Genomic DNA, 72089 nt, shown 5'->3' with positions numbered 1-72089 from the left:
TTCTTTGGCTTCCTTTAGCTCTGCCATTTGGAGTTCTAAGGCCTTTATTTCCTCCATCATCTTTCCAATGCTCATGCTGGTATCTGGCACTGTTGTTGTTGTTGTTTTTGTAGTTGTGACTACTGTTGTAGTTGTATGAGGAGTTGTTGTGCTTATTGGAGTTGTTTCTGGTGGCTACGAGGTCGACACTCCCAGTCTTTCCTGCAATGCCTTCTCTAAAGCCTTCTCTGTTTCACTCAGCCTTTGATTCCTTTTTATTAACAGCTCCATCATATCTTCTTCTTCTTTTTATTTCACCATCTTTGTGGCCTGCGGATGCATAGTAATTGGCAGTTTTAACTGTTTCTTGAGGGAAACTATGTCATCCTCCTTTTTCTTTATCAATGCTTTTATTGCCTTGGGATCATTGGGATTATGTCCCAGTTCAATGATGATTTCTTCCAATGACTTTATCCTGTTTTCCTTGGCCAGAGAGGATGCCTTTTCCAACTCTAATTGAGCGGATGTATTATTTAGTGAATTATGTAATTGCTGAGCTAGTATGGCTTTATCTACCAAGGTGGAATAAACCATTTCACCGGTTTGTTTGTGCAGCTTAACCTGGTCCAAAGGAAGAATGTCTTTGGCCAGAGCCTCTAGGTTTTTTCTAATATAATCGGCAGCTGACTGTGGCTACTGCACTGTAGGCTTGAAATGACTCAATATCAACTTCCCTTCCTTGATATCATAGGAAGACATCAATCTCTGTTGTTTGGCAGGAGTCATTTTAAGGAACTGATTGTAAAGCTGCATTCTTATTGGCTCATTTTGTGCCTTGATTTCCATGAATGGCCTCTTAATATCTGAACTTTGTTTGCTTTGTGGTCGTGCTGATGAAATTTCCATAATAGTTTGCTTTCCAAATTGTTGTCCATGAGAACTGGTAGGTGATTCTGTCCCTAGGGAAATTAATGGGCTGGTTGCCCTTTCACTTCTTGGAATTTCAATAATCTCCTCTATAACTTCCTCTTCACATTGAGGATCCACTCTTTGCCTCTTTGCTTCTGGTTGTTCTGTTGGCCCACTTACGGGTGTGGCCTCTTCCCGGTCCATTTTTCTGCCCTTCTCCTCATTGATAGGAGTCTGCAATGTTGGTATCTGTGGTGCATGGGTCTGGGCAGGAGGAATTTTCCCTTGGCTTTGCTGTTGTGATGATGTTGATTGATCGGTCATTTCTTGTTGCTCTGAATGCGGCACTTATTTGTCTTTGGATGTTCCTGCAGGTGGACTATTTTCTTGGGCAGGTTGTTGTGATGTTGTAGCAGATGATGTGCCCGCTCCAATGTGTTGAGGCAATTTGAAAGAGACCTATCCAAAGAGTCCAAGTCAAGAGTTTTTTCAAGGTTTTTCATTGCCTGCTCCATTTTTTCTTCCTCAGTAATCTGTTCTACCAATGTGCCCTCTACCCATTGATCCTGATTGGCATACTGTTCTATATCAGGGATTCTATAATGTTCATAGCCTGATAGCCTATATTTTGTCTTTCTCTCATGGATAAATCTGTTTGGGTCATAGGGTACCCACCAAAAACTCCTTTTTAGTTTGAGCTGCTCATCTAATATCTTTTCAGCATCCTTCCACCCTTCCTTTTTGTTAATAATGAGGGGCCTAGTTGGTTTCTTAGCCTCAGCTGAGCCTTTTTCTTGGCATCATAAAAATGAGTCAAATCTGAGCTAATAAATTGCCTAAAGTATTCAAGGGCAAACAATCTCATAGGTACAACACATATTTCATTAAATTTGGAATTAAATAGTGTATCTAGAATTTCAAAATAACTAAAAAACTCAATTTTAGTGATTTCCTTGTAATGAAAGTTTTCCAATTCTAATGAAATATGAGTTGTACATACTTTGGCATCTTGTAGGGGCACAATTCACAGCCATAGATCCTGATTTCTGTGTGATTTTGGTAAAAGTACGAGTCACCTATTTTATAGCTCTTAGATAGCTGCAAGATTCTCTGCATGTCAGCTGAGAGTCTGGGAGGGGGACTTCTCATTAGCAGAGATGAGACTGGATATATGAATAGATCAATGAACTCACAATAAGTATAAGGATAAATATGGACTATATGGAAGACTGGGATCCAAAATATGACAGATCTCCTCTCTCCTTTTGCATCCAATTTCTTGACAGGGAACTGAAAACTATCTGTTTGATAGTACAAGAATAGATGATATATGTATGTTGTATACTTGAAAACCCCTTCTCTATTCAGGCTCATGAATTGTTCATGGATTTTGTTGCTAATGAAGGTAGCAAAGTCAAACTTGATGGGAGGAGGGTGTCCTGGAATAAAAATAGACATCAGAGCTAGAATGGTTTCATCAACATACTCACTTGTTCTAAAACCCAAGACATAGGATATCATGTCAATAACAGTTCTCCCAACTTCATTGAAATAGACCTAATGAAAAGGAGGTGAGTCCCTGGGCTGGGGGTTTGGGCTCATGAATAACTTGGCAATTCGACCTATTTCTGCAGAGGATAGTTTGGAGCCTTGGTCCAGCAAATGTTTCATAGACAGAGGAGTCAGAGGCTGATTAGGCTTGAAATGCAACATCTCATTGATTAAGTCAGGAGTGATATAGAACAGGACAGTGCCATTTGGGGACATGACTGCTCTTTGAATGGGCTCATAGTTAGCACAACACAAACGGATTATATCTGGAAATACATTGACTGATGGAAGATAATATATGGGCAGATTGGACTCCCAGATGCCATAAAGATCAGTCTTGTTTAGGTAGTTGTTTCTAATTTCACAAAATGTCTGCAAATGGTTTTTTATAACCCATTAAGTCTTGTATTTGGAAGTCCCTATCAGCTAAGGGCAACCATTCCAACTCCTTGTGTGGTGCATTCAAGGGAGCAACATTGAGGGCTACTGGAGGTTCCATTCTTCAACCCTCTGTATTTTTTAACTTGAAATTTTGAATTTTCACAACAAAAGCAGGTAAATTATCAGTTTCTGGTGCTTTCTGCGGGAAGTGCAGGCAGAGATAAGCTTAATTTCAGCTCGATGGGTGAATTTGCAGAGGGAAACGCAGTCCACAGGTTTTCTTTGGAAAAAATTGGCCGAACAGAGGTTAAAATGCAGAGTTTGTGGGCAACATTGTGTTTTTAATTCAAAATTTGGTTCTACGGGCGATTTTGGAGAAAAACTCGGAAAAACAGGGTTTGGGTGAAGAATTTGGGTAAATACATGTTTTACGGACGCCTGGTGCACAATGTGGGTGGCAGGCTGAGCTGAGGGATCAAGCAGCGGAGTTGAATTGCCTGGTTGGTGGACTGTGCAGTAACAATGGCATTTTGGTCGTTGAGAACCATGCAAATAACACGCAGAACAAACAAAGTGAAATGGGTAAAAACGACATTTTAACGGCTTAAATTTTGAGTTTGCCGGGTTTTTGGCACACTTTGGTCGGGTGACGTCAGCATGTCATCATCTTTGTCGTGTAGCGAGGGTATGGAGGTTGACTTGGCAGTGACGTGGCAGACACGGCGGATGCTACATAGGCGAGGTGGTGGATGACATGTCTGCTAACGTGAGGGTGACGAGAGGATGATGTTGGCGCGGGGGGGCATAGGCGGTAAGCGGTTTGGCCCCTGCACCGCCTTTGGGCCAAAGTGGTTTTTTCAGAGGGGGCAGTGATCACGCCGAGCACCTGCCGCGTGTCTCCTGTACGGCGGAAATACCGCCCATCCCCCGGACGCTATTGTTCAGCATATGGGGGCTCGCATTATGTATGAGGGCCGTCCGATCTGGGGGATCGAATCTGACGGTTGGCGGCACAGCGAACAGGCGGAGGGGTAATATATGGGGCCCGCCATAATATTTCTTTGCTTTGTAAGGTTTTGCAGAGTTTTACAGTATATTGCAACTTTGGGTTCTCGGGTTGTTTATTTAATTAACCAAGTGTTAATTAAATCCCATGGTATATATACACAAGGAGGGTTATTATAAGGTTCCAAGTGAACCTATAATTCCCGAACATTATGGTGTATGGCTATATTAAGCCGGGGGTTGGGATATATAGATTTTTAGGGACTTTCATGCTATTTTATGTATAATAGGGGCGGGGAATACTTTCAATAGGAGTTATATAATAGAGTCAAAGTGTTAATATGGTTTATGAATAGAAAAACGCTAAGTTTATAAGGTAATAACTTAGGTTTTTAGGGAAATGGAAGTGAAATGAAATGATTATTTTTACACAAGAAATGTGGCTTGTTTTGGCTAAGTAAACACAAAGTTCCACTTAGTATTTCCTATAAAATGAAATGAACTAGGACAATTGAACAGATCCCAATGTCCTTGAGGGGATGTTAGTAAGTGTTCTTGGGGAAATGAGAGGGAAATTAGTCATGCTCCACCTGAACTGTAACCAAACAACTGCCATTGCACTTATGATATTCATGAGATAGAACACATTCCAAAGGGCACAACTGATGACAAACTTGCTTCTGTAACCTCAGAAACTACCTACCCAGCCTAATACACCTAACATTTTTTCTTCCTTTTGATTGGGTGCATTTGAACTAGAAAACCCTGATTCTCTTCTTTTCTTTTAACTGCCCTCCTATCTAAGTCTACCCTTATCTGTTCCAGGGGCTCAGATTCAGCTGTTGAGCTCCCTTTGCTTCTCTACCTAGCTAGTGATCTGCCAAGCTTAAACTGTTTGAACAGACCTTATTCTCTAATGCTAAAACAAGAAATTGAAACATGGATTGGCCAAGATTGAGCTATTGAGCCATCCATCAAATGTGATAGAAGTCATTGATTGCATGATTTGAACTTGTCTGAAAAAAATAGGACAGTAGTGGCATTTTGACTAGCACACTTTCCTGGTCTTTTCTTTGGGGTTCATTTTCTTTGTTTTCTTGACCAATTCATTCTTTTTGCCCTCTAATTTTTCTTTTAGGGCATACCCTCTTTACATTTTTTAAATTTTTGGTTTTCTGAAAATATGGAACCTTTGCAGCATGGAAAGGATAATCATATTTGGCATTTCCACAGTCAATCATGAAATATGACACCTATTGTTATAGGAACCTAACAGATACAAAACAAGCAAAAAGTTGAGAATGTTGCATTATTTATTTATTTTCCTAGGTGTAGGAAAAAGCATGCTCTATGAGAATGTACTTTTGATAATGTTGCGATTTGTGTCATATGTGTAGAAAATTGGGATACAAAAGAGTGTCCCTCAATACTTAGGCCTAAGGTTGTCTTTCAGGATGAAACTGGAACAAGTCAAGTTGAATCACTTTGCTTTATTTCTAAAATACTATGGAAGCCTCAACAAACAAGTATGGCACAAAGTACCAATGCTCAATATCAATCATATGCATAACCACAAAGCAATTTGAATACACCATGCCTTGGAAACCTTAACCACCCCAACCTCAAAACCCATCTTGTGTACAAGGTTGGAAAAACTCTTACAGTAGAAATCCTCAATGTCTTCAATTCCAACAACCATGTCCCCAATACCAACCTCAGTACTACCGACATCAACCTACTCAACCACAATTCCAAACCCAACCATCAAATCAACCACTTCCCTTTCCATCCACTCCATTTCATAAAAAATCCAATAAACTACATTCTCAACCACTTCCTAATCCAAATAATAAAAATCCTCAACAACCCATTTATAATGTTGAGGGTCAAACTTACAAGCATGCATGATATCCCCCCTAGTTCTAAATGATGTCCAACTTAGATCTGGTAGGGTTTTCACAAACAAATCACCACCAGTTGTCATCCAAGAATTTAAGGAAGATAAAATTCATGAAAAAGAGGTATCTCTTGATAAAGAAAAGACTCCTCCAAAGGAATATGTTCCTACACAATTAGATGACAACCAAATAAATCCAACTCCTACAATTCCTCTAGTAGAACAACCATCTGTTTCCCTACAAAATCCTCCTTTTCATGAGAGACTCAAAATCAGTAAGGGAATAGAAAGGAAAAAAAAATACCCAAAAATGATATGCTAGATGAATTGAAAAATATTTGCATAAAAATTCTTTTACTTCAAACTATAAAATAAATACCTATATTTGCAAAAAAAATAAAGGAGTTTTGCATTAAAAAACTAGGAAGAAAAATAAAGATGTTAAAAACATTCAATTGGTAGGAAAGATTGCAAATATTATGATGGGGAAACCAATAGTTTAAAAATATTTTGGTCCTGGTAGCCCTATTATAAAAATACACATCAATGGTATTGAAATTCCAAACACTTTGATTTATTTAGGAGCAGTGATTAATATCATGAACAAACAAACTATGAATCAATTAAAGCTTCCTAATCTTCAATATACCCCAACCTACTATAGTTAGTAGATAGATATGTTATCAAACCAAATGGTATATAATAATATGTTTCTATATTTTTAGTTTCATGGGAGTATCCTCTTGATTTTATGATTTTAAATCCCAAGAATAATTTAGGAGGCCATCCATTGATCCTTAGTAAACCTTTGGCAGCTATAGCAGATACGTTCATAAGTTGTAGATCTAATGATATGTACATTTCTCATGGTAGCTCTACTAAGTGATTCACATTGTATCTACCTGAAAAAACATTAACTGAAGTAGAAAGTGAAGTTTGGATTGAGTATGATAATGATGAATTTGAGGATATTTGACCAGAATTTACTTTTTCACAAATAGATGAAGAATTTGATGAATAATAATGATTCTTCTTCATGTTGTGAACAAGATCAAAGTTTTCAAGGACAATGTAATATTGAATACTTATCATCTCATAAATAGCTTTACATTCTATGGAAAAGTTTGGCAACTCTTTCGTTGAAATTTTTCCAGGAAAAACATTAAACATTAATAATAACTTGGAAGAATTTCAAAAGAGACAACTAATAAATATGTTATAGAAATATTCTTTTGCATATGTTTGTGAATACACTTATATGAATGGAATTAATCCTAACACATGTATGCATGACATTTACATTCAGGAAAATTCCAAACCAGTTAGACAACCTCTAAGAAGGATGAATCCCATTATGAGAGAAATTGTTAAGAATAAATTAAAAAAATCACTCAATGTTAATTCTATTTATCGAGTATCATATAGTCAATGGGTCTCGCCTTTAGGGATTGTTCCTAAGAAGAACGAAAAATCGAGAGTGTGCATTTATTATAGGTAATTGAATAAGGCTACTTTAAAACATCACTTTCCACTACCTTTCATTGATCAAATACTAGATACCTTCGCAAAGAAGAAATACTTTTCATTTCTTGATGGTTTCAATGGATATAACCAAATCCAATTGCCACTAGAATATTAAGAATAAACAACTTTTACATGTCAATGGGGTACATATGCTTATAGGGTACTTCCTTTTGGGTTATGTAATGCACCTACAACATTTCAAAGAGTAGTTTTAGGTATATTTTCTAATATAATTCATGATTTTGTAGAAGTTTACGTGGATTATTTGACTATATATGGAAATACATTTGAAGAAGCTCTTCAAAAAATGGAAAAAGTTCTCACGAGATGTAAAGAAACAAATGTTTCATTAAGTCATGAGAAATCTTTATGATGTTTAATGAGGGAATTGTTTTAGGCCGTCACATTTCAGATGATGGAATTAAGGTGGACGCATCTAAGGTGGAGGTAATTTCTAAATTTTCAGATCCTACTTGTCAAAAAGATATTACAATTTTTCTTGGTTTTACAAGCCCATTACAGAAGATTCATAGAAAAAATCAATAAAAAATAGCCTCTCAACTTTTTCAACTTCTTATAAAAGATTGTTATTTTGTTTGGAATTTTGACTGCCATAAAGCATTTGAATAATTGAAGAAGAAAATTACTAAAGCACCAATATTAACAGGACCTAATTGATCTCTTCCTTTTCATATTTCAACTGATGCTTCAGATACATTTTTAGGAGTTGCATTGGGACAGAAATATCTAACTCCTTATGTTATCTATTACACAAGTAAAAAATTAACTTCTGCGGAGTTAAATTACACAATAACAAAAAAAGAGTTTCTAATTGTTGTTCATGTCATTAATAAGTTTCAACATTATATCACTTCTTATGAAACTTTCATCCATACAGATCATTTTTCTATTAGATATCTAATGAAAAAACTAATCGCTAATGACAGAATTACTAAATGGTTGTTATTATTACTTGAATTCAATTTACTATTCCGGATATGCTAGGAAATGAAAACCCAGTTGTTGATTTCGTTTCTAGGATGCAGAGTGATAATATTGATACCCCTAAGAAAGATAATTTCCCTGATGAATATATTTTTGCAGTGTCTACTAAAAATCCTTGGTTTGTAGATATTGCTAGCTATTTGGCTATATGAAAGATTCCCCCACAATTATTAGCCAAAGAAAAATAGAAATTCATCAAATCCTTTGCACCTTACTCATGGATAGAGGGAGAATTGTATTGAACTGGACCTAATATGATCATTCAAAGATGTGTTTGAGAGGATGAAGTGTGAGAGATTAAAAGATTTCCATCATGAACCATGGGGAGGACACTTTTCTAATAGAAGAACTACTTACAAAGTCCTTCTTTTGGGATACTATTGGCCTTCTATTCTAAGATATGCCAAGGAATATGTCAAAAGATGTGATAGCTTCCAAAGAATGGGAAAACCTATTCCATCAAATGAGATGCCTCTACAACCTCAGGTATTTGTAGATCCTTTTGAAAAATGGGCTCTAGATTTTGTTGGTCCAATCAATCCTCCATATAAACAAAAAAGGTATATACTTGTTTGTATGGATTATGTTACAAAATGGGTAGAAGCTAAACCACTTCCTTTTGCTACTAAAAATGTTGTAGTTACATTTCTTTTTGAGGATATTTTTACTCGTTTTGGTGTCCCAAGGGAAATTGTGATAGATCAAGGTACTCAATTCACATCCAAGTTGGTGCAAAAAATTATGGAGCAATATAAGATCAAACATTGAAATTCTACTCCATATCATCCACAAGCCAATGGACAAGTGGAATCTACCAATAAGGTACTTGAAGCAATCCTGACCAAGACTGTACACTTGCATAGAAGAGATTGGGAAGAAAGGCTTCCAGAGGCACTTTGGGCATACCGTACCACATGGAGAAATACTACTAGACATACTCCTTATGAGCTTGTCTATGGGAAACAAGTTTTGCTTCCAATTGAATTCCAAGTGGAGACTTTCAAAACAGCAACAAAGTTGGGGCTTGATCTATCTGAAGCTCAAAAACAAAGGTTAGCGGAGTTGAACGAGTGAGATGAGATCTAATAAGAGGTTATCCAGAGAACCAACATAGTCCAACAGCAAAGATCGAGACGGCAAGCCAAATTCGTCAAAATTAAAAAGTTCAAGCTAGGTGATTGGGCTCTTCTTTTTTACTCTAAATTCAAATATTTTCAAGGAAAATTTCAGACTCACTGGCTTGGTCCCTATGAGATAGATATTGTCTTTGATAATGGAGCAATTATAATCAATAATATTGATGAAGAAAATATTACCTTCCTTGTTAATGGCCATAGATTAAAGTTATACCATAAACCCTTGACAAGAGAAGAATTTGTCAAATATTTGCAAAAAAAAATTAATTTCAAGTTGGTTGAAAAAGGAGATCCTTCTCCTCATCTTCCAACTAAATTGTAATTTCTTTCCTTAAATTGAAAAAATAAAGGGAAATTATATATATATATATATATAGAGAGAGAGAGAGAGAGAGAGAGAGAGAGATACGCATGAAAACCAACATTGTTGGATTGTCAATACAAAAAATCTTAACTAAAAATCAAGAATCCTTGGCGGTTTAGATTTACATAAATCCTTGTATTGTCCCATTTTATGTTTATCCCTCCTTTCTCTAATAATTTTTTTACGTCTAATATGTATTTTTGGAGACCTAGTCTTCATCAAGCATTTTCAAAAGCTATAAACACCAATAAAAATCAGCCACATTAGCAAAAAAAAGTTTTCCAAAACAATTATAACATTTAGAAGGCAGCTACAAAATTTTAAAATTTCTGTAGATTAGTTCAAATTCTGTAGCTAATAATAGACCTTCAAATGTAAATCAATTAGTAAGCATCCAAAAGGCATCATAAATATGAAAAATGGATAAATTGCTACATCAAAAGGTATGTATAAAGGATATTAAGTCATTTTTCATTCAAGAATGATAGATCTATGGGCTTGTATAATAATTTTTGATACACCTTCTCCTAAAATTATGACTGTGTACTATAACCTATCATGATTACACCTAATCCCCATATCATAATCCATCTCATTATGTTAAAATCCTTCCACCATATGCAAATTATTTGAAAATATCTCAACAGACTTATAAAAATGGACCAAGCAAACTCATGGGGATTTAATAGCAATTGAGGTGTCTTATTCAAATTCAATAACTTGCCTATTTCATTCATATCTTGCTTCCATCAACCTTACTCATTCAATTCTATATCCATCTCCATTCATCCCTATCAAGAAAGAGGTAATTTGAGGGTTTAACTTCTCTTCCACCATGGGTGTTATTGTCAGGTTTGAGCCACATGGAGAAAATTTTCTTAGTGCCTATCCGAAGGTTAGAGACCAGCTGCAGAAGGTGAGATGGATTCAATTTTTTTAGAAATTCAATGGGCATGAAGTAGAAGTTACACGAGATTTTGCTAGAGCCTTTGATGGTGTAGAGGCTGAGATAGGAGATATTAGGCTTAATTTTTATGAGTCATTCATAGCAGAGACAACAAGACTACCCCAATTGGAAAATGTTGGTTCAAAAGGCAGAGTCTCAAGGATGAATATTTGAGGAATCTCTTACATAACCCACACATGTACACCTTAGCATTCGAGAAAGGAATACTAATCATTGCTCATCCTCCAAAAGTTTCTAACTTGGGAAGGCAGGATGTGTACTATGCTCGTTTACCATGTAGGTTTCTCATGCATTTTGTTGAAGGAAAGGAATTAAATTTTTCTTACTACTTAATGTGGAGTTTTAGGAAAATGGCTTTCAATATTCAGATAGATTCTTGGAATATCAACAAAGCCTCGTATCACCATGGTTTGATAAAAATTATCATTGAAGCTCATCTAAATTCTATTGGTGATAATTGGAAATATTTTCTACTTAGAAATCATTTTGTAGAAGCTTCAGAGGAGGAATAATTACCAAGAGCTAAGTGAAGCCGACGAAGGATATCAAAAAACCATAACCCTAAGTTTTTTGTAGAAGAAGAAGAGGGTTTGACTATTAATGAGCCCGAACTTATCAAAATTCTACCAAAGGAGGATGCACCACTTAGTTAGTACTTAGGAAAGATTAGATAGAAAAACAAGAAACAAGAGGTTAGAAGAGAGAAAGCCAATGAAATAACACAAGAACTAGAAGCCACGAAGAATATAGAAGCAGTTGAAGAAAATCAAGCCAAGATACAAAGAAAGGGTAGCAAGAGAAAGATTACACAAGAAACAATGAAGCCAGAGCAGAAATTGAGGAGTAAATGACTTTCCAAGCTTTCAAATGAGCCAGCACACCAGAACCCTCCAAAAACTATTAATATTGAAGAGGAAGATGATGTTTACATAGGAATAGAGGCAAAATTTTCAGTCCATCAAAGTCCAATAAGAAAGACTCTAAAAATTGACCTAGCTCAACAAGAAGTTTATGAATATTTGGAGAATTTGGAGCAAAGAGCACAGAAGAAGGTAAAGTCCCCTAAATAAACTCAATTTCATGAAGAATTTTTATATGATGATGATCCTATAGTTGATTCAAAGATACATACAACTACTTCTCAAGAGAAACAAGAAACTATTCACACTCTCAAGCAAGATATTTCTCAGTTAGAAGTACTAAACAAGTATATTAGAGAAGAAAATGAAATGGTCAAAGCACAAAATGAACTTTTGAAGGCAGAAAATGGCACTATGTTGTTAAAAAAAAAATTGGTATAAGAAAAAAAAAATCTTAAAGAAAACAACAAGGTGCTCAAAAATAAGGTCAAAGGGTTGCAAGCAAAACTTCTCATGAGAAAACCTAGATGGCCTATTAATGTGAAAAAAACATGGAATTCCAAGAAATATGGATGTGTTGATTTAGGCCTCAGAAGCAGCACAATAGCAAGGAGATTTCTTCAGTTTTGAGTTTTGTGCATGAGGACATGCAACATCCTCAGCATGGGGGAATGTTGGATCCTCGAATTGTCCTCAATTTTGACATTCTTTTTCCCATTTTTCCATCCATCCCATATATGTTTTGATATATATTTACAAGTCATAAGGTTATCAATGTCATTTTAACTATAACAAAAGGTATCAAATCATTATTGCCCATAATCTAGACTTTATTTATGAAATTGACTAAAATATCTCTTTGGCTATTAAATTGTAACATTTTCGTAGCTAATTGAATTTTTCGTAGCTCAATCCATGGTTAGACAAGATGTAGAGACTTTCAAAGCGAAAAAATGACATGACCAAATGCCAAATTTCAAGGAAATGCTTATCCACCTATTATGCTCCCTCAAAAGATCGACTAGATTATAAATGTGTTCGGTCAAACATCCAAGTCAACATTGTTATGTTCATGCATAAAGGTTTTAAGAAGTGGTTTTAGCATGAAGCGGGCGTGGCAAAAATGACATAAAGCAAGTGAGTTTCATGTAGCTGATGTGTAGAAAAAAACAATCTACATGACCTACTATGACATAGCAAATCATGCTAGATCCATTTCGTAGTCAAATTCAAAAATCGTGTTGTTGATCCACGAACTTGCCTCTCAGCATTTCTTTCTTTAAGTTGTTAATCTGCTAGTGTATAAATATCTCCTTGATTTGCAAGTCGAGATAATGAAGAATAGATCATAGAAACTTTGTTTTAAATTGTTGAAGACTCTCTACTTTTATTAATACAAGTACTATGTTCCTGAAGTGTGAATGCATCCTTAGTCGATTTGATTTGAGTTCATAGTGCCTTACACTCAATGGGAGGGCCCCCTGGAGAGCTGTAAGATAGTTTAGATGCTTTGTTTTCATTATCATTTCAATTAGTTACAATTGGATTTGCATTTAGTTTACTTTGTTCAGTCTTTGTCCATTTACTCATTGTTGATTTTGTTGCACATGATTGAGCGCTCTTTAAATTTGAAAACAACCAAAAACATTTTAATTGTTAGTTCTTTTCATTAATATTTTCCACTTAGTCTCATATTTAAATGTTTGAATTGATTCAGATCTCCATTGCGCACACTAGTAATCTATCATAAGTTGAAGTTTCATTTCTTCTCTTTAATTCATGCAATAGGTTTGATTTTAAATAGTTTGGTTTTAGAATTAGTTCCAATTATGTTGGATAGAATATGATTTCAAATTGATGCAATAGATTAAGATTTCATTCAGCAAGTAGAATAGCCCTTCCAATTTTATGCAACTAGAATAGTCCTTTCAATTCAACGCAATTAGACTAGTCATTTCAATTTGATGCAATTAGAATAGATTCAATTCTTGTTATTTAATCTTGTTTTTGGAAGCTATGTTAATCTTTTCAAGTTTGATAGAAAGAACATGTGTGTAAAGTTGAGATGGGTTGATCTTGATTTATTTCAGTTTTCCAATTTCCTTCAATAGATTAAAAATTTCTTTGCCATTTCATAATAAAAAATAAAACTCCTAACAAATGTTGTGCACATGCACTTCACAAGTTCACAAACCTTGGTTTGATAATTAATGAAGTAATTTAACTACCAATGAAATTACTCAACAAAACCCTTGAATGATTTTTTGAATATCATTGTAACATCATCATAATTGAGTTGATATATGTCTCCATTGGCTAGTAGGTTGTGTTTACATCATTTCTTCCCTGACTCCTCGTAGTAGGACTAACTTTAAAGAATCTAGATCTAGGGTGCAGTTGTGCACTCTTTTGTAACTCAACTGAAATATTCCCTCAAAACATTCTAGAGAAGCGTTCTTCTTGGATCATCCTGAATATCTTATCTTTTGTGTCCCTTTCTCTATAATAATCTTAATACTTGTTGTTGAAAACTTGTTACATCTGCTCCCATGAAGTTATGTTGTCCCCTTCTAGGCCCATGAACCATCAAAGGGCTACATCCCTAAGAGTGGAAGTAAACAAATTGAGTTTATGCTCATCATTTATGTAGTCATTATTCTTGCATACTACAACAAACTTAAACATGAATGTATCAACATATTCTATGACTATCCCATAGAAGTGTAGGAGGAAAAAGGGATTATGTTTTTCATTTTGGCATCTTCATCTATTTCTATAATGGTGAATGTGGATACTTCTGGTTGTCTATTTTCAGCCATGGTACTGGTGGTTTGTGAATGTATTTCTCCTTCTACAAGCTCCTTAGATATCTTTTCTTGCTCACCAAAAAGGGCCTCAATAGCCCCTATGGGAAGGGTAGGAGGATCACAGTCAACAAAAGAAGGTTAGTTGCTAGTAGAAGTGGGGATTTTGGTAAGAATTTTCTTGATGTTGAGAAATTCTGGTAGACTGTGGGTTGTGTTCTTTGATGTGCCCAAACTCTTCGAGGCATAGAATGAAGAAATATGTTTTTCTGTTTTTGTAATTTTTTTAAATGAAAATGTTAATCCAGTTTATTTATTTTCTGTTTTTGTCGTTTCTTGAAATAAAAATGCTAATGCAATTTTTCTTTTTATAGGAAGTGAAATGAGGGAAAGAACAGATCAACTAGGAAAAAGACAGTACATACTTTGACACCTCCCTAGTAATGAAACCAAAAATTGTTGGCCCTCAATATTGCAACTAACAATGGTCTCAGCTTTAATTGTCAAAATAGGGTTCATACAAACTTAGTAGGGGTTGGAACCATATGTGTAGAAAGCACTATCTCTTTATTTTGTTGAATTTTGTAAAGGTTTAAGTATTGAGATTAAATTTGATTATACAGAGACCATTCTAAATGTTATATGTTATAGGAAAAACTTGAAATTGTAGGGAATGAAAGAAAATAAGCAAACCTATGTTAATTGCAATGAAGTAAGGCTAACCATCTCAAATGTAATGAAATGAAAGCATACATATTCTATTGTGCAAGGAAATAAAATACATTGTTAAAGTAAAACCTTGCAAATAGTAAACCTTAATTCTACAGAAAAGAAGTAGTTTCTACAATACTCTATATCAAGTCGTCTACTTGGTGAGCCTCTACTTCTAAATTCCATTCTTGAAGTTCCAAGGACATTGTAACATATCAAATAAGGTGAATCGTTGGTTAGATGCAAACATGGGCGAGTTTTGAAGGTGAATTGTGAACAACTACAAGAATCTATGTTCTACTTTAGGAGATAGTCCAGCGAGAAAAAAAAGATGCTAAAGGAAAGGTTGAAAAGAAAAAGAAGATAAGGAAGGGGTAAGAAATGGTAATGCACACATGTCCAAGTCATCACATAAGTGGTTGTAGCGCTTATTCAGCAAGATACACGATTATAGTGTTTCCTATAGTTGCGAAATAGGGGACTACACAAACACACTAAAACAATAAATGATGGATAGAAAATAAACTGTAACAATCAAAGTGAACTCAAATGCATAAATAATAACCTAACGACTACCAATGTTATCATATAATGCTCAAATATTATGCAAGAAAGGACTATTCATAAACTAACTAAGTCACCATGCATAAAAGTAATATTTAGAAATAAACTACAGACATTAGAGAAATTTTGAGGTCAAAAATGGGCCTCAAAAAAAAAATGTACAACAAAAATCAACTTTATGAGAACCAATAAGATTCAATATGATAATGTCAACCATGGGGATGATTCACCATTTTTGGAGTGAAAAGGTAAAAAGATAAAAATAAAAAATAAAAACTATTTTTTCAGCTCATATTTTCAACTTATCTCCCTACGATTTTACTCAACTATCTAGGAACATTCGTTGAATGTGAAATTTAATTTTGCATCCAAGGAGTACCCATGTTGAATACTTTCAATGGACCCTACTACATGGAAAATGTGAAATACATGAAAAATGTTATTGCAATAATGTTTTTTCATGTATTTCACATTTTTCGTGTAGTAGGGACCATAGAAAGTATGTAACATGAGTACTCCTTGGATGAAAAAATAAATTTTTCATCTGATAAGTGCTCCTACTTGAAATTTGAGTAAAATCATAGGGACATAAGTGGAAAGTACAAGTTGAAAAAATAGTTGTTTTCTTCTTTCCCTCAAAAACTTGATGAGGTAATCTAATCTTATTTTATAATTTCCACTATTATTTTATAATTCCTTACCTCAAAATTTCTCTAATGGATAAACAAATGCATAAAGAGTAATGGTACAAGAATGATCTTGAACACCTAGGGTAATCACTAACCCAAGGAAGCTTACAACCCTGAAGGAGAAGCAAACTATGAAGAGAAACCAAAGATGACTTTCATTAACTGAAGAATAACTTGTACATGGCATAAAGTTGTAGAACTTGATGTCTAGACTTCCTAATGTTCTACATTTTTATTCTCTTTTTCCTAGTTTTTCTATTGGGCTACTCGAACCCTCTATTTATACGAAAAGGGTAGGCGGCAACCTCCTTAACGAGTGGACTTATTTCCATTCAAAATCCCTATAAAATTGGATCATGTTTCCTGGGTCACCAGGAAACAGCGGGAAGGAGTATTTATTGTCCTTAGCTAGCTGAGTAGGAAGTATACTATAGCAGAGAGCATGCCACATGAATATCTCTAGCTATATCTCCCCAAAATTTCAACAAAGTCCCCTTAATATCTTGCACAATAAACATGTTAAGCACATAAAGCATGACAAATCTCCTTGACCCTCCTAAGAAATCAGTAAGCTATGTAAGTTTTATTGAGTGAAAAAAGCAAGCTTTATAGCTTTTATGTGCCTAGGAGCAGTTAGAGGGACGTCATGTTTTACCTATTTGGAGGTCCATCAATTAGTTATGTTCTTGTTGCTGATAAGTTCTTTCAAAGTTTTGATGATGGGCTTGGAAAGTGCAAGCTGAGTGTCTACATATTCATGTAAATCTACTCCTGCAATGTCCTCACTGATCTGATCAAGTGTTGGTTGCTCATGAGAGTCTTACTCTTACTCAAAAAAAAATTGTTCTAAATAAGAACCAGTTTAAATTATTACTCTTCTTTTGTAGTCCATCTTGCTCGAGCTAATATTTGAGTTAAATAAACTCAATCTTGTTTTGTGAATTTTTTGCATAGATTTGAAGATCAATGAGACACGCCTTGTTGATTTTGATTATGCCACCAACAGTAGAGAATATTAGAGTGTTCAATAACTCTAATAATCTATGAAGTTTGGCCATTTTCTCAAGCCTGGAAAATCATAAGATAATGAGGAAAAAATAGATACCAACTTGGGCTCTTAGGACAGAAAAAAGAAACAAATCAAAGATACCAACAAAGAAACTATTGGCTTGCTGAGAGAAAATATCCTTCTCATTGTAATGAATGCAAATAGGGCAAATTCTCTTTCACGAGAAGTCTTGGTACCTCTTTCCTATGGAAAATCCTAACCACCAGGGAAAAAGATATGTCTATTGAAAGACTTGAGAAATTTGCTCCACAACACTAGCACCATTGCTAGCAATGACAGGAATATTCACTTCAACAAAAATCAGCCTGCAAGTTTATATAAAAACATTGTCCCTACCCATCACAATCTATGCAATTTAGTAAAATTTCACCAACTCATAGCTCCTCAACTATTTTTGCAAGTTTATATGCTCCAAGAGGTCAACCAGTCAAAGAAAATCTTGTGTGCAATACCCACTACTTGATCTCTATATCTCCTTCCAATCCTTTCAATTAGGGAAGGTTGAATTGTTCCTCATGGCATACAAACATATATTCCACACATTACCTGTATATATTATTCTATTTTGGTTACATGTCAAATACCCAGAAAATTCAACACAAACTCCATCTTGCATTCAAACAAATGGTTTGAACTGACACAATATTCGTATTCAATATGAACCCAGTAATAGATAGCTAAGTATTCCTTGGTAAGGTCCCATATCTCTTCTTTGTTCACAAGGACCTGCACAATATTAAAAAGGAAATGAATTGATGTACATATATTGGCAATATTGGGAGCTAAAAAGTGGTTATTTTGCAACCAATCGTAAAGGCAAAGATTTCTTAGAAATGAAATTGAACCCTTTCATAATCATAGCAAGTGCTTGACCAAAGAACAAATATAAAATAGGAGAGTAAGTCGAATCCAATATTTGTAGAAGTTGCAATTTAAATATTCTTCCTCTTCCACATCTAATTAACAAAATAATTTCTAGATTTATTGGCCTTAGTATGTCCAATTGAAATTGGTTTCATGCAAAATATCTTAAGTAGTGAAAATATGACCTACAATTATTGCTCATTAAATCACAAAATTCTGATCTTGAAAGGATTTGTTATGCACGAGCATTACAAAACAAAATAAAACACCATAAGGCATAAGTTGAACCACACACTACTTGTTGATTCATAACATCATTTGGAACTTTTGCTTCAAATATTAAATGTAAAACATTGCAAAAATGGAACATTTTTCTCGCATGGCATCAATGGATTTTCTAACTACAAAACCTTCCCGTTTTGAATCTTAATTTCCATGAAGGTGATCCTCAAGCCATGCATTGGCAATGGCATGTGTGTCCCATGAGAAAGAAAAGGCATGTGGTTATAGTTGTTTTGTGGGTCTGGAGTGATGGAAAGGCAAAGGAGAAAAGGAACAAAATAACACAAAATTCACACACACAAAACACACACGAGCTGTGGCTCTTCTATTGATCACACAAATGTAATTTCACTTGATTACAATGAACCCATCATGGGGTATTTAACTTTTTTTGACTAGTGACTTACTCAAAATAACTTCAACATGTAAACACAGACTATATGGGACTTTACCAAATATACGATTAAACTTGAATTAACTCAATTGACTCAGTTTAATCACACTTTAAATTTAGACTACTCTGCATACGGAATAAATTATAATTTCCAACGCACTCCTTAATTATGATCATATGACTCAACATAACTCAATCACGACTCAACATAACTCAACTACGCCTGCTAGGCTTAAATAGAAATTGATTCAATCATCACTCAAATATGTCTGATGGTCGATGTCTCAGCTAGGCTTATAATGACTCAAAACTTTGATAATTTTGCATTTTCTTTTTCATTTCTTCCAAATTTTATATCCTCGAAACTGTTTCATTCTTTATTTTTCTTTCTTGTTGTAGGCTCCATATTTCTTTACTTGTTATTGTTGTAATTTTTCTTTGTCTTCTCTCGTATTTTTTCTGAATCTGTCTTCTACAACTTCCAAGTTCCTCTTCAACAATTATTTCATTCACGGACTGCTACCACAACTCTTCATATCCAAACTGTCTTCTTTGCTCTACTTCTTGCGCTCCATATCCCTGAGTTTCTTTCTACCATATTTCTTGATCGTAGAATCTTCTCTCTTCTTGACTCCATTATTGAAAAATGGTTTTAATGCATTCTTCCTCGTTTTTAGGAAATTCCATGTCCTTCTCTTCACTTTCACCATCAGATATTGTTGCTCTTTGCCTATAGTATGCACACTCAAGATCATCATTAAACTTATATGTAAAATCATAATCATGTTCATTTTTCTCTTTCACAATTTCATTTAATTATTTTATTCCAGTTGTTGCTTTAAGACTATCATCATTTTATTCAATTGAATTCTCAATCCATTCTTCAATGGACTTTAAATCTGCATCAAACTTATTTATAACTTTGTTTTCAACTTACTCTCTCATGTTATTTTGAACACGTGCACATTCAAAATTAATGTTAAAAACATATTTATTGTGTTCTTCAATGAGAGATTCTTTCTCTACCTCTTCCTTTTCTTCCTTATGTTCAGCTGCATTAAGGCTATCTTCCACTATTATGTGTTAAATGTATATTCTCATAAAAAACTCTTCAATCATTGTATCCTCTTCTCGATCATCAGTGATTGCTACATCACATATTGTTTCATGAGCAATTCTAACTACTTCACATCTTGCTGCTACAGTGGGAACTTCAACCTTCAATTCTTCATCAAACATAGCACTTACCATATAGCTACAATCAATCCCTGTTTCAAAAACGAAACCACACATATCATCAACATAATGTTCATCTACCCTATGGTGGATATCCGTGCATGCATGTGCTCATTGACAACTTTAACTTCAACAAATCCATCAGTTGCAGCTAGATTCACCAATTCATATCTCACTTTGTAGTCATCATATACATGTGTTTTATCATAGTGGGATTCACCATCATCTGCACCATCCACATTACAATGGAGTCTTTGAGCATTTATATCCTCTTACTCTACTTCACACACAGAAGCTTCAATGTTTCTCTCTGCAATATTTCTTATATCTTCTTCATCCATATGCATGTTTGCATCATGGGTTTCACTTTTATAGTCCTCACGTCCATCATCCACTTTGGAGTGAGATTCTACAAGCTCTGTTGTCTTCCTAGAGTCTTGCTCATCTTCTCTCAGATCTGTCGCTGACTCAACAAATTGTGACACATCTTGTTGTTACATGTCACTTTCCTTTGTGTCAAACTCTGCTTATAAAATCTTTCATGCTTCCTTGGAAGGTGTAGCTTTTGCTACCTTGCACAAAAATTGCTTATGCAATGTCTATTTTATAAAATCTAATGCTAAAGCATCACATACTTCATCATATGGGTTATTAAATCAGTATTCAATTAACTCTTTTCCTCGAAGAAAAGTTAACATTTTAATAACCCAAGAATCAAAATATTTACCAGTAAACATAGAAGGTGGTAACAGATCCAGGCTATACCAATCACCCTCAATCTTTTCTATGTCTTCTGCTAGAATGCTCAGTTCTTTGATTGCGGCCTGAACCTCTCTAATCATGGCAATGATCTCTGCATTGTTTTTCGATTCCTTTTCCTAATTTACTTATGTCGTACTTTGCAACCCATCGCTATTGTGTTTCTTTTGTCTTATGATTGTTTGCCCTATTGCATGAGGCTTCCTTCTATATTACCCTAAAAAAAATATGATATTTAATATGTACCCCATAAAGCACAAACCTCACCCAAAACACTATCATGTTTAACAAAACAAAATAAAACAAAATTTTAAACAGACTTTTGCAAAACTCTTTCTAATAAAAAAACACCTTTTTTTTAATTCTCCTTTAATAAAAAAAATATCTATAAACCTTTTTAGGACTTAATAAAAATTTTGAACCCTGTGATATCACCTTTTCATACCATGCAACTTGTTTTTTCTTTAAATATAAAAGAAAACACTTTAAAAAAATAGCTTTCAGAAACAAAACCATTTCGCCTTTTTAATGAACTTTAAAAAAACATCTTTTTAATAATCTCTTCAAGATACCTTTCGATAGCCTTTTCACAGTTGGCCATTTTTAAAAACTCGCGAATAATCTTTTCACACCTGGACACGAGCAACGCGGCTTACCGGATAGATGGGCAGCGTTATTAACGCTCCCCAACAAGCACACTCGTTAGTTCTGGACTTTTAACGCGAGGATCTGTGGATTAGTTTTTACAGAGCCTTGTTGGGATGTTTTTCAAACAAAAGAAACATTCCAAACCAAAATAATTTTTTTCTTATTTAGTAATTCAATCTTAGTTTTGATATTAGCAGCAATTTATTGAAATCGCAAGTTTGATAGTTAATTTCTGCACAATCAAAACGTTTTAGGTTTTTCAGGGTGCTGAATCCAAATATGCAGTTAAAAAACCATTTTAAATAATACAAATCAAAATTCCAAATATGCAGTTAAAAAACCATTTTAAATAATACAAATCAAAATTTAACCTCAATTTTTTCCGCTGGATTCCAACACCGGAATCTCCAAAAATTCACACTAAAAACAATTCATACAAAATTTACAATAATTTAAAATTTTTTAATTGATTCCACAAACTTAATTTCATTTAATTATAATAAATCTATTTTAAAATATTTATTTTGGCAAACCACTTACTCAAAATAACTTCAACATACAAATTCCCACGTCTCTAACTTTACCAAATATAACTTCAACATACAAATTCCCACGTCTCTTTACCAAATATAAGAACTCAATTAAATCAAACTCTTGATTTAAACTACAATGAGAATAATTACAATTTGTAACCTAGAGTGTCAACTTTAGTGGCTACTTGAGTTTTTATGTGGCCACAGAGGGAGATATCCTCGTTCCACCATTTTCTTTTCCATTGCTATCCGTATGAGAGCTTCTACTGTTGATCCAAACTTTAATGGAAGAGGTGTTATCCGGTTCAACACGGCTCTGGTGGAAGACTCCTAATACCACTCACACTCTCCACCCTGTGATCGAACCTTCCTAGGTCAAAAGTCTGAGAAACAACAGGAGAGTCGTCCCTAGAGGTTTCCAAGCTCAAACATGCATAGATTATTGACCATTTACAGGCCTGAGACTAAATTCCATACCGGCAAAAATTGAAACGAGAAACAAAATATTTTGGCTCAGCTCAAAAAATACCTTAAAGATTAGCCTTACGGTGGCCACTTGGGAAGTTTTCAGGGTCTTTCCAATGCATCAAAATCTGGGTTTTTCAATATCGATATCATATCCATCGTCTAAAGGCTCCCATCCATCTCTTCACGACTTAAGGTGACCATCATTCCTGGTGGTCACAGCCCTGTATGACAGAGAGTGACAGAGAGGCAAGTCGGAGCAGGCCAGAAATAGTATGGTGCAGGACTGAAACCTGACAAACAGGTAAGGTAGAGTGCCCAAGTGCAGAGCTGACAAGCTCTGATGCCACGGTTGGAATTCATGAAATTGAAACACAAATTTATGTTAAATGTGATATGCAATGTTATTCACAAAATATACATAGCATTACATTTTGTGTGACCATTAAATTCAATTTCAAAAGTCCTTTGGACTCCATGATTGTTCACATTCCTCCCCACTTTCATTAAGGGTCCAACATTATATTTATTTCACTATATAATCCATAACAAAAGCTAGCAAAGGTCAATTAACCTCATTTGCATAAACTAGAAAGAAATATAAAATGTGTTATTGGTTATGCTTTATATATTCACTCCTTGGATCATCCTATCACTTGTGGACAAAACATATAGGTCTAATAAATGTGTTATTCGTTATACTTTATATATTTACCCCTTGGATGAAAAAAGCCATCATACTATCACTTGTGGACGATACATATAATTCTAAGATTAAAGAGGATATTTTTTTAAATATAGTTATAGTTATTGCTGGAAGAAAATGGTCATTTCAAAATTAAAATTATATTTTCAGAAATACATATTTTTGAGTAAAAATACCAAAATAGACTCCAAGTTAAACATTGTTTCTAGATTTTAATTTTTATTTAAAATTAAAATTATGACCATTAACTATCATGACATTAAAACTCTATAATATTGTAAATTAAACTTTAAATGAACCCAGATCAAAAATTTGTGCTACCATGGCTTTAAAACCCTGTAATATTGTGAATAAAACTTTAAATGAACCCAGATCAACAACTTGTGTTCTAATTTCAAATTTTTCAAAGTTAAAAATTACTATTGGTTTGAAAAGACTTGCATGTTTAAAAAAAATAATTGTTTTAAAAGACCAACATGGTTTTAACCTTACCACCATTTTCAATATAGAATAACCACAATTTTGTTGAAAAAGTTTCAGAAGCAACAACACATAGGTATGTTTTTAACCTTATGACCAAAAAAATAACCATAATTTTTTTTAAGTTTCAGAAGCAACACAATGAAATCCATTGACATATTTAAATGTCTAACCATTTATTATTTTATATATAATTTTTAAAATCATAATTGTATTTTTTTATATATCATTTTCAGAACCAGAATTTTAATAAAACTGTGAATTTCCAAATTTCACCCCAAATTGAAAAGCAGTGCAGCCAATTTCCAATAGCATTCACACATGTCTACAACTGCCATAACAATTCCTTTTAAACACTATTGAGCAACAATACCTCTGGTGTACATATTGAAAAACACTATTGAGCAACAATACCTCTGCTGTACAAACTTATTGAAAACTGGAGAATATTTTAGATGACAAACTTCTCATAATGTGAAGATCTTTTAACCATGAATACAAGCAGAGGCCCATCCACAGCAACATTTCACTTCTAAGTTTCAGATATAATATCTTTTAACTATGAATACAAGCAGAGGCCCATCTACAGCAACATTTCACTTTTAAGTTTCAGATATAATATCTTATTGTCCTTGCCATTCATATTGAACAGACAGAACTATGAACAAACATGAAACATCTTATTTTACAATACAGATCCCAACTATTTTCCTGGGCGACTTACCGGCCCTCCACACAACTTACAGTGAGAATAAACCAAAATCGCTTTATGCTATACGACAGATATAATCTATCGATTAAACTGCTAAGGTAGGCCTTCACTGATATAGTAGTAGTATCCATTGATTTTTAAGAAAAATACACTGCGATCTACCATGCCTCAAAGGATGAACGCCTCGCGCGCTTAAGCGAAGGGGTTGGGTAGAATTCGTGAGTATCCAACGACCCAATGTCTGGAACAATACACGCTTCATCGAAGTCGTGAACGGTTGGAATTTCTGCCTTGGATTTCCCTTTGGCAGTAAAGTTGGGCCTCCCTCCTGCAGGTCCGGTTGGACAAAGCTCCGGAACCCTGCAGGCAAAAGCTTCCTCTTGTTCTTGCTGTTGCTCGAACAGTCCCAAATGATCGAGACCATCTACCTCCCAGTCGAACTCTCCCAACCCTTCAGGATCTCCCTGCATAAAAAAAAATACAACTAATTATTATTATTCAATTTTCTTAGTGAGTAACTTTCTGATTTTAAGATTATGACCTAGGCAACTTATTATGATTATTATTTAATTTTAAAGTCAAATCTAAATTGAACACTAAATTAACATCTAAAACCCTTAGCTTATAAAAGAGAAGACCCACCTGGATAGCTATGACTGATAAATCTACATACTCTAATCTAACCCTTTAGTTTAGGGAAGAGACCCACCTCCACAGCTATGACTGATAAATCTACATACTCTAATCCAACCCACCTGGATAGCTATGACTGATAAATCTACATACTCTAATCCAACCCTTTAGTTTATGGAAGAGACCCACCTCCACAGCTATGACTGATAAATCTACATACTCTAATCCAACCCTAATAGATTAAGAAACCAAATTGCATTATGAAAATCTCCATTAATAAGAATTTCTGCCATTGATTCAAAGTCAGAAATTGGCAACAGTTCTAATCCAACCCTAATAGATTAAGAAACCAAATTTCATTATAAAAATCTCCATTAATAAGAATTTCTACCTTTGATTCAAAGTCAGAAATTGGCAACAGTTCGTCCATGGACCAACACGGCTCTCCCAAGGGTATCGATTTGGCCGATGATGAGTGGGTCGAACCCATCCGTGGGGTGGCATGAGTAGGAGCAGTAGGGTTAGAAATAGAGGTGGGCTGTTTGTCAAATTCGCTTGAGCCCGGAGATTCTGATGACAGGGCATTGAGAGCAACCCTAATGCCAGTGGCCAGGAACCTTTGGTGTTTTGCTGCTAATGTGTCGCGAGAATGAACGGACTCATCGCAGTCTTGGCACAGCATAGCACGATCTTCGAGACAGAAAACGATGGCTGCCCTATCCTGCATATCAGACACCAGATAATACCATTAAACCTAAATCAGAAACATGCGATCAGGCAAACACGCTAAATTGATACCCACATATATACAAATTCATCCAAACTAGCACAGCAAATCTAATTTTGGGGGTTGTATGGACTTCAAGATTGCACAGGTGGAGGTTGTATATATCAAGTTTGCACATTTCTCAGGTATCTAATTTTGGGGTCTGTATGAACTTCTAGGTTGTACGGGTCAGAAATATATCAGATCGCGAAACCAAGTGATTTCAAGACAGCCAATTCTCACAGCTACTCCTAGTAATTTCACTCTAATCAATTCACTCACAACTATATCCATTTGTTCAGGAGAATTGAACATTTAAAACTGTTTGAAGAATTATTGAGCACATTTTCAACATAATCAGAAGGCACGACACGAGAACTGACTACAATCAACTGTTGCTCTAATCAGAAGGCACGACACGAGAACTGACTACAATCAACTATTGCTCTATGCGCAGGTATAGCTGCAATTAAGTTTTAAAAATTCAAGTTTATTAATCAATCATGAAGTGGGATCCATTCAAGTTTTAGACTTCAAAAGTTTTTTTTTTGGCAAATATAAAAAAGTAACTCTAAATTTCTATTATATCTCTAAAACTATAAAATAGCAAGTTTATCTATGTATCTCTTTAGTTTTCTTTCTCTCCATCTCAACTCTCAAACATACATTCTCTCTCCCTCTCGCTTCTTTTCCCTTCTCTCTCTTGCCCTTTTCTCCCTCTCACTCTCCTCTCCCTCTTCCCTCCCACTCTCCTCTCTCCTCACTCTTATCCATCTCTCAATTATCACTCCCCCTCTCTCTCTCTACCTTTCTCCCTCTATATCTTTCTTCTTCCCTCCTCTCTCTCTCTCCCTCTCCAACTCCACTCTCTCTCTCTCTTTCTTCCTCTCTCCCACCTCCCTCTATCTTCCACCCCCCATCACTCTCTCTCTCTCTCTTCCCTCTAACTCTATCACTATCTCCCTCCCTCTCTCTCTTCCCCTTCTCTCCCTATCTCTCTCCTCTCCTCTTCCCTCCTCTCTCTATCAATCTCTCCCCATATCTCCATTTTCTTTCCTCCCTCTCTCTCCCCTCCTCTCTGTCTTCTTTCCTCTCTCTCCCTCTTTCTCCCACCTCCCTCTCTCTCGCTCTCTTTATCTCTCTCTCTTTGCCCTCGTGCTTTGTCACTATATCCCCCCTTCTCTCCCCCCTCTCTCTCATAAATTTGATTCTATGGTATTGTGTTTAAAAGTACCTAAATTAAAAAAACTCAATTGGTTGTAAAATATTAGACCTATGTTTTGGATCAACCATGTCAAAGAAAATACAATAATGAAAAACTTAAAACAATCATGCACTATCTTTCTCTATTATTGTTAGTCAATTTGTTTGTTCACTTGGATCCTTAGTTAAGATGAATCTATGCTCGTTCTTAGTAATATTATTTATATTATATATATTTCACATCCTTATATATAAAAGTATTCTCATTTTTATTTTATTGGAACCTTGATTTAATTTCTATGGGAATCTTTACATCTGGTATTGACAAGCCATGGTATTGTAACAAAGTCTATCTACATGTTAATAATGTCCACTGTAAACTCTAGGGTGAATATATATGGTAAATTAGGTGTGAATTTCTATGGTTAAGAATCATGTCATATGTTATAAAATATTTTGATTGTGAAAGAAGTTATGGTTTTTGGGCACGTGGTATTGAGAAGTTGTGATATGGTAACAAAGCCTATTCACAACTTAATAACAAAATCAAAATATAACAAATTGACTTTAAATTTAATTTTTATTATTAATTGAGCCAACATTTAAATGTTTACTGGCCTTATATTACTTTTAACATTTTATTTATTACTTTTAACTTCTTCCTTTTTTATTTTTAATGTTTTAATTTTATTTTTAATTTAGTGTTAAATTATGTATTCAGGCTTCTGTGATCCATAATGAGTTAAGCAGTCTTTCTGTAAAAATCACATAAAAGAAATTTTTGGCGGAAACCAACAACTGTGATTCATCATCAGGACCAACCAGAGGAGGAGGCAGATCCAAGTTACAAACTGTGTGATTTTGAGTGCTCTAGAAATTTTTAATGATTCTGAATCTATTTCCATAATAAAAAAATATGATTCAAACATTGCTATTACAAAATTTCACGTAGAAAAAAAAATGTTACACCCAGACTTGTGGGCTCCCAAGCACGCCTGTCTCTGTCTGTATCTGTTTTAAAGTGAAGTGTTGGCAGACTGAGAACCATAATATCCTTCGTATCTGGCCCTTCTGCACCTACTTTGCAGGTTTAAGTTCAATTTAATTGCTGTCTCTTCGTACACCTTCATAATCACAAATCTATCCTCCTCCCTCTGAGCAATAATGGCTCTGTTATAACAGTGCCCTGGGCTCTGACAGTACAGTCCATTTCAAAATTTGTTTTTTATTTAGGGTCTAAGAGATATCTGCAATCCTCCTATAACAATGATAGGTAAATACACCATACAGTAATCTAATGCCAGCGCTAGCATGAACCTATGTAAAGGTTGTTTGACATTATCGCCCTCCTATGTATGCTTATCCTTATCTCCAGATCTCATGCTTAAGCTTTATAACCCAGTAAAATCTTCATATAGATTAATGCAGCTGCCTAATACATACATATTCACTCACACCTATTAAATCCGGAATTGACCATATCCATTGGATTTGGACTTTTAAACCCGGAATGGACCATATCCATTGGATTTGGACTTTTAAACGTGTTTTGTAGAATAGGAAGAAATGAACAATGCATTCAGAATTTTGACTGAATTCTATGTGCGCATATAAATATTTTCTTATAATTAATTAAAATAAAATTATAAAATTATTTGGTTTAAGAAGATATTTGTTGAAAATATAAATCTAAACAAAATATTTGATTTTATATAAAATATAATACAATTTTAAATTTTAAATCACATTTTTATAAATAATATAATACATTCTTTTAATAAAATTTAAATGGGCTTAATGATTAAGAATATGTGTTTTTTCAAAAAAATTCAAAACCAAAAACAATAAAATTAAATTAAAATACATCGTAACTCTTATATCTACTACTACCACAAATAAAACATGATAAAATAACACCCACAAAATTTGAATAAAGCATCATAAGGTAATAAGCCAATTTAAACACCCACAAAATTTAAATGTAACATAATAGAGATAATACGCCAATTTGAACACCCACAAAATTAAGATTGTAAAATGCTAGATATTAAATAATCTATACCTATTTAAAACTACACAAGGGTTTTAACATTTTTTTGATGTAAAATAATATTCAATTTTCCTTTTAACTAATTTTTGTAAATATAAATCTAATTTTTATAAATAAAATTTTAAAATTACTCTTTATATTTTTCAACTAAATAAAATTGAGAAATTATAATTTATTTTTAATTTTTTAAATATAAAAATATTTATTTTATAATTTTTTATTATTATTCAAAAAGCTCACTCATCTTTTAAAAAAAAAACATCTCTAAAGCGATTAAAGCGATTAATTTATATTTCGTGTAAATATTTTTGCATCTTGACAATTAACCTAGTTTTAATCAGAATAATATTGACAAGCCCGTATGCCATAATACAAAATTTAGTCATTTGTTTTTTAAAAATATATGTATATAAAATATCCTTTATATAATTTAATATTTTAAAAAGAAAATATAAATATAAAATTTTATTATAATATTATAAATTATATTAAATTTTACTAACACAATTAGTTGAAGATGGGCCTCATCAGTAATGTAAGGAAGATCAAGGAAGATCAAACCTCACTGAATGGTTATGCCTTGTGTGCAAGGAGACATGCTAAAGAATCGAGTCAACTAAGAGTTGGTGTGGCCCAAGCTAGTTCCTCAATCCACAAGTCAAGCCTAGAAAACACCACACCAAATTGGCTCCCCAAACCACAAATCAAGCCTAGAAAATCATGAATAACTTAACAACTTAACAAACCAAAAAAAATATTATAAATTATTATTATATTCATAATTTTTTTCACTTTCCCTAACATTAAATTATATTAATAATTATATAATTTTAAATTAAAATTATGTTTTCCCTTTTTTATTCACCAAACTTTAAACCCAAGCACTTAATATTTATTTTAACCAAAATTAAAGCCATTGTCCTCTCACATAAACTGCAAAACACACTTACAATATTCCCAAATAATGTAATATTATTTATATTGAATTTAATTATATTATTTTCATATAATTAGCCGAAAAACAACAATCTTAGCACTTCAGCCTCACAGAATAAAATAAATTTAAAACCCTAAAATTCATCGAGCTTTTCTGAGAACCAGATTAAAATGCAAAAATATGCAGCATCCAATTTCACCATATCCGTTATAAAAAATTTGAACGCCACTTCATAGAAAACTTTATGCCGATGACATGTTTGCACCCACTCTCTTCGTATTTAATTTCGTTAACAGCGGCGAAGCCGCTAACAGACCCTATCAAACCCCTGAGATTCTGAGCCGGAACGTACCTGGCAAATGTCGCAGCGAGAGAGCTTTGGAGAAGTTCCGAGAAGAGGCAATCTCTTGTGTTTGCTGGCAAGCTTGTTGGCCTTGTGGACTTTTATATCACAATCCCTGCACAAAGCAGCCTCGTCTGCACAACATATCACTGAAGCAGCTGCCTCCTCGCAGGCATCGCACTGGATCCGCATGATAAAACGCAATCCTCTATACTAAAATTAAGCACACTTCCGTACATTAACTTAACCTAAAGCTTCCCAGACCTAAATCCACATTAACCCATCGTGGCAATTCTGGTTGACAAATGTCGCTCTGCATCACAGAGTTCACAAAAAGCAACACAGAGAATTGGGCAGATACAGCGGACTATGGAGCCGAAAATCTGGGCGGATCTGAAAAATGTTACACAGACGGAGAACAAAATTTCTTGAAGATAAAGACATGTAAAAGACAGCTATCAGTATTAGAAGTCTCAAGCCACACAAACTCGAGGGAATACCTAAAATTATTAAAGATATTCGCGTGGCTGTGTTGCACTCCTCCTATCTTATCTACATTGAAACGTGTGGGCTCCCTTTCGTGGCGGTCTCTGTCTATATCTGTTTTAATTTAATGTTGTTGACCAACCGGAGCATCATAATTTTTACAATCTGGTCCTTGCGCCCAAGAAGATTGCAGTCGTTGTGTCTTTTCGTACGCAACCACATTGACAACTCAATCCTTCCACTTTGAGCGATAATGCCTCATTTCCAACATTTCACTCGCATCTCTCCGTTCGTTGCGGTGTGGGCCTTATATGTATCATGTCAATACTAAATGCTAGTGCGGCTGCAAGAGGAGTATGGTCAAAGCATAATTGGGCTCTGTTCTCATTTTTCCTTTTTGTTTTTAGTTTTAACTTTAAAAAAATATATAAACTTCATACAAATTAGCTAAACCCTACGTATACTTGAAAAAAAAACAAAATTTCATATAAATTAACTCATCTATATAATAAATATTAAAATAATATTTTAATAAACCACTTAGCATATATATATCATAGAATTTATATTATTTTAAAAGATATAGATTTATAATATTGATAGTTTTTATTGTTTGTCACTAGGGAAACCCTACTTGTTAGGGCCTCAAGTTGGCATCACTACCAATGAGCACCCAGGACCACCCACATGGGCGGGAGATTCAAAAAAACCTAACTCAGGGGACGAGCGTGTTTAACTTAATGCACAAGAGTCAATCGGAGGGGCGCACACACATAATCGGGGGGCGAGTTACGGAGGGCATATTTAACCAAAAAAGTGTGACAGACGAGCAGGCGTGCCGTAGTGGTGGGCACCCGCCCATCATGAGGAGCACGACGTGTAGCGGGTGCACGGACAATTGTGCGACAGGCGTGTGGACAGGCATGCGAGGACATGCGAGGGCGTTGGAGGGCGTCCACACAAACGAATCGGGTCGGTCATGTGAGTTGCACGAGTCACACAGGTCGACTAAACAAAACGAGTCACACGGGTCAGTTGAACGAAACGAGTCGGGTCACCCGAGTGGAGCAAACAAATCGGGTCAGCAGGGTGAAGCGAATAGATGGGTCGTTTGAGAAATCATTTGGGAAAACAACCATATACATTGAACGAAGGGAGAATCGTTCAGGCATCCAACCAAGTTCGCAAGGCAAACAATTCTGAGGCATTGGGGTAGTTCAAGTGAACTGCAGGGCGTGCGAGGGTGCGATAGGGCATGTGCCTACCTAGACGCGCTGAAACGGGTTGTTGAACGAGTTCTGAAACGGGTTTCTAAACGAGTGTTGCACAACATGGGTCATTAGAGGAAATTTCAGCCCAAAAGTGGCCTCCTAAAAAAAAATAGATAAAATATTAAAATAAGATAAATGAATTTTGAAGGGAAAAAAAACAAAACTATTTTTTTTTAATTTTATTTTTGGCTTATCTCATTATTGATTTATCCAAATTTCAAGTGTAAACACTCGTTGGATATGGAATTAAATTCCACATCCAACAAATACCCATTATGCATACTTTTGAGAAGAGGCATATTGATAAAAATTGAAAATACATTAAAAAAGTTTGTTGAACACACTTTTTTAATGTATCTTCAATTTTTATCAATATGCCTCTTCTCAAAAGTATCACTTTTTTAATGTATCTTCAATTTTTATCAATATGCCTCTTCTCAAAAGTATGCATAATGGGTACTCATTGGATGTAGAATTTAATTTCACATCCAATGAGTGTCTACAATTGAAATTTGGGTAAACCTATAAGGTGATAAGCTAAAAATACAAGTAAAAAAATAACTTTCGTTTTTTTTCCTCTAAAATATTTACATGTCCCTCTTTTTAAATTTAAAGGATTTTGATTGGATTACACATAATGACATGGAAATTACATGAATATTTCATAGGCACTTTTAGGCTAAAATTTCCTCTAATGTTTATGAACGAGTGTTGCACGAGGTTTCTTGAACAGGTTTTCTAAACGGATTTGTCAAACAAATTTTGTTGCATGAAACGAGTGAGCTCCACGACCCACGTGGTCTGCATGACACGAGTGAGTTGCATGACCCAAGTGGTCTACACAACATGGGTGAGTTGCACGACCTAGGCTGCACGAAACAGGTGGGCTGCACGAGTTGGGTGTGGGCTAAGAAACGAGTTGAAGGGTCGTTGTTTCATGACGAGAAAGACACATTCAGAAGGCAACATTGTTCAGTAAGATTGGGCAGGCCTGTACGACAGGCTGCACAATTATGTAAACTTTGTAAAAAACTTTTAAAATTTACAAAAGTTGATTTATTTATAATTGGGGTAGACTTATTTGGGGAGTTGCCCCCTTCCTTCATAAATGTGTGTACATTGTTGTTTATTATTGTTTGATGGCATCACATGTTTATGAAGTAAAATTAAAAAGAAGATAAGTGAACTTGAAAGATTGTTAATTTCGTTGCATACCTAAGAAGTGAACATTGAACAAAAATTTGACTAAGTGTTGGAATAGGCGTAGTCTGAAAGTCCAAGTAGTGGTGAAACAAAAAAGCTAGTCGGTGTCACACCGTTCTCACGTGTAGATTTTAGTCTCCACTAGTGTGAGGTTGTGACAAATGGTATCAGAGCTTGTTTCGCAGAAAGTGGGCTTTGCAAAAAAAGTATTTGGTCATAGTGCGACATAGGGGAAGTTTGGCAGGGAAAAGGCAACAGTCAAGGCTAAAACTCAACGATGGAAGAGTGTTGTGAGAGACTTGTGCAAACCTTGTACAGGTTGAATCAATGAAAGAAGAGAAACCAAGGATTCAAGCTGAGCTTAAAGTCTTAGAAGAAAATGTTAAAGGAGAACTTCTTCAACTTGGTTGGGAAATGGGGCAGGATGAAGTTCTTGATTGCAACGAAGAGGAAGAAGAAGTTGTGATATATGATGAAGAATGTGTTGCAGATGTTTCGACGAAAGAGGAGGAACTTGGTCCGATGGCACTTGCCCAAGTTAAACCAGATTCATGCATGGTGCAGACATTGTGGAAGGAGGCACTCACATGGGGAGACCTCATGAAAATGAAGGTATTGTTGTAACATGTGTTTCAATGGAACTTTTGGAAGATGGGCCATATGCAAAGATGGGCAAAGGGAGTATTTGTTTGTCGATGTGATGGGCAGTCTTTCGATGGAAGATTATGATGAGACCTTGTGGCAACAAGGGACATTGGTTGTTGTAGGACTTGTTGGGGCAGTTTGTGACCTTGGGGCAAAAGGTGCGAACGCCTGTTATAAGGGTGGAATATTATAAAATTTGGGCAAGTGGATAATTGGCTAAGTGCCCAACATGGCTCATGGATAGAACAAAGGAAGGGTACACCGAACTAAAGTGAAGACAACTTAATATACATACTTGGGTGGACTTCTTCATTGCAGTTTCATTGAGGCCAAGAAGCAGTCTTGGGCAAAACTTTAGTGGGGGAGACAACGATGAAGGAAGGGACCTGTGATGTGATATGAGGGTAGAGTGACTAAGGGCATTAACCTGAACCGAAGACAAGGATGTGATGACCGAAGTTGCGTTGGGTCTACTAGGGTGGACAAGTTGGACAGCTGAAGTCATGGACCTCGAATTGAAGGAGAATGGCACATGGCAGACATCATGTAGAGGCATTAAGCAAGAGCACATGTATAGATGTCACATATGGACATCAAGGAGGAGTGTCAAGGCAAGCATGTTGAGCTTTATGGACGTGCCGATGCGACATGAGGACATTTTGCAGATGGACCGATGGTTATGTTGGACACATTTGAATAGTAAGGCCATGATCATTTTTGGAGACATGGGCAACCTATGAGACTATTCATAAGACAGAGAGGGCAGACGCAGAGTGCCGTGGCATTTGTGACCAAGTCAAGTGTTCTTGCCGAATTGTTGGATGGAGATGGTTCATGGGAGCTCATGGTGACTTGAGAGAGTTGTAGTCGATGAAGACTTCATACTATGGTGGTCTTGGAGTATCTGGTTCATTGAGGAGTTGAGGTCAGTTTTGTACTTGACTTTGATGCGGTATGGGACGCATACCTTGGGCATAGTATGGGATATGTTTGTGAGGAGTGACTTGATGGATACGATAGGAGGAGACAACTTGGAGTTGGATGGTATTGCAGCAATGGAGGTGCCTTGGTGGGAGCACTTGGGCATGGGTTGAGTTGATGAGACTTGGCCATTTTTTATGGACATGGAGTCTGTTGGTCTATGACCATGGGTAGCACATGGACGAGATGATGAGGCAAGTGTAAACTTGCCACTTTGACAACATTGATGGGCAGCATATTGCAAATGAGATGGAGTTTATTCATGGACCTGGGTATGGCACATTGAGCGTTGGATTGATGGGAAGAGTTCTTGATCAAGTTGAGGATGTGACAGAATGTTGGAGAAACGATTGACGAAAGCATGAGGAGGAGCATTCTCATGGTTTCGGCGCGATGGTTGGATTAGCTACCTAACTAGATCGAGTCATGGGGGCATGCAAGTGCACGGATGCATGGTGGAGTTGAGTTGAAGTATCATAACAATAGTTCACATGACAATGATACATGGTCAATTAGCACGAAGTGAGTTGCGACATTGCATTACGATGAGTTGTGGCTAATGACCATGAATTGAGAATTCTTACCCATACATAAAGTCATGAGCCTTGATGGAGGTTCGTGTGATGGAGAGCAGGGAGTTCATGCATCATGGGCATTTGATGTTGGAGCTGGTGACACTTTGCCACAATTTGGTCTTGGCGATGGAGTTTGTCGGGATGGTGTTGTCGAGGGCGATAACCTTTTTAGAGTGGGGGAGGATGTTAGGACCTGGAGTTAGCATCGCGACTAACGAGTGCCAAGGACCCACACAGGCGAGAGAGTCGAAAAATAGAACTCGAACGATGGGCGTGTTTAACCGAACTCACATGGGAAAGTTAGAGGGGCACGGCGCAGATAACCGAGGGGTGAGTCATGGGGGGCATGTTTAACCGAAAACATGACAGACGAACATGTGCGCCATAGCGGTGAGCACCTGCCCATCATGAGGAGCGCGACGTGTAGCTAGCATGCAGATGGGCATGCGATTAGGTGTGTGGGCAAAGTGACACGGGCATGCAAACAATTCGGGAAAGGTCGTGCAAGGGCGTCCACCCGAGCAAGTTGGGTCAACCTTGTGAGTTGCACGATCCACACGAGTCAGCTGAACGAAACAGGTCGGGTCGACCGGGTGGAGCAAATGGGTCGGGCTGGAAGGGTGAAACGAATGGACAGTTCGTTTGAGAAATTGCTCGAGCAAACGACCATTATATTGAACAAAGGGAGAATCGTTCAGGCATCAAATCGAGTTTGGAAGGCAAACGAGTCTGAGGTGTTCGAGTAGTTCAGGTGAACCGCAAGGCGTGAGGTGCGGCAGGGCATGTGCCCGCCTAGGCGAGCTGAACGAAAGTCCTAAACGAGTTTTGAAACGAGTTTTTGAACGAGTCCTGAAACAGGTTGTTGAACGAGTTCTGAAATGGGTTTATGAATAAGTGTTGAACAACACGGGTTCTCTAAATGAGTGTTGCACAATTTTTCTTGAACAGATTTTTAAAACAAGTTTTGTTGCACGAAAAGAGTGAGTTACATGACACGAGTGAGTTGCACAATCTAGGTGGTCTGCACAACTTGGGTGATCTATACGACCAAGGATGCATGAGTTGGGTGTGCGTTGAACGACGAGTTGAAGGGCCACCACTGCACGATAGGTAGGGCACATTCAGAAGGATGCACAGTTTGGCAAGGATTGGACAGGCATGTACGATAGGTTGAACAATTGTGTAAACTTTGTAAAAAAGTTGTAAAATTTACAGAAGTTGATTTATTTATAATTGGGGTAGACTTATTTGGGGAGTTGCCCCCTCCCTTCATAAATGTGTGTACATTGTTGTTTACTATTGTTTGATGACATCGCATGTTTACGAAGTAAAATTGAAAAGAAGATAATTAAAATTGAAAGATTGTTAATTATGTTTCATACGTAAGAAGTGAACACTAAACGAAAAATTGCCTAAGTGTTGGAATAGGCATGGTTCGAAAGTCCAAGTAGTGGTGAAACGAAAAGGCTAGTTGATGCTGCATCGTGCTCACGTGTGGATACAAGACCAATAACATAAAATTAAAATTAAAATTCTAAGATTGTTTCTATTGTTCCTAGTCAATTGAGCTTATAAAACAAAACAAACATAGAGTTCTACCTAGAGAGTGCTACATAAATTGAAAGACATTTCCACATTAAAAAATAAATTATTAGCATGAGCATGAGCCCTAAATTCTCTTATTCATGTGAATTATGTGCCTGATCCAACGGCTAAGGATCACAATCGGTGTCTGACGATGAAGGGTTTGTGCTTGTGATTCACTTAGTCAAAAGAGTGACCTTCCTAATAATATTGTCCACTTTTTCCAAGATCTCATCCATACAAATGATAATTTCTTATTAAGTGTTTACCCTGTATGTGAGCACTCTTCCCATGAGAGTTTTTGTGTGCGAGTACATGTTGACAGTCTACATATAAGCAGATGCCCTGGCTCTAGTGGAATTTCGAACATCACGGATCCAATCTCTAGTCTCCCACTCCATGTTTGTGTCTGGGATAAACCTATGAGCTTGTCTAATTTACTCCTCTACATCTGATATTGCTCTCTGGACAACTTTAAGGGTAATATCTTTGTCTCTTTTCATGGCTTCCCTGGCAAAGGATTGAGCATGTGTGCCTCGTAGGGTTAGGGGACTGAAGTCAAGGGAGGGGGAGCCCCGAGTCTACCTCTTTTGCCTCGACGAGAGGGTATGACGAGGCAACACCTCACTGTGATAGTGAAGGGGGAAACAATGGGAGGACCAATATAAGGAAGAAGGGAGCGAACAAGGGTGAACAACAAAAGGCTAGGTGAGGGACGAAGGCACCAAAAAAGGGAATGGAAACAGAGAAATTTGGGCAAGGACAAGAGGGGGAGTTGGTGATAGGACCAACAAACAATGGGGAAGAAACAACAGAAGGGAGAAATTCAAAGAGAAACAAGTTAGAAGTAACATCCCATATATAGAGGACTAGGAGCAAGGATGGAAATCCATAACCAAAATAGCTTATAGAGGGTAGAGAAGTAAACATAAATTATTGCAGATTCGAAACAGGGTTGCAGGGAAAGAGCATGAAAAAGCCAAATTGGAAAAAGAAGGTCTGGCAGAAAGGAGTGACCTGCAAGGATGAGGAGAACCTAGAGCTGTCGAGATGGATGGTGATAATTAGAGCCTTTGTTTGCATGCGCTCCATGAAATGGCGTTGACAATCTAGAGTTGCAGACCATGAATGAATTTTATCATGGATAGTGGATTATAAATAGATTTGAGCTCCTCCTGCCAACCATGTTGTGACCTTATCCTCAATTCTATTCATAATGCTCTTGTCCCTGCCTATATTCTACCATGATTGAAACTCCAGATCCTTGAATGTGCAAACCACCACACCAATATACATTCCCAACTTCTAACACGCTTCCTCTCTTCGCCAACACATACTTACCATCTTTGTATTGTTCCTTGTTGTTGCAAAATGACCATGCAAAGTGCCAAATGGAAGCATCTTGATTCCTTTGGTAGCTCTTCATTAACCTCATCTTTGACATTACTTAGATGGATAAATAAACAACCACCCAGAAATACATCTAATAAATATTAAAATAATATTTTTTATTTATTTATTTAAATACATATTTTTATCTAATAAATATTAGAATAATACTCTTCGAGTATCACAATAATATATTTTTCCTTAAAACTAAAATTTCAACCTCCATTATATATTTTCCCTTAGAACTAAAATTTCAGCATCCATTAAAATGTTCATCTCATACATATTTATCCTTCTCCCCTCTTGCATATGACTAATCATAAGTTTTTTTAATATTTAAGAAATAAACAATAAGTTAGGTTTACTTTTCTACATATAAATATTATTAATTAGTGATATTTGAATTTTAAAATTCATATAAATATTATCAATTTGAATTTTGAAATTTCTCAAAAGAATTAATAAAAATATTTAAGTAATTAGATATTTAATTTATTATTAATAGTAAAGAAATTTATCATAATATAAGTGTTAAATTAATAATAGTGATAGTTACCAATGATTATTATATGTAAATTCACACTGATTAGTTATTTAATCATTCTTATTTAAGAAAAACAACTACATCATTCTTATTAAAAAATCAAATCAATTGAAAAAATCCATTAATAATTAGTTAAAACACAAAACTTCACTTTCCCTAAGTATTAATCTATTCCTATTTTTAGAAAAATACTCATAATCAAATAAAAATAATTTTGATTCATATTCCAAACCAGTCAACAATATCATATATTAAAAAATAAAAACTATTCAGTTATCATTATTTTTTATTTTTAATAATATTCAATAACAAAACCAAAAAAATTATTAAAAATATTTCACATATATACAAAATTATAATTTCGTATGCCCTTGGACTACTTGGATTCAAGTAAGCACCGACTATACTCTTCAAAAATGAAGCACACATGATACAAATTACAATCTTCCGACACATTTAGTCTTAACAAATTACTTTTAACTATTAATGTACCGTACATGTCAGACTATTGACAACACAACATTGACATAAAAACTTACTGCCTAGGATTCAGTGACCAAGTCACATTCATTCACGACACATTCATACCTAATGAGAGCCCATAGCTTTGACTTCTTAGCCTTAACCTTCGTTTATTGAGACAACTCATAGTCATTCTCAAATCCTTAATGGAAGTTAGAGCAAAGATTTATAGGTTAAATCTATAATGTTTATTTTATTTTTTCCATTAATCCAATATTTTTTTCCATACTTATCTTCGAATCAACAAATATGATTCATCTTCAAAATCAAAAAACCAGATAAATACAATGGATGGCAAACCTAAAATGTCGAAGATGTGAGAGATGGTACCCTCCTATCCTATCCATACAACCAAGACTCGTGTACTCGCAATCGTGGTTGTCTCTGTCTATGTCTGTTTTAATTTAAAGATTGGCAGACTGAGGACCATAGCCTTTTCCGTATCTGGCCCTTCCGCACCTACTTTGCATCCTTAAGTGCAACTTCATTGGCGTCTCTGCCTACATCTTCACCATCACAAAACAGCGTAGTCTAACCTTTGGCGTTTTGGTTTTTTCTGCGTATACATTTCTGAGTTGCTTTGTTTGAAATTAGATAGAAATTTAATAGAACGGTAATTTCAGTGTTTAGAAGATTTTTAGAGGTTTGGAATTTATTTATATATTTATAAATATATCATCAAAAATCAATTTTATTTTAAATTATTTTAAATAATAAAAGTTTTCAGTTTTACTTAAAATTATTTGGTCAAATTCTTAAACTGGTCGTTGGGTAGTTCCTAAAACGCCATGGATGGAAAGGATCTGTCATATATGCGAGAATAGGAACATCGAGGATGAAAATCACTTCCTCTTAGAGTGCCCCGCGTACAACCACATTAGATCTCAGTTTCACAATCTTCGTTACAACACTGACCTTGCTAGCCTTTTACAATGTCAAAATTATAGTGAGTTCGGAAGGCTTCTCTCCAACCTTTTTGAGCATAGGAATAAAATCTTAAATCAAATTAAATAATTTGTTTTTAGGTCCGATAGACCAATGTTTGGTCCCAGGGGACGTCAACCATCATCATCATCATCAATAAAAAATAAAATAAAATAATTATTTTACGCGTTACAAATTTATCTTTCTCCCTATTTTTTTTAAATGATAAAAGCTTCCAATTTTACCCAAAATTATTTGATCAAATTCTTAAACAAAAAAAATTATTCTGCAGTTCAAAAATCTTTCCTTCTCCCTAATGACTCTTTCATAATACCAGGCTAGGCCCTCTCAGTTCATTTCAAATTTACTTTTATTTGATATTCATAGGCCCTCTACAATCCTGCCACAATATTATGGTATAAGCCTGTCACAGGGTTGTTTTACATTATCATTGTGTATTTTATTGATGTATAAGATCATCTTTTTCAATAGTTAATTAATATGAAAATGATTATATTTATAAGTTAATTAATAGTCATTCATTTTGGTAATTATCACATTATATGTGGGCTTATATGTTGTTAAGATTTTCTTTGATAACTATACATGAGCAAAGAGTTATATAATGTTTTATCAAAAATTGAGAGCTTTGGGTTAAGAATTGCAAGTCATCTCTTTCAAAGAGATAAGTGAAAATAGAGTTATATTTTTTAAGAGTTATACCAGAGATATGTACTTCATTTTATGTGAACTCTTTGAAGTTATAGAATAAAATTAAGTTACAAATGGTTTTAGAACTCTTTCTTATAAAAAAAAAAGTCTTTTTCTTTCTACAAATTGTTGACCAAAAAACAGGATGTCATCCTTCATAAACCTTTTGTGCAGAATTCTAAAAAACATCCATTAGCCACTATGAAAAATAGAGTTATCATCAATTATATATATATATATTTCTATTTCTATTAACCCGAGTGAATTTTTTTAAAAATGGATTAAATGAAGTCAAGCAAGTCCCAATAAATCCATGAAGCAATGGCATTTATAATTGGATCGTAATATGCCAATCCAATAAGTATAGTGGAAGATAATATTTTCACATTTCTACCTCAAGCCTTACCTTGCAAAATAAGCTATTTCTCAATGATTTTAAGAGCTTATTCTTACCTTGCAAAATTAGCTATTTCTCAATGATTTTAAGAGCTGATTCTTGGGTCAACAAGCACATAAAATTTTGAGAAAAAAAAAATTAAAAACATGTTTCGATGTCATCTCTAAATGATATAGTGATTTTCCATTCAGATAGTAAAAAGACAGTAGAAAAAAAATACAAGCAAGAAAAACAAGTAGAATCACATTGATGGAAATTCATGTAACACTTGTTACTCTTTTGAGTAGTACTGCAATCATCTTGTTGTTATCGTACACACACAATAACACTTGGTAAAATTACTCTTTAGTAGTTGAGTAGTCTGGCTAAGGACATGATTGAGCCTCCTTCATTAGTGTTCTTTGAGATATTGGATCAAGTACTGGTATTGGACCCCACATGCAAATTATAGGGATATAGCCCTTGATACTCCCTTATTCTCAAGACTATATAACATTTTTCAATGAGCTCACCCATGGTGGAGCCTTATAAACCACCTCATACCATAACCCCAAACAATTTGATTGCCTTCTTTATTATCAACAAGTTAGATACATTGGATTCTCAATATACACAAATACAAAAGAACGAAAGTGATTGGGATTAGAAGTTGGTGAAGAAATTGGCACTTAGGCTAGATCAAGGTACAGGACAACAAGAACCCTAGTATACACAACACATTGAGCCACACTAGGAGAAACTTCTAACTTGTGACTATTTAGCCACCCACATCACTCTTTGGCTCCTTGTAACCTTAAACCAATGGATAATAACATATCACACCATTTTCCTACGCTGTCACTAAACAATTTTATGGTTCTACCCAACAAGATGGGCCACCTAGATGGAACATGACTTGTCCCTCCATGGCATTATTAATGAGATGATAAAACTTGAAATGGGCGTCTTGTACCTAGATCCAAAAATTATGATGGAAATGATGAGAATGTATAAAGAACCCTATGGAAGCTACATCACCTAGAGTTAGTGTATTAAAACTATCCATGCATGTTTTAAGAGCAATAGTCATTATTTTAGGGTGACTTACCATGTTACACCAAATAAGATTAACCACAACTTTTGTTGCAGCCTTTGAACTATTCATGAAAAAAACTTAACATACTCTTTCTGCAAAAAACGCTTCATTAGTGGTCTCAAGGAGGAGTTTCAAGAACAATTCAAAATGCATTATCTAGCTATATGGTTTGAAGTATCTTAGAGGACTCTAGAAGCAGAGATGTTGATCATTGCATAAATTAAAAACCCCTCCTTCATTGCTTGCACTTGACCTCCCAAAATTAATTCCACAAGAATAACCCATACTCATTCCTTGAGAATACAAAGGTCGTCTCCAACAAAAGGTTATTGACCCCTATTGAAAGTTTATATTAATCATTACCTCGTGTTCATCATTACATGAATCTCCCATTGCTTTCCAAATATGAGCTTGGGCCTGGGTGCACGATCTTCCCTGGGGACCACATCGACCCCTTCCTTGGTGTCTATGCATGCATTTTCGGGGCATAATGTCCAAGAGGGAGTAGCAACAAAGATTATAGCTGAAATTTAAACACCATTTATGACTGTGAATAGAATCATAATTTAACCTTGACAAACTATCCCATAAGAAGAAGAGTGTCCCAAACAATCTCTCCTAACAGAGTTCACCACAAATTGAGGGTCAAGAGATAAACGGGGACCAACTAGGATGCTAGGATAAAAAGAACAAAGTCTCTCCCAACAAAAAGAAATGTTAGATACAACCAAAGACTACAAGCACCAAACGTAAATTGATAACTGTAGAGAGGATAAAGAGTAATCTAATAAGCCCAAAATTTATCGTCCACCTTGGTTGCAAATGAGGAGACCTCGAAGTAGTAACCAATCTCTTTAAGAAGGTCAATTTTGAAGGGCAGTATTGTTTCACTTGAAGCTTGCTGGTAAAAATGGTTCCTCTCCTAACTCGACAACTTCAATGGTCAACCCTTATATTTACCTAAACCTAAACACCCCTAACTAGCACATAACCAACAAAATCCTAATCTTTCCCCAACGTAAGATCAATAGCAAACAAAATCATGCTAACAAAAACTAACAAGATAAACACCGAGGAAATGTGATTATTCCTGCAAGCAATCCCCCTCTCACTACCAGGTCTGGAATATTGCACCTGCAGCAAGGCATTTCCAAAACTGTACCTTATTACCCTTTGGTCAAACATGCAATCAAGTTTAAGTCTCTTCTTATTAAAAACTTAGCAATTCAACTCCACAATTATGCATGTGTGTGGTTGGCCATGCCACCCCTTAAATGACTTATGGGGTAGTGGGTTGGTGAGGTCACCTTCCCACCTCTAGATGATTGGTGGGCTCTACCTTCCCACCTCTTGACATCCACGGGTATAATTTTTGGTTCTTGATTATTATTATTAAAAAACAAAACTACTTTAAAATAATTTATTGATAATCTTTCAAAAAACTTATATTGATAATCTTTAAAGGAACTTATTTGGATTTGTGATAAATGCTTCTTAATTTTAATTTATTAATCTAACTTTAACAAAAAGTAATATTAATAAACTAGTAAAAATAAAATTATATTTTTTTTTTTTTCCGAAGGTGGTAAAACCTATCAACTCAGGTGTCAAACCAACAGTGAGGACAGCCATCTCTGGCTGCGATCCTCGAATGCTGGGTTTGACTCATCACTGTTAAATAGGAAAACCACGCCACCTGGCATAACCCTGCTGGTGGTCCGTAATCGGGAGCAGGCTCTCACTCCTGCCAGATGCCTCTGGGTCTTGGGCCGTTAACCTGTTTCCTTACGTCCGAGGAAGACGAGCTCTTAGCCAAGCAGAAGCAGTTTTACGGCATACTCTAGGCCGAAAAAATAAAATTATATTAACCGCATTATATTTTTAAATAAAAAATATATAAATAATTATTTTATTTTTATATATAATAAATTAAATCATCCAATATATTGCATTGCTTAATCGAACTTCAAATACACTGTCAAACACATTTTTATTATCGTAAATACAAAAATCTTTTCACGGATTTTCCTTTTTTCCTTTTCTGCCAAAACTTACACTAAATATCAATAATGTTTTTAAACCAAAATTTAAACTCACTCACTTCATTGTGTATCACATAAATGGTAAAACATAAAATTAAAATATACAACATTCCTAAATAATCTGATCGAATTTATTTTCTTTCTTTTAATATAATTAACATATATCCTTCTCCGAAAAATGATAATAAACCAATAAACAAAAAATCATTATATATAGGTAATAAAATTAATATAACCTTTAAAATTCACCAAAAAAAAAATAATATAAATTCTAAAACTCACAAAATTTTACTCAGAACAAAATTACAATTCCGAAGCATGCAACTTCTAATTTTACCAATATTTTTTTTAATAGAAATAGATTCAACAATATCACGTGGATGTGTTGTGCGCCTCCTATCTTTGTCTACACAGACAAAACTTGTGGGCACCCTTCCCGTGCCCGTCTTTGTCTTATATCTGTTTTAATTTAATGTTATGGTAGACTGAGCATCATACTTTTTGGCAAGAACTAAAGAAATTGTCATAGAGTATTAAATGTTTGTTTAACTGTAAGCTCGATAGCGCGATAACGCACCGTCATTATTTTTTATTTATCTAGTCACCGCAGGCGTGTGTGTTATCAGGTTATCGAGCTTGCAGCTAAGCGGGCATTTAATGCCCTATGGCAGGCTCGTTAGCTCTTGCCATACTTTTTGGTGTCTGGTCCCTTTGCCCAACTAGTTTGCAGTTACTGTTGTCCTTTCATAAGCATGCATATTTACAAGGGCCGTAGTCTATTTATTAGGTTTTTTTTTTGGTATTTTTTCAAATCAAAATTGCTCAAAAAGTAATAGGTTGGAATCACAAGTTTAATAGAGTTATAAACAAATTTGAATTATGTATTCTATACAATTTTAATAATCTAAAAATATTCAACATATTAATTTCTATCAAAACCCTAATTTAAATATCAAAAATAAAAATTTTAACCTAATTAATTTTACCAGATTTTAGCTATAAAAACCTCCCAAAAAAATCTAATAATTAGACAAAACTCTATCCTCCCACGTTGACCAATAATAGTTCATTTCCAACATTTCTCTGGCCTCTCTCCGTTCGTTTAATCTGAAGAATTTTTGACCTGAAATTAATAAATGTGGGATGAAAATCCTGGCGTCGCTTATATGTATTATGTTCTGTGGGCCTCGTGCTAGTTATATGTATCATGTCAATAATTATTGCAAAGTCCCAAAGTCCCACTGAAAGAGTAGCATGGCCACAGCATGGCCCTGGGCAGAGATTGCTTTCCGTATCACATTAATGCTCCTCTTTTTATATTTTCCTGGACCTTTAAAATGTTTTAACTATATAATATAAAAGAGTGAAATTCATAGTATAAATAAATTTAATAATATATTATAAATAACGGTATATATTAATATGTTGATAATAAAGAGTATATATTATATAGCTGTCGTTTAATTTATTGGTTTTTTTTGTCTCGTATATCATGGAATTTGTTAAAATAAATTAATTACTTTTGTATATCATGGAAATTTGTTAAAATAAATAAATTATTTTTTTATTAGGGTTGGTTAAATTTAAAGAGTCAGTGAATTAAGTGACAGAAGATTTTTAGTGTGTGGTTGCATGTCAAAATATTTTAGGGGAGTCGTTAGTTGAAAAGGTTAAATACCCTTCACCTGGTTTATTGTAAAAATCAAGTTTTGTGTGATGAATAAAAGAACTGTGGCAGTGTGTTTCGGGTGAATTTTGTTTTAGCTTCTCTGCCTTTCCAACAAATTAACATAAAAAAAATCACAACATAGGTAGTGCCCACAAATAAAAAAAATCAATAAAATTAAATCAAATTTTTTTTTAAATTACATTATAAATTTGTCAAACAATTAAAAACACGCCAATTTCACACTTTGTTAGTACATAAAACCGTGAAGTTTCTGTTTTCGCACTTTGTTAGTACATAAAACCGGGCAGTTCTAGTTTAACTAAAATTCGTGAAAATTCGGAACGAGCCCAGACTGTAAATAACACAGTCAACGAAGGCATGCGGGTTGTCGTTTTTTTTAAGTACACCGAAATCAAAGTAACGTAGGTCCCGCGGTTTATTGAAGCCATATGCGTGCGTTGACTTGTTATTTTTCGAAGGTGACGTGAAGTGCTTCATAACAAGCACATGGGATTTTCATTACCATTATAAAGTCTAGATATCACTTCATTACCATTATAAAGTCTATATATCACTTTATAACGTGTTGCCTTGTCGTTATAAAGCGTGCGTTTTTTTATAAAGATTTTTTAATATATAATTATTAAAAAAAAAAATACAAGTTTTATATATAATTTATTTAATGATTTCTATATGTAAAAAAATAAAAGAGATAATAAGAGTGTTTTTTCTGAGATTCGTGAAGTTTATAAAAAGAGAAATTTAGGGTTTTTAAGGAAAGATTGTTTTTTTAAATTTCCAGTCTCAATTCTCATTGTTTATATGGAAAGATTATGATGTGTGGGTCATTAAGATGGTGACAATGTTGGAGGCTCATGATGTTCGGGATTATGTCCAGCTTGGGTTTTCAGAACCTAAGGATGAAGTAGCAGAACGAGCTCTCAATAATATAGAGAGGAAACAATGGAAGAAAGACAAGAAGAAGAATGCACAAGGGTTGCAGCGTATCCAACATGGACTAGACCGAGTAGTGTTCTAGAAGATTATGATCACGTCTTCAGCAAAAGTAGCATGGGATAATTTGGAGACAAACTATACATGTATGGTCAAAGTCCATATTGTTAATTTGCACAATACTATGAGAGATTTTGAAAGTCCGCAGATGAAGGAGACAGAGGACATCGATTCTTTTATGAATCAGGTCATAACTGTCGTTAATTAGTTAAAGATTTATGGTGAAGATATTAAAGATCAGATAGTGGTTGAGAAAGTCCTTAAATTTTTGTCTACCAAATTTGATGTTGTGGTAGCAGCCATAGAAGAAGCTAAAGATTTGGCATCATTAACAATTGATGAGTTGATGGGATCACTTCTATTGCATGAGGCAAGGATAGACAAAAATGAGGATTCCACTTTATAGACCTCTTTCAAAAGTCAGGTTTCTATTTCAAGAAACAGAGGTCGAGGTAGAAGTAGATTGAGAGGCAGAGGACGAAGCAGAAGATATGGTGGTAAGAGAGATGGTCGAGAAGAGCATGACCATGAAAGTGGAAGCAACTACAAAAGCTTCAACAATAATCAAAGAGTTGACAAATCAAAGGTGAGATGTTATTATTGCATAAATTTGGTCACTATGTGCGTGATTGTAAGAAGAAGATAGTTGATCAAGGGAACCAAAGAGCTAATGTAACTACATAGAGTACTAACTCCATGTTCCTAGCTTGCCATACCATACATGAACCTCTTGTTAGTGTGTGACTATTAGACAGTGGTTGTAGTAACTACATGACAGGCAACAAGAATTTGGTTGCAAATTTCAATCAATATGTGAAAACAAAGGTAAAGTTTGGGACTGACAAGGCTATGGAAGTAGATGGCAAAGGAGTGGTCAACATTCTAACCAAGCAAGGGGAGCTAAAGACAATCTCAGAGGTATATTATGTTCCTAGTCTCAAACATAATTTGATAAGAGTTGGTCAATTGACACAGAAAGGATACAAAGTTATCTTTCGAGGTCAAGAATGTGTTATATATGACAAGCCTCCAAGAAAGTAGCTGATAGCGAAGGTGTAGATGACGATGAACAAACTCTCTCCTCTAATTATGAATTACAATGCTCAGGTCAGTTCTTTTACAGTTGCATGTTCTGATGATTATTGGTTATGGCACTTTAGTTTTGGACACTTGCACTTTTCTAGTTTAAGGTTGTTGCAACAGAAATAGATGGTCAGAGGATTACCTCCCATCAAAGAACGTGCTATTACTTGTGAGTGTTGCATCTTGGGAAAGCAACACCGTGAAAGTTTTCCAAAGGGTGTTGTATACAAAGCAAAACAATCTCTTGAGTTAGTGCATACAGACTTGTGTGGACCTATGAGGACAGAGTCGATTGGTGGAAGTTGTTACTTCCTCACTTTCATTGATGATTATAGCAGAAAGACTTGGGTTTACTTCTTGAAGCAGTAGTCTGGAACTTTTGCAAAGTTCAAAGAATTCAAAGCCTTAGCAGATAACCAAAGTGATCGACAAATCAAGGTATTGAGGTTAGATCGTGGTGGAGAATATGACTCATAGGCATTCCATGATTACTGCAAACAACATGGAATCAGAAGATAATTTACAACTAGGTACACACCGCAGCAAAATGGTGTAGCAAAGAGAAAGAACAAGACAATTATGAACATAGTAAGAAGCATGTTGAAAAGCAGAAACTTGTCTAATGAGTATTGGGCAGAAGCAGTTGCATGTGCTATTTATGTGATCAACAAATCTCCTACAAAGAGTGTGATGAACAAAATACTAGAACAAGCGTGGTCAGGTATGTCTTGCAGGGTATCTCATCTCAGAGTATTTGGATGTGCAGCTTATGCACATGTGCCTAAAGAGAGAAGAGACAAATTGGATTATAAAAGTGAAAAATGCATATTTACTGGTTATAGTGAGCAATAAAAAGCTTACAAATTGTATAACCTTGTCACAAAGAAGACCATAATTAGCAAAGATGTTATGTTCAAAAAGCAAGAGTCGTGGAATGGTAGTATAGACAAAACAGTTGATGCACAAGTGCCACTGATGGAAGAATATCATGTAGCAAAAAAGGAGCAACGAGAATCACAAGTGAAGACACCAAATAGAGGCACACTAACAAGGTCTCCAAGATTTTCAGAACAACATGGATCTTCAAGCAAATCAACAAACCAGAATTCTCCTAACAGTCAATCAGGTGATGAATCGAGCAATGGTAAGAGAAAAAAGAGAAATCTGAAAGATATTTATGATGATTTGGATGTTACTTCAAATTTTTCATTGTTGTCATTCCAACCTTCTTCGTTTGAAGAAGCAATCAAAGATGAAAATTGGGTGCAAGCCACGGCTGAAGAAATTGAAGCTATTGAAAAGAATGATACATGGGATTTGATTGATTTACCAAAGGACAAAAATCAAATTGGTGTGAAGTGGGTGTACAAGACAAAGTTGAATGAGAAAGGTGAAATTGACATATTTAAAGCAATACTTGTAACAAAAGGATTCTCAGAGCAACCATGAATAGACTTGAGAAACGTTTGCTTTGGTAACCAAATTGGATACTATAGGAGCAGTTCTAGCCACAACAACTCAGAACAAGTGGCAAATATATCAAATGGATGTGAAATCAGCCTCCTTGAATGGAATTCTAGAAGAAGGAATTTATGTGCAACAGCCTTCAGGTTATGAAGTTGAAGGTAGTGAAGATAAAGTTTACAGGCTGAAGAAAGCGCTCTATGGACTGAAGCAAGCACCTAGAGCTTGTTATAGTAGAATTGATAATTACATGATCAAGAATGGTTTCTGTAGAAGCAACATTGAGCCTACCTTGTACAAAAAGGTAAATGAGCATGGACAAATTTTGATTGTTTCCTTATATGTTGATGACATGATTTTTCAAGGTGATTTTTGAGTTAGATGAATTTAAAGTAGCCATGATGAAAGAATTTGAAATGATAGATCTTGGTTTCATGAAATATTTTTTTGGCATAGAAGTTGAGCAATATAAACAAGGAATTTTTATTTCTCAAAATAAATATGCCAAAGATTTGTTGAAAAGATTCAGGATGGAAAATTGCAAACCTGTCCCTACATCAGTTGCAACATGTACAAAGTTAAGCAAGGATGATGAAGGAACATATGTCAATCCAACTCTACTCAAAAGATTGGTTGGCAGCCTCATGTATCTTACAACTACAAGACCAGATATCATGCAAAGAGTGAGTTTGATTTCCATATTTATGGAGACTCCAAAAGACACACATTGGAGTGTAGGAAAAAGAATTATGAGATACATAGTAAGAACTAGAGATTGTGACATAATGTATGCAAGCAAAGAAAAGAAGGATTTGATTGAGTACACAGAAAGTGATTTTGGAGGAAGTTTGGAGGGTGGGAAGAGCAATTCTGGTTTTGTGTTCCATCTTGGTTCAAGTGTGATTTCATGGGCATCTAAAAACATCCCATTGTGACACTTCCGTTAGCAAAAGTAGAATATGTAGCAGCAACATCAGTAGCATGTCAAAAAGTCTGGTTAAAAAGAGTATTTGATGGACTCAAGTAGAAACAACAAAGATCAACAACAATATATTGTGACAACACCTCAGCGATTGCACTATCCAAGAATAGTGCATTTCATCAGAAGAGCAAGCATATTGATACTAGATATCACTTTATTAGAAAACTTGTGAGCAATGGAGAAGTTCACTTGAAGCCTTGTAAATTTAGTGATCAATTGGCTGATATTTACCAAGTCATTAGCAAAAGATGTGCTTGAATTTCATAGAAGAAACTTGGGTGTTGTAAGCCTAGCTGAGACATAGACCAACAACCATGTTTGAGTTGTAATGAGTCATGTTTTAGTTTAGCAGTCGTAATTAAAAGGGAGTGTTAAAATAAACTAATTACCCCCGCATGAGGAGTTGGCTAAACTTAAAGAGTTAGTTAACTGAGTGTTGAGTGTTAAGTGTTGGAGTGTTGAGTCAAGTCGGCTTAAGCGATAGACGATTTTTAGTGTGTGGTTGCATGTCAAGATATTTTAGGCGAGTCGCTAGTCCAAAAGGGACGATTTTTAGTGTGTGGTTGCATGTCAAGATATTTTAGGCGAGTCGCTAGTCCTTTCGTGTGATCAATAGAAGAGCGGCACCTCGTGTGTTTTGGGTGAATTTGTATTTTAACTTTTTTGCCCTTTCAACAAAATTTAGGCTAGATTTTGATAAAATCTAGGGGGGATTTTGGTAAATCCATGGTATAGTTATCAAATTTTAAGATTATAGGTTTTTGATAGTGCTAAATCCATTTCCATCATCAAAAACATGATTCAAACACTGCCATTGTAAGATTTCTTGAATTTTCTTGCCCAAAAACCACTTTTGACCATCCAGCAAATTCCTCCGCCTCATATTTTAAAATTAAAATTTAGTTTGAAATCTGTTATAAGATTTATTTAAAATTAAAATCTAATTTGCAGAGCTTATATAAGCTTTTTGGCCTTGTTAAGCTTGTGGACTTTTACATCACAATCCGTGAATCAAGTAACTTTGTCTCCACAACATGTGACCGAAGCAGCTGCCTCGACTAACTTCTAGGTCACGTCCATATATTCACTTAAAGCTTTTCAGACTTAGAACCAAATTAACCCATTGAAACGAGCTCGTTGATAAAAAAATATTGACATGGGAGTGCGAGTTCACAACGTGAAACTAATAGACTGCGCAGATACAGTGAATACCGGAGCGTAAAATCTCCAGGATCTGAGAGATGGTACAGTACAGAAACAGATAATCAAATATCTTGAATATGTCGAAGGACAACTGTGCTAGTAAAAGTCAGCAATCAATATTTACTGTGTTATTGTCTTATTAATGCGGGATGTATATTTCTACCATTGGGTAATATACTTATATACTGGTTTAAATTTAAACATATATAGGCTTGCTCTCATTAATATGTCAATAACACAGTAAATACTCAAAGAAGTACCTATTTTCACATGGAAAGGCTAACCAGGAATCCTATCCACACAACCAGGACATGTGGGCTCCCAGTCGTGGCTGTCTTTGTCTATATCGATTCTTTTTATTTGCAGATCGAGGACCATAATATTCTCCGTACCTGGCCCTTCTGCACTTACTTTTGCTGCTTAAGTTCAATTTCATTGATGTCTCTTCGTACACCTTCACAATCACGAATCTATCCTCTTCGCTCTGCGCAATATTGGCTCTTTCATGGCATTGTACCGGACTCTATCAGTTCATCAAATTTGTTTTTTATTTGGACTTTCTGCGGGATGCGCAATCCTGCCATAGCAGAAATGACCGTATGTAGAGGTTGTTTCACATTAGCAGTCCTTCCATGTACGTTTACTTGGGACGTATGTTTCCTTAGGCGTTGGCTAGGGATTTTACAAAAAAATTATTGCCAGAATCTTCTATAAAAAATTAAGATAATAGTGTTTGATTTTTTTTAATGACCGAAAAGTGTTTGAATTTTTTTTGAAGGGTGGAAATAGAATCAGCGTCCTCAGGAATTTTGTGAGCATTCAAAATCTTGAAGTTTAATAGTAGTAATTTGTTATAATCTTTCTAGAATTTTCATTATTTTTGTTTAATCTGCATCATTAGAGTGCCCCAAGGTGCTAATACATTTATGCATTGAAAATTGTATTTTAAACAACAAAAAATCTTAAAACTGTATTTTTGAATTTTAGTGAATTCTGATGAAAAAAATTATTTTGTCTATAAGTTAGACTAAGCATATATATATATATATATATATATATATATTCTTAAAAAGAAATATGGAGAAGAAATTTAATAATAAATATTTTATATAATTAAGTTCTTCCACCGTGTTTTACAATAAAAAAATCTAGATTTATTCTAGATTAAAAATAATTTTAGAATTTTCTACCATTATTGGGAGATTTATTCTAGATTAAAAATAAGTCTAAAACTTTCTAAATTATTAAAAATAATTACCATGTTTTAATAATTACTCTTAATTAAAAAAACATGGTGAATGCTTCAACTTCTACAACACACTAGATTTCGTCCCAAACTTCAAATATCTTACCAATGGCTTTGTGAACATATTAGTGATTTCCAAAATTTTAAATATGCATCCTTCTTGTTAAAAAACAATAGCTTGTATTTATGTGCTTACTCTTTTGGTAAAAAACGTGATTTTTCTTTCATCTCCTTGGGGAAGATATCACAAAATATTCTTCATAACAAACTATTTCCCAAGTTGTTATAGTCTATTCCATTCTACAATGCCCTGCTTCTTGTATGTTTATGAAATTACACTTAAATCAAGATAAAATATATATTTTGAAGTACTATTTCTATAGCCATCAAAAACTTATTTTTAATGTTTTAGTCTACAATACTATATTTTGATGTTCTTGCGATGTATCTCAAAATTATTTTGTCAATTCATTTTTTTAGGGTTTTTTATAAGTTTGGAAATCAAATGAACTATACACATAACATTTTCTCTAGTAATAGTGAGAAACATGACATTGCCAACTACTCTAATTTTTTAAACAATATAGAATCTACATCTAAGCTTTTATCTTCTTTGCTGAGACATAAATCATTTCATCAATATATAAATAAAAAATTAGAATTCATCCTTACTAATTAACCTTCTACTCCTACTAAATTCATAGCTAATCAAATAAGATTCTATCCTATTATCACAACTTTTTTTAAACTTGAGTTTTGTAATGGAAACTTTATTTGATGTTTTATTTAATATATTGCTAAACCTTGATTTGGTTCCTTATCTTATACCTGAATTAAATATTATGATAGTTGATTTGATAGTTGAATCACCCAACTACCAAAAATTGTGGGAAGAAATGGGGTGGTATTGCGATGCTCCATGAATATTCTTTATGGACCCATTCTCGAGACTTTCTATTGACCATGTAGGTAAAAGAGGGACCCAAAAAAATTATAAGTTGGGATTGCATGTATATTTGAGCAAAGGATAATAGTAAGTAATGGAGGGGTCATTTGAGAGAAAGAGATAAAGAAGTTTGTGCTAGTGAAGTAATGGAATCTATGAGTAGAAAATTGAACTAGGCATTGAGCAAAAAGTGTGACTATGATCCAAGACGAGAGAGAACCCTCTAAGTCACAACAAACTTAAGTGTGTAAACTTAGTTAAATTAGATATAGAAAAGAATGTGAAAACCTTTAGTCTAAGCTAGATTCCAAAAAAATTGTTGGTCTTAATTTAGCACTTAAGAAATTAAGAAAAGGCAAGGACTAAGGCACACTAGATTAGCCAAGGATGCTATTTATGTTGTGAAGGCTCATAGTGGTAGTACTGTGAATGTTAATAGGACCAAGATCAATGATTGAAAGGTTAAAGTCTATTTCCTATATGTAAATGAGAGTTGCCTTCATGTCCATTACCCAAATTTCAATCTGACTTTCCTATATGTAAAGGAGAGTTGCCTTCATGTCCTTTACCCAAATTTCAATATGAGAGAAGCTTTTTCTTAAAGCATCTAACCTGACTTGGAGATAGAAAACTACAAGAAATTTGTAGTGTAGTTGTGCCTAGGATTGTGTGGAAAGTAGTTCTCCCTAATGTATAAGTGTACAAAATTATCTATGTTAATAAAATGATATTATTGTTCAATATTTATGACAAGGTACCATAAAATTTTAATTTGAAGTATGAATTGCTGAACTTATGGATTTTTCAATTTCTCTAAAATTCTAATATATTATAAAAATAAAATATATTTGCTTAATATTTTACATTAACAAATATGTAAAAAAGTAAAATTAAAACTTAATTAATACAAAATCAACAATAAAAATGTTTATTATAATACTTTAAATATAGAATATTTTAAATTGATTAATTTATTTTTTAATTACAAAAATTCTGATCAATTAATCACTATCCATATTTAATTTTTCTAGAATTTTATTGTATAATAATAATCATTATTATTATTAATTAATATTCATTACGAAAAAATGTTTATATATATAAAACATCTCATTAGTAATTTATACGTCTCATTAATAATTTATATTAAAAAAATCTTTCGGTCATATCACATCTTTCACTGTCAAAAAGATGCTTCTGAATTTTAAAATCACCCATGGAGGAAAAAAAAATTAATTTTAAAATAATACCAAATCACCCAATTTATATATATTTTTAATGACTTATACTGAAACAATCTATCACGGTCAAAAAGATATTTCTGAATTTTAAAATCACCTATGAAAAAAATCCTAAATTTTAAAATAATACCAAATCACCCAATTTCTACCATAATTATGACAAAAAAATACTCAAATACTTTTTAATTACAATTTAACTTTTTTTATTAAATAACTTTGAGGATTTTCATATTATTATTATTAGTGTTATAAAAAATTACTGCTATATTCATAGTTATTTCTTAAGATATGAATAAGTTCTGTCACAATTTGCATAGCAAACACTTTTCACATAGCAAACACTTTCACTGTCAAAAAGATGCTTCAGAATTTTAAAATCACCTATGAAAAAAAACCTTAATTTAAAATAATACCAAATCACCGGATTTCTACCATAATTATGACCCAAAAAAAATACTCAAATACTTTCTAAAAATAATATATATAATTTTTTTTACAATTTAATTTTTTTTATTAAATAACTTTGAGGGTTTTCTAATTTTATTTACAATTTTTTTTTTTTTATTAAATAACTTTGAGGGTTTTCATTATTATTAGTGTTATTAAAATTTACTAATATATTAATAATTATTTCCGAGGAAATGAATAGGTTCTGTCACAATTTACATAACCTGTAAAACACAACGGACTGTAGCACAGAAACATCCATTCACTTGACTTTTAATCAAAATTTAAACGAAGTCACTCAATGCACAAAATCAGTCACTGAATGCGTTGTTCTATACACACAGCACATGCACAGTAGGTTTTTCTCAAAACAAAGATCACAAAGAAAAATTTAACATTCCTAACTATTTTGTTTTCAAATATAATTAATATGGCTAGTTCGCTGAATGACGATACTAAATAAATAAATAAACCCTTCGATAAAACTTTATAGGTATATTTCACAAAAAAATTCGTATAAACCCTGACTTGCACCGAGCTTTTCTGAGAACAAAATTAAAATGTAAAACTGCGCAGCAGTCAATTTCTGAGAATAAAATTAAAATGTAAAACTGCGCAGCAGTCAATTTTACCATAACTGTTTTTTTTTGTGTAACGCTGCAAAACTAATAAATTTTAATGTTATAATACTAATAAATTTTAATGTTTTATAATGGTTAAAGATTTTGTGAATAGCACTTTGTTATAATACTAATAAATTTTAATGTTTTATAATATTTATAATGGTTAAAGATTTTGTGAATAGCACTTTGTAATATGTGTTGTCTCTCTAAAGTTTTTGATAGTGATTCCATTTATTATCATTATCAAGATTCAAAGTCTTTTTGGTTTTTGATGATGAATAAAATTACTATGGAAAAAATTGGATTAATCACACATATTATACAGTGTTATTCAGAAAATCTCTAATAATATAATTAATTGTGGAAATCTCTAATTACTAACATCTATGATATTAAATTATTAATTTATGTTTTGTTAATAGTATTAAGTTTTTAACTTAAAATTTTGTGATCCATAATAATTATAATAACATTTTTCAGAAAAAATCATTACTATGTTACAAATTATTATGTAAATTATGAAATTCAAAATTTAAATACTCTATATAAACAAAACCTAAAAAACAAGAAGTGAGAACAAAATTAAAATGTAAAACTGAGCAGCAGTCAATTTTACCATAACTGGTTAAAGATTTTCAGAATAGCACTTTGTAATATGTGTTCTCTCTAAAGTTTCTGATGGCGACTCCATCCATCATCATTATCAGGAATCAAAGTCTTTTTGGTCCCTGATGATGAATAGAATCACCATGGAAAACGTTGGATTAATCACACATATTATACAGTGCTATTCAGAAAATCTCCAACAATATAATTAACTGTGGAAATCTCTAATTACTAACATTTATGATATTAAATTATTAATTTATGTTTTGTTAATAGTATATAAATTTTTGAACTTAGAATTTTGTGATCCATAATAATTATAATAACATTTTTCAGAAAAAAATCATTATTATCTTACAAATTATTACGTAAATTATGAAACTCAAAATTTAAATACTCTATATAAACAAAACCTAGAAAACAACTCAAAAAAATTATGAAATTCAAAGTTTAAATACTCTATATGTACCTGGCAAATGTCGCAGCGAGAGAGCTTTGGAGAAGTTTCGAGAAGAGGCAATCTCTTGTGTTTGCTGGCAAGCTTGTTGGCCTTGTGGACTTTTATATCACATTCCCTGCACAGAGCAGCCTCGTCTGCAGAACATATCACTGAAGCAGTTGCCTGCTCGCAGGCATCGCACTTGATCCTCATGGTAAGACTCAATACTCCTCACCATTCATTGACAAATCTTACTAAAGAAAACAGAGTTCGCAGCAAGAATCTCTGAGAAGTGGGTATTCCGGAGACGAAATTCTCGGTGGCTCGGGAAAAGGGTAAGAACCTAGAGCATCAAATCCGTTGAAGCTATACAGCTGTCAGTAGTAGTAGAAGTCTCGAGCCACACAAACTCTATGAAACGCCTAGAGGCTAAAATTATTAAGATATTACTGCACTCCTCCGAACTTATCTATACAACCAAAACTTGTGGACTCCCTTCTACTGCCTGTCTCTGTCTGTATCTGTTCTAATTTAATGTTCTGCCAGACTGGGCACCAGATTTTTTCATATCTGGGCCTTCTGCCCAGCTGGTTTCCTATCTTGAATTTAAATTTGTTTGGTGTCTCTTCATGCACACTACATCTACATCCCAATCCTCCCACTTGACTAATAATGCCTCATTTCCAATATTTTCCTGGCCTTTCTCCGTTCAGATTAAGATTTATTTTCAATTTGAAGCTAATAAATATTAAATCCTCACCGCGCCTATTGCTGTTGTGTGGGCCTTGCGGTTGTTACATGTATGATGTCAAAAATAATTGCAAGTCTGGTTGAAATAGTACCCTGGCCCTATGTCTACAATCTAAAGATGGTCTGTTTTACACCAGTTAGGAATTGCCACCATGGTTAAAAGTGCTTGAAATCTGGACAAAAATATTTGAAGATATTTTGCATGAATTATGTTTTTGATGACGAAAAGAGATTCAGTATCATCAAAAATTGAGCTGGCACTCAAAATTTGGAAGTTTGACCGCTGTAACATGGAATTACAAAAATCTCTGCTAGATTTTTGTAAGTCCGGCACCATCAAAAATCTAGCTGGCACTCAAAATTTGGAAGTTTGACAGCTGTAACATGGATTTACAAAAATCTCTGTCAGATTTTATCAGTCCAGTTACACTACACCACAGCTTTTCTTTTTTGAATAAATTTCTCATTGCTCTTTTTTTTTTTTTCTCTTTCTTTTCCTTTTTAATTTTTTGAATAAATATCTCATTGCTTTTTTTCCTTTTAAAGCAATCTAGTTAGACTACCGCTTTTCTTTTTTGAATAAATATCTAACCGCTTTTCTTTTTTGAATAAATATCTAACTGCTTTTTTTTTTTAAGGTAAAATTTTTAGTTGATTTAAACTTTTATATTTTGGTAGTTTTTTGATATAATTTTAGTGAAATATTGTTAATTTCATAAACTTATAAGTTTAAGTTATGATATTTACAAAAAAAATTGAAATATTAAATTTATTTACACATCTAATAATAAAATTTAAGCAAGCTAAAACAATAATTTTCCTCTAATTAAAAACCAAAAAACTAAAGCATAAAAAAATAGATTATTTTTTCTATTTTTATAATTTTTTTTTTATATAGTTTATTTTCTTCACAAATAATTTTCATCTTTTTCAAAAAAAATAAAATTATAAAAACTAAATAACACACCAACCAAGTAATTTAATTTATAATATTTTCTCCTATAAATATATAACTTATGTTAAAACCAACTAATTTAATTTATAATTTTTTCAATATATGTCTTTTAATGATTTGTACTCAAAACCCGCTAAATTGTTTTCTTACGCATGGCTAAATTGTTTTCTTACGCATGGTTATCCTTCTTTACACGTGACAAGTTAACTGCCTAATACAAATACAAATGCTTTAATAAAGCATTAAAAGCCAAAAGAATAAAATATTTTTTAACAAATATATTCAATGTCTACGAATTTAAAAAATAAATTGTACGCTTTCATAGGTTCATATCATCAATTAACTTATTTCAAATTTCAAGTTTGATGGGTTTTTTTAATAAGTTGGTAAAGTGAATGAAAGAAAGGTTGATTTTATATGAATATTTAATTAAAATTTGGGGTTTAGGTTTTAGAGTTTAAGCATTTTTTTATTATAGGTGAAGTGGTTTTTTCTAACCAATAAGACTTAGCTTGGTTATTAAAAAAAAATATTATTGTTACACAGTAATTTGTCACCATTGGTCATCGTCCCTGTTACCCCTTTCCCGTACTTTGGAGGACTCATTCCGGGACCTGTGAGCAGTGACATAACTTAAAAACACTTGCATTATGTTCCCCTGAGTATGGACTTCATGTGCCCTGAAGACACCTCCTGCAAAATATCCCTGAAAAGTGCCCTTTTTCCATTAGCGCGGGTCCACAATGTATTACCCGCGCCAATCAATGAGGTCCTCAAAAGAGGGTGCGACCATTGGCGCTCTGTCTTAGAATAACACCCGCGCCAACCAAGTTTGGAAAAGATTTTTAACAAACGCGCGCCCAGATGTTTTTTCCCTTCAAGTCATGGAGTCTTTTGAGGATAAAGCTCATCTTCTAGATGTCGAGAGTCATCATCTATCCTTGACATCTATCCACAGTGGCTTTTTGGAGATAATGCCAATCCATAATGGGTGTTCTGAAACACGGCCAGGCAGCCTTCGAAACGCTATTGCTTTGCATTAGCGGAGTAGATCAACGCCACTTCAGTCAATCTCCGGCTTGGTTTACGAACCGAACAACTTGGAGTTTGTCTTGCACTTTGGTTTTCTCTTGTTTGCTTGCGTAAATAAGCTTTCTGGGTCAGTTTTTAAGTTATTTCTTGCTTCCTAGTCTGCCTGGATACTGTCGATCAGACCCTAAACTGCTTGCTTTTATTTTTAAGCTAGCAAATTTGATTAGCGCGACTTCTTCATGTGCCCTGAAGACACCTCCTGCAAAATATCCCTGAAAAGTGCCCTTTTTCCATTAGCGTGGGTCCACAATGTATTACCCACGCCAATCAATGAGGTCCTCAAAAGAGGGTGCGACCATTGGCGCTCTGTCTTAGAATAACACCCGCGTCAACCAAGTTTGGAAAATATTTTTAACAAACGCGCGCCCAGATGTTTTTTCCCTTCAAGTCATGGAGTCTTTTGAGGATAAAGCTCATCTTCTAGATGTCGAGAGTCATCATCTATCCTTGACATCTATCCACAGTGGCTTTTTAGAGATAATGCCAATCCATAATGGGTGTCCTGATGCATTGTATCTTCCTCCCCTTCTCCATCTATAAAAGTATGTCCTCATGCATTTGACAAGCTAGTTTTGGAGTGATGCTAGTTGTGATAACGCTTGTCGTGAGTGATAGTAAGAGTCTTTTTTGACTAGTTTTGAGTCTTTTTCTGGCAAATTATTAATTTGATTTCCTTTGATCATTACTTGGAGGTTTGTCTCGATCTTTTCACAATTTTGCATCTTTTTGCTTTTGTTTTTGCAAAAAAAATTTCCCCCCTCATTCGCCGGGGGGGGGGGGCTAAATTGTGTATGAGTGTTAATCGCCTTTGAGTGTTTTTAGTTTATGATCTTTGGAACTCTCACCCATTTTTCTTGGTTTGCACTTGATTGGTTCTTAGATTACAATAGAATCATCGTGTGTTTGAGAATTCTCTTGCATAGATCACACTTGCATAATTAGAATTCTCATTTTCAGGATATGAATGAAAAGTGTGCATAGATTACATTTGCATACTTTGGGTGTTTGCCAGTTTCTGTTTCGGTCTTCTCTTGATCCAGTCAACTGTTTGGATACTCTTTTGCATCTGTTTGGTGGTTGTTGAAGCTTGTTTTGGGGTTATTCGAGCAATTTAGTTCTTTTTGCTTGATTTCCATATGGCTTCGTTTTGATTTCCATATGGCTCATTGAGATTTTGGAGTTTTTCTTGGTTTGAAGGATTGCCTTTCTTTTCAAAGACTTGATTGTGTCCATTGAGTGAAATTTTCTTTTTTGCTCTCTGTTATCATATCTCTCAAAATTTACTTAGTGCATTTTGCCAATAAAAGAAAAACAAACAATCTCTTTTGCGTTATATTAGTTAATGGAAATTAAAGTTTTTCGTTGTTGTTAGTGATTAACGACTTTAAAGAAAAGTTTCTTTTATTGCCATTAGCTGCACTAGAGTTATCATTGTTTGTTGTATGATCGTTTTGTTCGATTGAAAGATCTCAACTCTCTCGTAGTTAGCATTCATTGAATGAAATGATCTATTTTGGCATATAGTTTGCATCTAGGAAATTTTGAGATATTACATATGGTAAGGCCTGAAAATCGAAACCTAATCAAAGATCAACCATAAAATGAACTGAATGAATCTAACAACGCATTGGAACTTAACGCACACATTTAGAGGTCTAGGCTAGAGACGTGTTCCGGCGTCGTTAAACCTAGTCACTGTTGTTTCACATTATGGTTGGGTGATTCCTCCTTTTGTGACTTGATAGTGGTCTAGCACGGATTTGTGCTCCCACGTACCGTCGAGTATATGTGGAGACCCCACTAGGTTATCATCCTTTATCCACAGGAAGCTGTGTCTGCCGCCTTACAAGCCGTAATGCACTGAACACAGCATTCGGGAAGATTGACTGCCGTACGGGAAGTCCTTGGTTTTCATCTGATTGCCAAGGTGTATAAGCAGTTTTACGGATTGTTTGGTAAACCCTTTGCCTAGAGTCTCCAGAGTAGTCACTTTTGATCCTTTTCGGACTCCTTAAAAGAAAAGGTGCCAGTGAGCGTCTTGTCACTTCGTGCTCACTAAATATTCGAAGGAGACTAGAGTCATCTTTTTGTCCTTTTCTCGACTCTTAAAACATGAAAAGGTCAAGTTAAGTCCGTGTGTCTTAAAATTTATTCGGCCACGATTCACATTTACCCAGTTAGATCTTGTTTGCGTTAGCTTGAGTAGGGTTCTTTCTCGTTTTCAATGGCATCCTTCCCCGAGTCTACCGGCCAAGGTGTTCCCCCGGATGGAAACCCTAGTCCATTTCCTTCTTTTGGAAATGTCGGTGCTCCGTATATGGCAACTTTGTCTTTGCCTGGGTTAACCATCGGTTTGCCCGTATGGTTGTTTTCGACCTCGGTAGTCCCAAGTGTGATGACTCCTGTTCCACCGTCTCCTTCACCCGAACAACATCATGTTGATTCCAAGGTGGACCTCTCCCCTTCTTCGCCTATTTCTGCGTCCTCATCTTCTACTTCGCCTGGTGAAAGTCTGGATTCAAGTAACCAGGTGGCTAAGAAGAAGAAGAAGACGAAGAAGAATAAGACTCCTAAACGAGAGGTTAAAAGTACAACTCAAGTCGAGCCACCTTCTGCTCCTTCGCGGAAGGTCAAATTTCCTTGTAAGTTGTGCAAGGAGGACCATCTTCTTCGCGATTGTCCTGGTATTCCCAGGGTTTTAGAAGTATGGTCTCACGATCCGGCCCGCCCCTCATCGTCCTCTGGAGATCATGGCGATGTTACCTTATCACCTGGAAATGGTAAGGGAAAAGGGAAGATTCGAATCCCCTGTAGATTTTGTGAAGGCAATCATCCCCTTCACCTTTGTCCGCTCATGGATAAAGCCTCCGCTGTTTTGGAAAGTCTTACAGTTTCCTCACCCCAACTTCCCACTGGTTATCAACGTCTCTCTGCACCTGCAGATCATCCCCCTGTTGACAAAGAGATTGACTTAGAATCTTCTCTTGTCCAGGATCCTCTTCCCGAACCTGGCTGTGCCACACCTGTTCCAGACCAACCATTGGTCGGAAAGAGTGACGACTTGAGTTCACCACCCGTCGACCACTCTGTTCTGGAAGAGCATCATTCCCATGTTCTTCTCGTCTCCTCAGATTCTCCTGAGTCCGGAAATGACTCTCCTATCCCAGCTGCTCCCGAGAGTCCTACTTCGGTCCCTTTAGAGCAGGGGGGCAATCATACGATTCCCCCACCAAGTAGTTCAGTCGTTTCCTTCGACTGGAGTCGTTTGACCACCTCCCGCCTTCCATCCCATGTGCCTTTCTGGGTTACGGTACACGCCTATAATAAGGCGATACCTGGCACTGTTTTGGATGAGGGTGCATCTGTCAGTCTTATGCCTGCCACTACTTGGCAAGCTTTGGGTTCCCCACAGCTTGTGCCAGTCGCGCTGAATCTGACGGAGGAACTAGTCAACCATTAGGGATCCCAAAGTTCCCTATTACTTTGGGAGGCAAGACCGTCTATATAGACGTATCGGTTACCCAAGGTGCTTTAGATTTCAATCTTCTCCTTGGTCGTGACTATGTATATGCCATGGGGGCCCTTGTCTCTTCACTTTTCCGTGTGGTTTGCTTTCCACACGATGGAAGAATTGTGACTATCGATCAATTATCGTTCGTTCGTCCACGAGTCCCTCCTGCGCAGTCATCATCCCCTCCTGGTTTTCATCCACCAGTTGCATCTGCCCCAGCACAGATCAACTACGTGGCCACCTATCCCGTGCCTGTATCCAGTGATGCCGCCGTTGTGCATAGTGTCCTGGGGGCATTGGGTCCTGACTTCCGAGATGTTATCCTTCCACCGGGAGTGGCACTCTTGGAAGACCCGACTTCCTGTTCATTATGATGAAGTTTGGGCCGAGGATAGTTTCGATCTTGTGGCGACCTCGTTAAAAAACGAAACAAGATGTTGGAGCATAGTTCCTTTCCAGTGTCAAGCTCCTTAAAAAATGAAACTGGGTCTGGGGCGGAGCATAGTTCCTTGTCTTGTGTCAAGCTCGTTAAAAAATGAAACAAGGGTTATGAGGATAGTTCTTTTACTGTGTCAACCTCATTAAAAAATGAAACAACTCCCTTTCCAAATCGAGTCTTTTGATTAAGATCTCGTAAAATACAAGTCGAGTCTTTCACAGATCTCGAGAGTGAACCTTCATTCCATCCACCTCGTTGAATGCAATGAAGCTTGGGGGGCATGTACCTCGATTTGCGTTATCATGCTGGGGGCATGCGAACTTATAACAAGCATAGTTTTTCGTTTCAAGCTTGTGTAAACATGAAACCGAATCCAAGCAGAGTTCTTCATGGTTCAAGCTTGTGTAAAAATGAACCCATATCTGATTTACATCTCGTGACTGCTGCCTATCTGCTAAATTCTGCTAGATGAGCCTTGGTTGTTTCTTTCCATCGCCACCATCTCTTTGGCCGATCATATGCTCTCACTTGATTGTTTATCCTTTCCTGAGGAACCGCAGCGATGAGTGGTTTTATTAGCCAACCTCTTAACTATTATATGTTTTGAGCAGTTCCACCATTGCCGGAACCAGTTGCTACCCTTTATACCACTCGTTCCTTCAGGACGAGTCACCTTTACGCTCTTTTCTGACTCGTAAAATATGAAAAGATTGCCGAGTATTTTTCCTTTTTGACTCGTTAAAGAAAATAAAAATGGAGGTCTTCTTTCAGCTCTTTTCCGACCATTTAAAGACGAAAAGATTGCCGAGTTTTCCCTCTTGACTCGTTAAAAGTAAATAAGAGGCGGTCGTTTTAAGTTCTTTTTGTTGACCGTTAAAACATAAAAAGATTACCGGGCTTTTGTCGTTTCAGACTCGTTAATGGTTACGAAACGACGTGATCTCGATCACTTTTTTACTTTTTCAGGTCGAAGTCACTAATTATGAAAAGTACTCCTCGATCGTAATGGTCGGGCGGTTCTTTCGAGCATTGTTTTATACTTTTTCGGGCTCGCGAGACACAACTCTATGAAAAAGGACACCCCTGGAGTTTCCTTTTCTGCTGTCTTTTCAAACTCTCTAAACATGAAAAGACGCCGAGTTCTTCCTTTGTCAGACTCGTTAAAACCTGATGACATCGGATTCCGTCAAAATGACGCCTCACAAGCATATGCTATCCCCATCAAGCTTGTTAAAAATAACTGGGGTACTCGCCAGAAATGGCGGGGAAAAATGGAACCATAATAATTGTCGTGACGGCAGTATGTCGCTCTTGAACATGGCACTTGTCTGCTTCGTGTCTGGGTGGGAACATCTCATCTCGTTTGATACTTGCCTCCGTGGGTTTGGGTAATCCTGTTTGACCTCTCATCTGCTCATTGCCTCGTCACCATGACCTTTGATTCATTGATGTCAAATACTGCCAAGTCCACTGTCGTGCCACTGATATGTTCAAGAGAAGTTGACCTCTGCAGAAAAACAACCTCCCTCTGATAGCTCACATAATCCTGATTCACAACATTATCTCTCTGTCTCGTGTCGATGATGTGGGAAACATTATGGCCCACCTTCGATCAAGGTCACTTCCTGTCGACTTCAGCTCATTATCTAGGAAGCTGATCTAGAGACTCCCTTTTGGTGCCTTGGAGCCTGCATGCCTCAATGGTAGGTTCTTCGTGTTCGACGTGAGGTTTTCATCATTGGCCTCCGATCGAATGATTCTACGGGTGTTCGACGCCAGATCACTAATTCGCACGCCGTAGATTGTACCTATAGTACCTTGAGGGCCATTGTCATTATTGGTGGTACCTCTCGCGTCTGTTAACAGTTTTCAATATTGACTGGTAATCAGACAATGTTCATGCATGTTCGACTTCGGCTCATATATTCGCATGCTTGAACTTGTACTTTTGTTCGGGTCGAGATGGAGCGCAAGACCCTGGATTTTGTCTATTGTAATCCAGGCGTGATTCTTGTTACATGACTCATTCACTGGATGGCTGCGACCATACCTGAGTCTATTCATTGATCCTAACCAGATGGCTGCGCCCATACTATGGATCTAGATTATTATGTATTCTCTTATGGATGGCTGCGACCATACCACATATATCATGTACTTGAGCTATCAGTTGTATCTCTCGATGCAGATTCTCGGCGGCAGCTACATGTGTTTTTGTAAAGCATTTCACCCCTCTCTCTCTCTCGGGCCTCATGCTTTAGGGGGCATCTGTTACACAGTAATTTGTCACCATTGGTCATCGTCCCTCTTACCCCTTTCCCGTACTTTGGAGGACTCATTCTGGGACCTGTGAGCAGTGACATAACTTAAAAACACTTGCATTATGTTCCCCTGAGTATGGACTTCATGTGCCCTGAAGACACCTCCTGCAAAATATCCCTGAAAAGTGCCCTTTTTCCATTAGCGCGGGTCCACAATGTATTACCCGCACCAATCAATGAGGTCCTCAAAAGAGGGTGTGACCATTGGCGCTCTATCTTAGAATAACACCCGCGCCAACCAAGTTTGGAAAAGATTTTTAACAAACGCGCGCCCAGATGTTTTTTCCCTTCAAGTCATGGAGTCTTTTGAGGATAAAGCTCATCTTCTAGATGTCGAGAGTCATCATCTATCCTTGACATCTATCCACAGTGGCTTTTTGGAGATAATGCCAATCCATAATGGGTGTCCTGATGCATTGTATCTTCCTCCCCTTCTCCATCTATAAAAGTCTGTCCTCATGCATTTGACAAGCTAGTTTTGGAGTGATGCTAGTTGTGATAACGCTTGTCTTGAGTGATAGTAAGAGTCTTGGAGCATAGGGAGGTTATGCTGCCGGAAGTCTGAGAGAGAGAAGGTCTATTGCAAGACATGTATAGCTGCTCGCCCAGCCAGAGGAGAGATTCAGCGTCAGAACTTTGGTTGTATCTTTCTCTGTTGATTATTCATTAATGAACGACTATCATTATGGTTCCGATCTTGCTGTTCGCTATGATAATGTTTGATCTATATCCTTTCTGACTGATATATAGTTGTATTTAGTGGATTTTATGCTTGTATTTGTTTCGTTATTTGCATGTGTAGGTATCCATTCGCGGAGTGAGGATCGTGACCTGCCGGAGCAAGGGAACGGGAGTATCAACTCTTCTACGACACTAGCGTTGGACTCTAGGTTGGTTCTCATAATCCACTTTCAGTTTGCAACTAGGAACTTGCATGGTAGCGTGAATTGATTGTTGCTAGACCCATTTTGGGCTAGTGGGATCGCCTCTGTCCGCAGAGGGGATTTACCTCTCCAACAATTATTATAAATGTTTTGTCTATTAATAATATATTTTAGGTATACATTATACAAATATAAAATAGCCTTGGGGTTAGTTCAGTTGGTTAAGTCATTCTTTCCACACTCCTTGTGGTATATTATGTGGGAACATAAATCACAATATATATATATATATATATATATATATATATATATATATATATATATATATATATATATATATAAAACGTGGGAACATAAATCATATTATATATATATATATATATATATATATATATATATATATATATATATATATATATATATATATATATATATATATATCTATCTATCTATCTATCTATATATATATAAAGTTTAAGAGAAATTTTTCGGCGTAAATCACAAGATAAATCATTTGTCGACGCGTTTCGAACCAACGAGTGTGGTTCATCGTCAAGACAAGTTGAAAAATCAGATCCATCTTTGCCTGTTAAACAGTATGAGCAGAGCCTCCAACGACTAACAAGGGTAACGGTTAAATTTGACTAGGGACCCGGGTCAAACAAACCAGAAGTTAAAATAAGGGACCTTACCTTCTTGCTAAATTCCTTGCGTTAAGGCTCAAGCCCCTTGTTGGTCGTACAGAGTCCTTCGTAAAAGACTCTGCTTCCTTTATTGAGGAACTCAAGGACATTAAGCTTGACCCTGGGGACATCCTGGTTAGTTTTGATGTGGTTTCCCTGTTCACCTGCATCCCTATTAATGAGGCCTTGGAGGTTATCAACCGCCTAACAGATCCTGACACCGCTCGGTTAGTCGAGATCTGCCTCACTTCCACCTTTTTCTGTTTTGAGGGAGAGTTCTTTGAGCAAACCTGTGGAGTTGCCATGGGCTCACCCCTATCCCCTGTCGTTGCGAATCTTTTTATGGAAGATTTTGAGTCCAAGGCTCTAAACTCTTCCTGTCTCCTTCCTAAGCTTTGGAAAAGGTATGTGGATGACACCAATGTTATCTGGTCTCACGGCCAAGAGGAATTAGATCTCTTCTTTGATCATCTCAACAATCAATCCTCGGCCATTAAGTTCACTAAAGAATAGGAAGTTGATGGTTGCCTCCCTTTCCTTGATATTCTTATTTCTAAGAATAGTGATGGTTCCCTCTCCCACCAAGTTTTTCGAAAGAAAACGCATACGGAGTAGTATCTTCATGCCAATTCCCACCATTTCCCAGCTCAGAAGATGGGTGTTCTCAATACCCTTGCTACTCGGGCCCTAAGGATCTCGGATAAAAAGAGTTTTGAGAAGGAAAAATCCCATCTCCTTGATGTCTTCGTTGAGAATGGTTATAGTAGATACATGGGTCAGAAGGCTTTCCTGAAAGCTGCCAAGAATTCTCTTGTTAAAAGGGAACCGAAGGAGCGGATTCCAGGTGTCCATCTTCCGTTTGTTCAAGGGACCACTGATAAGATTGCAAGGATTCTCAAGATGCATAAGGTCCCTGTAACCTTTAGGCCCCTTAACACCATTCGTAGGTCCCTCAGATCAGCAAAGGATCCTGTCGACCCTAAGGATATGAAAGGGGTATATATTATCCCTTGTTCCTGTGGGACCCCTTATATTGGTGAGACGGGTCGCTCCATCAATCAAAGGATTAGTGAACATGCAGCTGACCTCAAGCATAGGAGATCAAAGTCTTCCGCTTTAGCTGAGCATGCGGAAAAAACCAATCATCATGTTTGTATTGAGGAGGCTAGTGTCATTGCTAGAGTTTCGCAGTTCCATCATCGGAAATTCAGAGAAGCTCTTGAGATTGAAAAGAGACCGAGCAATCTCAATAGAGAGGATGGCTGGAAAATTAGTAGGTGTTGGGTCCCAGCTCTCTCTTCCTAGTCGCTTTCTTCCTGATCTTTTAATTTTTTAGAATATATTCCATTTTTTTTGAAATATTATTTTATTCTAATATTTTTATTTATTTATTTTTTATTTTAAGTACCTTCAATTTTAATTTTTAAAAATTATAAAATTTTAATTTTTTTTTGAAATATTATTTTATTCTATATATATATCTATATATATAAATTACCTTCCATTTTAATTTTTTAAAATTTAAAATTTTATTTATTTATTTATTTTAATATTTTTTATTCTTATTTTTATTTTTTGTTTTTGGTTTTTAAATGTCTTTGTTTTTAAATATCTTCCATTTTTTTTTTTTTATTATTATTATTATTATTATTATTATTATCCATTTTAATTAATTATTATTATTTATTTTTTTTATTCTAATATTTTTATTTTTAATTTATTTAATGAATTAACTAATTAATTTATATATATATATATAGATATAGATATATATATATTTTATTTTTATTTATTTATTAATTTTTCTTTATTATTATTATTATTATTATTATTATTTTCAACTAACTTAACCTCTCTTTTAAAAATGATATACATTAGTTAGTTATTTATTCCTTTATATATTTTTAGTTATACGATCTATTCTATTATTTATAATTTCCATTTATCTATAAAACAATGAATATTTTTAACTATTTATTAACTCATGAACCAATTTAATTAAAATTAATTTATACTCATAAATTATTTTTAGGTAAAGGTAAGGTCCCTTATTTTAACTTCTGGTTTGTTTGACCCGGGTCCCTAGTCAAATTTAACCGTTACCCTTGTTAGCCGTTGGAGGCTCTGCTCATACTATTTAACAGGCAAAGATGGATCTGATTTTTCAACTTGTCCTGACGATGAACCACACTCGTTGGTTCGAAACGCGTCGACAAATGATTTATCTTGTGATTTACGCCAAAAAATTTCTCTTAAACTTGATATGGATCACAGAAGCCTCAATTCAACAATATATAAAGATTTTAAATATTGCTTCAAATTTTAGATGAAACTATTTATCACTTATTTAATGTACAAGTATAGGACAACCATCATTAAATTGATTTTAATTTAAGTGAAAACTTTATATATTTTAAAAAGAGTTTTTTTCTTTCACAATGGGAAAATCCATATGACTTAAGTGTCAAACTAGCAATGAGGATAGCTACCATTTCTCACTATCCACTAATATTGGCTCACTCATCACCGTTATTCAAGGAAAACCATACCATTATTCAAGGAAAACCATGACCCCTACAATTACCTGCAATTATCTGTTAGTGGTCGTACCAGATGCTTGTGAATCTTGGGTTGTTAGTCTATTTCCTTCTCTTGGTTAAGGAGACACAATTTTAGGGCATACTCTAGGCCCACTTTTTTTCCTTCCACGGTTATATATAAAAGGAGTTATATAAAGATATTAAATTTGATTAAATAATTAAAGAATATAAAGAAATATATTTGGCTTGATTTTATTAAAATTATTATTACATTTAAATTTAAAAAATATATAACTTTTAAAGATTGCTTGATTGGTGATAACCATGAAATGAATTTTTTGTGAAGTTTAAGGTTTGCAGTTCAATACCCCTAATTTAGAGTGTGGGATCTGCAATTCCTCGTAGTTTATAATTATTTACTATGTGGGCCCTACTATTCCCTCCTAATTTATAGTGTGGGCCTTGCTTATGGGTGCATATCGGTGGTGCTTGTGGCCATGTCACACAAGTACGAGCCAAACCTCATTCAGTGTGGGTCTTGCTTGGGGGTGCGTAGGGGTTGTGCTTGTGTTTGGGGGTGCCTATGTTACAGTGTGGACCTTACTTATGGGTGCATATCGATGGTGCTTGTGGCCATGTCACACAAGTACGATCCAAGCCTCATTCAGTGTGGGCCTTGTGGTGGGCTCCAATATTGTAGCAATAATGCTACAACTCTTGGAGCTTCCTTCTCTAATTTTATCAACCCGGTAGTTCGTAACAAACTTGGAAGCGACGATGCTGTATGCACAAGTACTAGCTCTTGTCGCAGCTGTCACTTGGTCAGCTGGCACAAGTCCGCTAGGGCTCAAGCCAACTTCTATATGTTCTCAGAAGAAGCTTTCTAAATGATGAACGAAGGCTATCTCAAAGGAAATTAACCTACTTTGCAAGAATGAACTGAAAGCCAACCAAACATGGAAACCCTAGTAAACCCTAATCTGACCAGCTTAATCCTTACAATGCAATGATGGGAATGCAACTCCTAACAATGATGCCAGTACTTCTAGTGATATGAGATGCATGAATTTAAACTACTTCCATTGAAGAGAACATGTTTTTATATTTTTGCTCAAGTGGTTGGAGTTATTATGATTGTGCTTCTTATTGGATATTGACTGTGCAGGGGTAGTTCAA

At 35.2% G+C, this 72089-nt stretch overlaps 1 protein-coding gene across 2 annotated transcripts; it reads right to left on the bottom strand.

Moving 5' to 3' along the window:
* Positions 1 to 24141: 24141 nt before the first annotated feature.
* On the bottom strand, positions 24142 to 58165 carry LOC149197244 (B-box zinc finger protein 25-like). Of its 2 annotated transcripts, none has more exons than XM_089405787.1 (3): positions 57769 to 58165; positions 25519 to 25848; positions 24142 to 24958 (listed from the first exon to the last, which is right to left on the bottom strand). In XM_089405787.1, the coding sequence occupies exons 1-3, from the start codon at positions 57949 to 57951 to the stop codon at positions 24653 to 24655; spliced, it is 819 nt and encodes a 272-aa protein (XP_089261913.1). In that variant the 5' UTR covers positions 57952 to 58165; the 3' UTR covers positions 24142 to 24652. The 2 variants fall into 2 exon arrangements, with proteins under 2 accessions (XP_089261913.1, XP_089261912.1); XM_089405786.1 differs by lacking the exon at positions 57769 to 58165 and adding an exon at positions 30436 to 30944.
* Between the last annotated feature and the right edge of the window lie 13924 nt (positions 58166 to 72089).

Source organism: Pinus tabuliformis, chromosome 2_2, assembly GCF_031772625.1.
Source record: "Pinus tabuliformis cultivar Carrire ecotype Pingquan chromosome 2_2, CPIR1, whole genome shotgun sequence".
Classification (NCBI taxonomy): domain Eukaryota; kingdom Viridiplantae; phylum Streptophyta; class Pinopsida; order Pinales; family Pinaceae; genus Pinus; species Pinus tabuliformis.
The sequence above is the reverse complement of the archived record's forward strand: the minus strand, read 5'-3'. Positions and strand labels throughout refer to the sequence as shown.

Coding starts and splice junctions, on each gene's coding strand:
- LOC149197244 (XM_089405787.1), bottom strand. CDS start 57,951: ATGAGGATCAAGTGCGATGCCTGCGAGCAGGCAACTGCTTCAGTGATA. Junction 25,849..57,768: donor CTCGCTGCGACATTTGCCAG/GTACATATAGAG, acceptor TCTGATATGCAG/GATAGGGCAGCCATCGTTTT. Junction 24,959..25,518: donor TTTCTGACTTTGAATCAAAG/GTAGAAATTCTT, acceptor TTTTTTATGCAG/GGAGATCCTGAAGGGTTGGG.